Source organism: Lipophrys pholis (genome assembly GCF_963383615.2).
Source record: "Lipophrys pholis genome assembly, chromosome: 14".
NCBI lineage: Eukaryota > Metazoa > Chordata > Actinopteri > Blenniiformes > Blenniidae > Lipophrys > Lipophrys pholis.
In genome coordinates this window covers 23688498-23749445 of record NC_137633.1, presented here as the reverse complement: position 1 = coordinate 23749445, position 60948 = coordinate 23688498, and the positions used below count along the sequence as shown (strand labels likewise).

The following is a 60948-nucleotide window of genomic DNA, read 5'->3' as shown; positions in this document are numbered from 1 at the left end:
TGGGCCAGTCGCCTCAAACTATAATAATCAAAAAATAATATCTGTTATTGAGGTGTAAATCGCACTTTTTGAGAAACGTATGTGTTTTTTGTGTACAACACCTCGTGGCCCCCAAGGAGCCCCCAGCTCTGTTGAGTGAGGGAAGAGGGAGTACCGCAGTCCGGACAGCAGGGGGCGCGCCACGTCGATCCTGTTGTGTAGAGTTCGTCCAGCTGGGGGCGCCGTCTCTCAGACTAATGGCGTCCCTCCAGAGTCGAGCAGCTGATTTCCTCCCGAGCAGAGCAGCAGCAGCAGCGGGGAGGTGAACGCAGCGTCCCGGGCTCCTTACACCGCCGTCTCTGCTCGGTGCGGATCCACCGCTGGACGCACACCGCGGCTCCGTGTGGTCACAAGCCCGCTGAGAGTGTGTGCAGGGCGGCCACAGTCCGCCGCGCTCGCCGCTGCGCCGTTTGTTTATGTGCGATGAGCGGGAGCAGGGCCGAGACTCCGCCGCTGTAGGAGACATCCGCGGGTCAGATGATCCCACCGCGCCGGTTCAGGGCTTCATCATGAGCAGGGGCATCAGTCCTTCACCAGAGACACCCTCCGCCTCCTCCTCTTCCTCCTCCTCCTCCTCCTCCTCCTCCTCAGGATCCTCCGCCTGATCGCTGGCCGTCTCTTTCGGGTAATCCAATTTGGGAGATCATCTTTTAAAGCCCCGCCGACGTTACACCATCAAGACGGCGCTCTCCCAGAAAGCCAGGTGAGGTTTGGAGCTTTTATTCCCGGTAACCTGATGGTGATCTGATGGACCTGTCTCACTTTCACACTCATGTCGCAGATTCTCGCCATTAGTCTTTTTACTGCAAGATGCGCCTCCGCGGCTGATCACAGCTGTTTGTGTCCGATTGGGTTTTCAACCTGTTTCCATTGTTGTACACGGTGATTAGAGGGAGAAGCTGGCTGCAGGTTGCTGCCTCACAATGACATCAGTGTCCACACTGCCTGCTTTGTTGTTGTTGTTGTTGATGTTGATGATGATGCAACGTTTCAGAAAAAACACACACTACCTCCAACCATCTTCCGTCTTTTGCCAATTTCAAAATTGTTTTTGTCATGTTATACATAACAGTAAGTTATGCACCTTGCCTTGCGCTGTGCAATACAAGTTTGCACCAGAAGATGGTGTATTCAGTCACTCAAATGTAGCAGGGGGAGGACATGTAACATTGGTATTTGCCCCAGGATTCAAAAAGACGCCCAACAGATTAAATGGCTAAAATAGCTAAAACTGTTAAAATGGCTGAAATGGCTTGCAAAGGTGTAAAAAAGTAGAATGACTAAAACAGCTAGTTGAAATAATTACCCAACTTGCTTCAGTTGGTGTAAGCTTGCTATATATGTTTGCACCACAAGATGGTGTGTTGAGTCAATTAAAGAAATGGACAGATCCATTCATTAGACTAGATAAACATTTAATAGTCCCGCATTTGAGAAATGTCAGTGTCTCAGCAGCAAAGTGGACAGAGTAATTTTCACACAGAGTTGTATTTAAACTTGGCAATATAAACAGGCAGCAAATAAGTAACAAAGTGGTAAACACAAGAAAGACCGGAACTTTTGTGTAAGTGTGAGTTTACACTATTTACCCATCAAAGTACTTCAAAGGGAAACTTTCACCACAAAAAATGTTCACTGAGCGGCTAGCGCATAGCAAAGTGTCCTCACAAAGAGTATTCCTACAGCAGATTGTTTGGATCGACAGCAGAACCTTTTTTATGAGCTCCTTTTGAAGGTTGAACATGTTTTGTGGCTCCAGATGAGTTTTATTTCAGAGGTTTGCAACTATGCACGTACGAGCACGGTGATGGCGTTTTTCCGCTCTGTTGTTCGCCCTCCCGCAGATCTCCGCTCTTGGCGCTCGCTACGTCTTTCTCGCTCGCTCTCGCTCAACATCAACGTCAACACTCTGCACACGTTCACCTCTGCCTTCACGCTTGCGCCACTTGGCACCGCGTAACAAATGTGCCACGAAACCGGCCAATCACAGACTTGCAACAGGGTCGTTCTGATTGGCTGATTCGATCCAACTCGGTCGATATTTCTCTTGGAAGCACTGTTAAAAACGATACCTAAATGAAATAGAGTTTTGAAGTTCATACTGGTTGATGACACATTTTTGTTCATTTTTTTTTTTTAATCACTGATATTACATAAAATATGGGACTATTTTCTTTAGTTTGATAAAATTTATTTTAATTAAAACCAAACCTAATGAAAAACTATTAATAAATAATAAAAACATTAAACCCCAAAAATCCTAAAGCGCCCATATTATGCAGTTTTTCAACAATTTCACATCGACGGGTTCAACAAGATTGTATTCAAAGTGTATTTCCCCAAATCCTGGCTTGGTTCTGAATGTCGGTCAGTGTAAAAGTCCCTCCAGTGAGCTCGACTGAGAACAGGCTGTTTCTGTGTCCATCCACGTCTTACTCTTAGAAAGGGAATTTTGCATGATATGAGACCTTTAACTAACCTGACATGGTGGCAGAGTGTTTTGGTTGTCTTTATTTGCATGTGTCATGTTGTTCAGCGTCTGGTAAATCAACAATCCCTCACTTTCTTCTTGTGTAACCAGGACTGATATTCTGCAAAACCGTGCCAAAACGATACGACTGCACTTTAATAAAACAGTCCTTCACTTTATAAAATTGAAGACATTCAATCATAATAATAATAATAATAAAAAAAAAAAACTCTCCTAAAATATGTTGTAATCCAGTATAAACCACAAAACTCCTTTCGATTTAACTAACGTTTTTACCAGCGCTTCCGAGAGGCGGCTGAACTAGTGACCTAATTGGATAGAATCGACCTATCAGAACAACTCTGTGCAAGTCTGTGATTGGCTGGTTTTGTGGCACATCTATTACGACGTGCTAAGTCGAGTGAGCGCGAAGGCACAGGTGAATGTGAACAGTGTGGATGTGGAGCGAGCGCCAGAAAGGCGTAGCGAGCGCGTAGAGCGTAGATCTGCAGCAGAGCAAATGCCAGCGAGCTAACTGGGCCTGTCGGGAGGGGAACAGCTGCACGGTGTTGCATCTGAACCCTGAGCTCTATGTGCTTAGAGTGGATGGCTCTGCGGAGCTCAGAAAGGTCACTGCTATTTTGATTTTAAGCAGCAGGTCCCCCTCAGGGGGCAGTTAGATTATAGACGGAGCTATAAAAACCAGGGTAATAGACTGACACGTCAATCCCAGTCCGCTCGGGCTCCTCACATTCATTTCCCTACCTGTACATGGCGTCCTCCTCTCATACCACGGTTGTCCCCACAGGCTACATTGGGAGACTGATAGTGGGGCATGAAGTCCACAAACATTACCAGAATCATGAGACTCCGCCCGTAGAAACCAGTTTGTTGGCAGGACTGTTTTGAAGAGTGGTATCTCTCTGAGACGTCGGGTCTGCATGTGGGAGCTGCAGGAGGTCTGTCCTGCTATAAACCGGCTTTTAAGATCACTCTCATCATGTGTTATTGATTCCCACTCCAATTTCATGCTTCGAGCACTATCACAGGAGCTTCATGTTGAAACACACACTCCCCACACACTTTCATTTTCGCAGACCTGCACATTCGGGAGAAGGCGTGTGCCATCAGGAATCTAAGCGTCCAATCTCTTTGTGACTTTCTGCTGCAGATGGTCAGCAAGCAGATCTGGGTGGTTTGTACAAAGCAGCCGCTCAGTGCGGCGACCAGCGGCCGTCAGCCCACTCCAAAGGGAATGTGGGGAGGAGGGACCGCAGGATGCCAAGAAAATGTGCACATGATGAAAAGAAAAGTCCGTGAAACATGTGCGAGCGGGCGTCCACACATGAGATGAGTTAGTGTTTGAGGATGAGGGGGAGGAAGGATTGTTTTTGGTGGTCCACTCCCAGGAAAGACTTCATGTTTATCTCAGCACTTTTTGATTTTCTGCTTCCTTCCAAAACACCTCCACTGAATCAGATGCTGGATTTGGTAAAAACTTTTAACTAACGTGAAACTTCCATGGCCCAAACAACTGCTTTTACACAGTTTTATCCAAGTATAAGATAAGAGCAACAATAACATTCAGATAGCCATCATTTGCTTCCACATCATACTGGGAACGTCCCCACGTGGAGGATGGATCTATCTATCTATCTGTCTATCTATCTGTCTATCTATCTATCTATCTATCTATCTATCTATCTGTCTATCTATCTATCTGTCTATCTATCTATCTATCTATCTATCTATCTATCTATCTATCTATCTATCTATCTATCTATCTATCTATCTATCTATCTATCTGTCTGTCTGTCTGTCTGTCTGTCTGTCTGTCTGTCTGTCTGTCTGTCTGTCTGTCTGTCTGTCTGTCTGTCTGTCTGTCTGTCTGTCTGTCTGTCTGTCACACACACACACACACACACACACACACACACACACACACACACACACACACACACACACACACACACGTGTGTGTGTGTATATGTATGTATCTCACAGTACGGCTGTGACTTTTTTAATTATACTACTACCTGTGTTTTTTTCTGTCTTGTATTGGTTTTCATGTTGTTTTAAACTTTAGTGAGGTGAGCTTCAGTGTTTGGAAATTATTAATATTAATATTAATTTAATAATAGTATTGGTATTATTTTACATCGACTGAGCTTTGGGTTTGGTCTTTGTCGGTATTTGATGATGTGCTATTAATGCCATACAGATGGTTTGAAGGCATGGAGAGAAAGTCATCATTGAAGTCATCCTTTTGACAACACGACAGTGTCTGTGGGAATAAACCAGGAAGAGTCAGTTTGAGCTGGATGTCCAAGACAAAGTGTAGGAAGAGGACCGTTTATTCAGAGATCGAACCACAGGAACCGTCACCCGTCTCTCAAACTGTACTTGCTTTCTCAGACAAAGTTTAAGTTGAGGTAGATTCTCTTTGTGTTGATTTGAAGTATCTGTGAAGTCTTAATATTTAGCTCATAACTGTTGTAACGGTTCATTTTAAGGTTTTTATACTTTGTGGAATATAAATCACACCAGAAGTCGCATCGGTCCAAAAATGCAACATGAAGAGGAAGAAGATAAGTTTCTCTGATAAGATCGACTGTCACTGTGGTAGCGTTGTCACGTGTAGTGCTCCCAGATGGTACTGCATATTGTATAAGTTACATGACCTGCCAAACTACTGAAGAACAGGGACTTACAGGGGAAAATATAGCAATTCTATGGTAATTCATTACACTTCCTCAAGAAATGTTCTGGAATGAAATAATAGTTTTACCCTCGTCTGATTTGTTTCCATAATGATTTTTGTCTCAAAACTTAGAATGACAAAACCTCGCTGGGCAAAGGCACCGCCCTGAACTCCAGATCTCTCTTCGAGGACCCCCCCCCCCCCCCCCCCCCCCCCCCCCCCACACACACACACACACACTCTCATTCTTTGAAAAGCCCTTCACAGAGTCACAGTGTGTTCATGCTGGAGTCGGGACTCTGCAGGTCATGAAGCAGCACACGGTGTTAAGGCGATTAGTCTGAGATAGTCTTGATCTAGAAATGAGACACCGATTCAGTTTAAACACAACAAACCCGTGATTAAAGCTCAGCGACTGTCTGCTCCTCCTGTGAAGCTCAATGTGTTGGTGAGGAATCGGACAACACTTTGTCTTGGATTGGGACGACAGGTTGCTGTTCTTCCAACAATCACACTGGAGGTAGTATGGGCGTAAACAAGGTCTGCAGAGTATATGGTAACTTTGTGCATGTTGATATCGTGATGACGATGTACACTGAACTGCAGTACATCAAGTTCCCATGCGCTGTGGTTACACGCTCTGCATGTCAACACGCTCTGCATGTCAACACGTTTGACCATTCAGATGAGTCCTGCTGCACAGAGTCCCGCCCACTCAGCAGGTGTGAGCGTGTGAAGTCAGAAAGTGTGTGTTGAGAGTTTAGCGAGCGAAGGGATGGGTGAAGAGACAAGCGAGGAAACTCTGAACAGAGACGAACCAATTGTTCATCTCTCAGACCTGTTTACACCAAGTTAGGGTTAAAACGGTAAACACTTTGTTATTGTAGTGAATTGTTGTTTTTGTTGATGTTATTTTATTGTGAAGGCCACCGCAGCTAGGTCATATAACTTCCTGTGTCACACGGTGTGCGCCGGAGTTGATAGAAATATATTTTGGTGTGCTGCTCCGATGCTGGGTCATCCTGACAGCTTATTAAAACATAAAACCAGACATTACAGTTCATTTATGTAAGAATGAGGTTTTCTTGCTTAAAATGTCACTTTTTGAAAACAGTTTTCAGAGTTTTCCATATGTCTCCGCCGAAACTATAGTAGGTATTTCGATGACTGCCACTTCTTATTGGTTCAGCGTGTGAATATCACTGTGTCGTCACCTGAATAGCTCATATAATCATCCTAGTTACTTTCTGAACAACGTATTTCAGTCGAAAAGGCCCCAAATTTAACTTCAAGGATCATCTTTGATCATATCTACCTGCCTGCTGTTTGAAACAAACCAAATCTCATGAAAATGTGTTGAAAATTCACTGAGTTCTGATTAGTCGACGAGCGCAAAGAGATCCAAGATGGCCGCCGCACTGAACGCAATGCAGGAGGCAATGTGGCGTGTTCTTCTATACATCTGATCCGAACAGGATGAGTGAAAGCTTAAAACATAGCACTGCACATGCACGCTTGGGTTGTATTAACAGCATGAACATTAAACTTTTAAACAGGACTTCTGTCTTTTCGGGCGGCGTTAGAGGGTCATGGTACTCTGCGGCACTAAACTTCTACACAACACTCATGTTTCCAACCGGTGACGTTTGACATTCAGTTATAAGAACAATGTGTCTGCTGCAGAGAAGATAGAGCCGGACAGGAAGTTTCTGCACAACAGATCCCTTGAAGCTCTTCCTTTTCAAATGAAAACAGTTTTGTGTTGTATTTCACTTCATGACTACAACATTATTTCTTTGCCGGTGACCACAGGGATAAATTCAGGAGCACAAAAATCAAAGAGAAACCACTAAAAACAAAGATGTTTGAAGGATCCTTGAACACCCAAGCACGTTGGGATGTGGTGCATGTTGAGGTTTGTAAAGCTGCAAGCAGCGTTGAACGGGTCCTCGTGTCATTGTTGGTCAGAGTTTGGGAGCATGTCCTCCAGGTGGCGCTGTGACTGACGTGATGTGCATTTTGGCCTAAGGGTGTGATGAGTGCCGACTTGTACAGGCGAGTTCGGCAGCGCTTCCTGTCCATCCAGATGGCGCTATCACTGTGACTGTATCTTGGTCTGTGGAAGTCACCAGGGCAGGACTGTGATCAGTCCAATGTAGATTTAAGCCATCTCGGCCTCTGCTGTGCTCAGCATTCCCCCTCCCGTGGGGACGGGCCACCGCTGCCACCACTGCCACCACTGCCACCGCTGCCACCGCTGCCGTGGCTGCCACCGCTGCCGTGGCTGCCACCGCTGCCGTGGTCCCCCTTCGGATATCCGGAACGCTGTCCTTCTCTGTGGGGCCGGGATTGGCCGCCCTGCACTCGATGCTCGAATTTCAGCCTCCTCTGGGGGACGGGCTGCTGCCGGATCAGCAAGCACAGGGGCAGGATGGCGCCCTGGCGTGTCCCCCCCCCACAGCACAGCAGCCCCTCCAGCAGCCGGGCCGACCTCTCCTCCTGCGACTCCAGCCAAATCTCTGCTTCTACATTGTGTGTTTTTATCACTGCTGCTTCCGCCTACTCACAGGAGCAGTGAACACTGCTCGTCTGAGCTCTTGCTCTCTGTCATCCTCAGTGATGGTGGGAATCTCTCGCTGAAGGAGATGAGTCAGAAGGTGGGCTGAGATCTGGGGGATTCAATAACGCCGGAGCCATCAGCCATCACCTTACCCGTAAAATGATGCCACAAGCAAGAAAACTGACTGTACAGACGTTTTCGGAGGTTTGGTTTCATTAGAGTGCAGTGCGCAGGAAGTCTGAACAACTTGGTTGGATTTAGATTTGGAACTAAACCTGTCTGATTTACTGTGTTAATAAAAATTGACGTATTTGGAGTCACATTTACTAAAATTCATAAAAACCACCCGTTTGGCAGTTTTATAGTTTTAAAGAATAGACAATAGAAGTAATTATGCTGCGGTACACACAGGGCTTTCAATCATGCAGGCTGTTCTGTTCCTGAATAATTCCAGCAGAGTTGGATACAATAGTTTCTGCCATCCATAGTGATCAAAACTTCATCACCAAAGTACTTCAGCGTATTGTGTATTCGTAGCATTCAAGCAATCATCTTAAACTGACCATCAGGCTGCACACGCATGGTGCAGGAAGTCTTAAAGGTTGGACTTAATGTATTTTCACAATATAAGATTTTCTTGTCAATGGATCTACAGGTGGTACGTTTCGTTTCACTGTGAAGGTGTGCACATGTCACGTTTCCACCCGTGTGTCCTCTCCAGTTTTGGATGCAACCTGCTGTCATGTTTTTAAGAAATAAGGTGAAATCATAATCTACTTTTGATAGGATCCTATATTTTCGTCACACAATCAGACCTCTGTTCTCTTACAGATCATTATCAGGTTTGTATGTATTGGTTTTATTGTTTTTATCTGCTTTTCAATGTGCGCTATAAGTCAAACTCTTGTGAAAACTTGTTGTCACCATGGTAACAGCAGCTCTGCAGTCCTGGAGGAGACACCTTAGAATGAATAAGAACAGTTGGTACTTCAGTGAGAAGCTGATGTTCAGTTGGTTTGTCGCTGAACCTCTGGGAGTCATTAAAACAGACCTGTGGAAGAAATCTCAGGCTTGTCCATGACGTGTTAGTACCAAGTACTTTCATGGTACCGAGGTTCCAAGCCAGCTGAGGCGAGTAGACAGTTTGACGTTGGCAGATTGAGTTGACGTTGGTCACTGACTGGCCAGTGCATGAGGACACAGATGAGTCAGTAGGGCAGCTCATTCACCCCACCATGTTTTAAACCCGATCACAAGAACCCTCACAGAGATGGACGCACAGAAATAAACCCTGTGGAGCAACGACAAGGTGCAGACGTTTCTTTGTCAGGTGACCGACCAGAGAACTTAGCGGGAGCTGGACGGAGCGACCCACTACGAGTATCTGGAGGTCTCTGAGCCGCGGATACCACTGGTGTTTGGGATTAACCGGTTTCCCTGTTAACTGGTGACCAGCTTAATCAAGAGTCCCTTGTCACAGCATATGTTAAAAACCCGACTGAAATCTGTAGCTGTCCTGGTCAACGCGGTTTAACCGTATTTCCATTCAAGTTTGAAGTATTGTACCGTTTCTTGGTCTTATTGTAACATCGGTTGCTGCTAACAGCTGGTGGCAGAAGTCATTAGTTAACAGGGGAACCAGTTAAACCGAAACACAGGACAGTGAAGCATGATTGTAACAATCCACATTCTGTAATATAAATAATTTGAGCTCATTTACAACGCAGAGTTGTACCTCCACTCTTTTAAATGCAATGCGAGGCGGGTGGAGTAGGTACTAGTAGAAAAGTGCCACTAGTGTGAAAGAGAGCTGAACTGGTAGTTTGAACCGAACCTGTTGTCATTTCCACTTTAAAGAGTAAAAGCAGTTTAAAGCTCAGATCTAGTTGTTCTTGAAGATGCGGTGATGTCGGCTGGACATGATGTAATGGTGTTCAGCATTGTGACGATGATGCAACAGATAACGGTGCCTTTTCTCTTGCAGAGTTTATTGACTTGATGTGGTCATTTTTCCTTGATTTTAGTGCTTTCGAGCGTCGAGCATTTATCCCGATGTCTCCAGGTGGGAGGCAACGTTGACACGATGAAGTGAAGTAAAATCAGTTTTCAAGCCAGGGTGTTTTATTTTGAAAATGATGACATTCACGATTCACCAGGAACGGTCTTTGCATGAACTTCCACTGCAGAGGGGGAAACACACTTTACTTGACTTCCTCAGGTAGAAAAGTTTAGGCTTTCTGGTGCCGAAAGGACTGAAGCACTGGAGCTGTTTGACACACAGCAGTAATGTTGGGCCTGAGGGGCAGCGGGGTAAACTAAGTAGAGCCTTGTGGTAGATGTGGTGAGTAAAAAGTCAAGTCTAAGCAGCAGAGTGAAGGACAAGGGTCAGGAGGTCCTGGGATGACACTTTTGTTATGTCTGCAGTGCGTTCTCTCACTGATTACTGAGATTGCTTGTGAATTTTTGCGCGTCCCCTCAGATTAGACCCTGAGAGCCTCTCTGTTGGAGTGCTGCTCTTCTTCAGTGGCCATGAACGCTCCATTGTCCGGTGCAGTGACGGCAGCTCCGTCACCGAGCAGCAGCACACTGACCAGGCAGTTTAGTCATTTCAGGAAAGGATGAAGTGGTGAATATGACCTGACTTGAGTGTTTAAATTGGTGCTTTTAGTGGAGTACAGCTGTGATCTAACTATGTTCTGTCATATTTACCAGGGCTGCAGGATGTGGGATTATAGCTAATAATCTCTTCAAATATTGCAGTAATGATATGATTTGATGTAAAAAGAAAATACGTCCGCATATGTTAATGTCTGTGGTTCAAAAAACAGTGCTCTTTCTCCCGCCTCTTATTTACACCAGCTGTGACTGAGGTTTATTTTTTTTTATTCTTATTTATTTTTCCCCATCACATTTGCTTCTGCAGTTTTTAACTTTGCTTTTTTTCATTTTTCCATTGATTTTTCATAAATTTTTCTACTGGATTTCTGTGGTTTTTCATTTATTTTTCATTGATTTTTGGTCTTTCGTACATAGACTTCTGCCTATTTGACCACCATTAATTTTGGTGATTGATTAGACAATCAAATAATGTTTATGATTTAATTGTATTATTCTGTCATATTTAGAATTCTGTCATTTTGAAATAAAATGCACGTTGCATGGGAACAGCATTGTTATTGCGATAAAGATAAATGTATTGTGTGACCCTGATCTGGACTGCAAGAAGCAGCCCCACTTATATTGATATATTAATGTAATATTGCGCACCAGGACATCAGGACTGTGTGAACACAAAGCCACTTTAAACCATTTATAAACTACTCTGCTGCACTGAGAACTGCACTGTTATGACCTCTCTGTTGTGTTTTTTATTCACTCTTATGTCTACTACAATTTTCTACTTTTTTACACCTAAATTATTATATTTTAGCCGGTATATTTTAGTATTTTAGCGAGTGTAATTTGTATTTTTTTATTTATTTTTTTGTTAAAATGTTGTGTGAGAGGGAAAAGCTATTTCCGTTCTCTATAGCCCCGTTTCCACCTGACAAAAAGTGCAGGGATGGAGTGGTATGGTCCGGTACGGTTCGGGTTTCCACCGCAAGAACTGTGGATGGTACCGAAATAACCGCTTCAAAAGTTGACGCCTTTCCGTCGCCCTTCCGTCGGGGTACTTGGGACAACTCAACCGGTCCGACTTTGAGGGGCCGTCTGCTGATTGGTCACCGATTTACTGCACGACCTCAATATTTTAATATGTCGGCTGTATGAATCCTCTGTTGGTAACTTATTCAGCTTTGCACTGGCTGTTTTTTTTTTTTTTTTTAGTCTTCTTTTTTGCGACGCAACTTTAACGTTGGTCCCGAAAGAGCAGACATGAGGCAGGGACGGAGACCGGGATTCGGGAGCAGGCGCCACGACCGTAACCGAACCGGGATCGGAGCTCGGAGGCCGCAGCGGACGTCCGTCGCCCAGCTCAGAGCAGCTCCGGTGCACTACTGAGTCTTCTCGTTCGGCCACGTCGTGTCTCTGGCCGGTGCGCCATTGCGTGGGCCTCGGCGTGTCCGCACACGCTGGCCGGCTCCAGACCTCTGGTTACCTGACGCCGGAGTTCCGGAACCTGCCGGCGTGTCCGGACACTGAGCCACGGTGCGCCGGGAAACGGCTCGAGACGCAACGTGACGATCGGACTCGGGCCGAGCCACACACGGTGTGCCGGAGTGCCAGGCCCCCGGAGCTGCTCCGAGCCCCGGTGTCCATGCTCGTGGAAGTTGCGGCTGTCACATCGCCGGTGACGGAAGGCTGTCGCGTTGCCTGGCTTTGTGTCGTTGGAGTGCGCTCTGGTGTCACTTCGCAGGGGCGACGTCACCGGGGCCGGCCGGTGTAGGTACCAGATCTGTCCGGGCTACCAGATCTGTCTGGGGCGGGGCTTGTATGAACTACGCAACTTTACATGGACAAACTACAATACGGGATGGCTGGATGGATAGATAGATAGATAGATAGATAGATAGATAGATAGATAGACTTTTTCATAAGAATTCAACCTTTGTCACTATCTTCAATATTCTAATACTGTGTGTGTATTTGGTAATATAGTGAAAACAGTGACACATCTCTGCATTATATCTGTACATTCCTTGTCATTCTCAATATTTATCTTGAGTCTTGGAAAAACACTCAGTTTATTGTTTCACCTGCTGGAGACATGAGAAACCGACTAAATGTCAGTCATCACAGGTCTTTTCAGCATTAGGTGGGCAAAAAAAAGGACACGTCATAAAATCAGACGACGCTCCACCACCAGACACGTTCAGCTTCTACACTCTCCTGAAGTTAAACCAGACGGATCACTGCTGCTTCGGGACATTCAGAGACATAAAACCACTCGTAGCGTCCTGTTCACCTCACACAGCCTTGTTAGCTTTTCACGGAGCTACGGAGCTAACTGTGAAAGCTAACGTTAGATTCATTCTGTGACGGGAGAAACTTCCAGCTAGTAATAATGCGAAACGTCATCAGTAGGCGCATGCGTGAGCCCCGCCCCTCCCCGCCCCGCCCCGCCCCGCCCCGGACAGATCTGGTACCTACACCGGCTGGCGTTCACTCTCTTTGAACCAACATGGAAGTTGCAGCTGCATTTCTGTGGCTCAACTAAACAACTAGTGCAAAGTGAAGGATGTAAACAACAACAACAACAGAGGATTCATAAGGTGCAGGTCAGCCGCCCCCGGCTGAGACGACTTGTTGCAACGTCACATATCTGCAGAGCTCTAAACCCCACCTACATTTTAACCGTACTATCTGCAGAGGAAAGGTGGACCAGATTTAGCTCTGGGTACGCTTTGCTGTATTGCTCCATACCGCTCTGTTCCATACCTGCACTTTTATGTGGTGGAAACGGAGCTTTTGTGTGAAAATGTGGAGCTGAACTGACAAATAAAGCGACTTTGACTTTGACAAAATGACATTACAGATAAATTTGTTTCAGTTACCAGTTCTAACCTACTATTGTGTACAAATCAAACACTTAACTGAACGTTTCAGTACAAAATGATTGTTTCATTTGATCACATTGAAAATAATCTCAGAACTTCCTAAATAACTTAAAATACATTGATGCCATTTGAATGATCATTACCTACCCGAAGAGGAATTCTTGCTATTTTTCTTATATATATTTTAGTTCCTCCTGGATTATGAAGTAACTTGTTCTGCTGTAACAAAGTAGATGAAACATTAATGCGCTGGCAGTAGCAATTAGCTTTGGTTTTATTTTTAGATTTTTTTCAGTACTGATGTTCAGAGTTTTGAGAAATACTGTGTAAAGGAAACACTGCTTTTTAAAGTCACATTCTTTGTTTTAACGGTTTTTGGTATCTTTCGATATTTTCAAATTAATAATGCTCATTGCACTACTTTTGAATGATTGTGTCAATGATGATGGCTTATTTAAATGATCACATTCACTGTGAATGTCTCAAATTGTTGTAAATGCCTTGAATTTCTGAGTTTTTAACCATAACTGCAGCAGTGTTTGTAGAAATTCAGGCTGAAACAAAAGAAACCTTGTTTGTGTGAAGCTGTCGTCAAGATTTCTTCTCTCGGCTTCTGAAAGACTGCCAGAAGTGTGCTGACGGGTTTACTGAAGTCATTTTCAGTCAGCCTGAGAGCAGCGTTTGTTCGCTGTCTTCAGTCGGGATCTTTGTGTTTGTGGCCATCATAAGTTAGATTCTAGCCCCTTTGTAAATCTGTTCAGCTCTACTACAGTAATTCCCTCAATGTTTTGTCCTATAAAGGAACTGAATAGAGGGACACAATTACATTGTTTTAAGAAAATACATTTTGCTTGCTGATATGTGTGACCCGTCCAATGGAAACTTTAGTTATTTAGTTATTATTTTTAAGCACTGTCAGACTTGGAGCATTGCAGTGACTCGATCATTATGTGATGGAATATAGTGAAATGTTTTATTTACCCTGTCCTTACTTCTGTGATCATCTTGAACTCTGTGACTGGATATTTTGGCTTAGCTTACATGTCGGAGCCACTGAAAACAGCAAGTTTTTCAAAATGGATTTCGGAGTGCAAAGTTTTCAAAACACTCCACTTTCCATCTTTCTGTTTCCGCGTAAATGGAGAACATTTAGGGTGGGTTCACACTCCACTGTTTGATCCAGACCAGAGTTCTCTTCAGAGAAACTGTCTTGTTTTGGCGATGTGAAATCTCCCGCACACTCTGAGCCGGATCTTAACAAGCGATCTCTGGTCCCGTTGAAAAGCTCGGTCTCGCTTCACTTGCAAACAATCTTTCTAGAGGACGTGCCAAGTGCACAAGGCATTCTGGGCAGTACTCAAACAAAGCTAACCACGCGAATCAGAAGAAGCAGACGCAGCAAGAAAAAGTTGGAAAATATCTCACAGGCAGACGTGGAGTAATGAGGAAGACTCTCATTGATATCTGGTCTGAAGACTATATATCGCGGTGGTTTCTGGCTACCCATTAGCCACGAGCTAATAATTCTAACCACTGCGGGCTAAAGCGGCGGGACTTCCGGTTTCTGTCCAGACCAATCAATAAGCCGCGTTTCTTCTTTCCTTCCTCTCTGGTCCGTGTTTGTTTCGGGCGACAACACCCCCAAACCAGCAGCTGCTGTAATTGTGTGACATTTTCCAGACGGTTTGATCTGGTCCCCCCCCCCCCCCCCCCCCCCCCCCCCCCAAGGTGAACCGAATTGCGGACTATCCGAATGTGAAAGGCCCCGAAATTGTAACGTGCAGTACTGGACATGTGCACTACAGTTTTTCTGCTAATGTGTGAGTAGATGGAAAATAGCAACGGAGGAGTGTTTGTTGGAATTTAACAGCTCTTCTCCGACAAAGTGAGCATTTCCTACCAGTTCCTCCACCATCGCAATGCATACGTAGAGACACACTTCTTCTATACAGATGCTGAGTGAACCTGCACCACGAAGAATGACAAGAGATAAGGAGCTTAAAAGTCGCATAATAACATCGTTGATTTAAAAGTCGGTGCTTGAGCCTTGTTCACATGCTGGTTTGATAGTTTTCATCTGTACTTGCTGGTCTGTTGGCTACACGCTGGTCACACTGGACAAAAGGACTCTTGTAAGCAGAATTTGCACTTTGCTTCAGTCCAGTGTGAATGCTGTTCTGTGAAATGTCACTTTGTTGATTTAGGCGGCAATAAACGAGTTAAAAGTTGACGAGTGATGTGAAACGTGGAGGTTGATGTATTATTTCTGCAGTATAGACTTTTTAGCGTACATTTAAAGAAAAGTTTAAATCCTCCAAAATATCATGAATATTTACAGTCAGTTATGTTGCGCAAGAAAGGTTCTTAATCGGTGCAATGTGATCTGGGTGACAGTGCTCAGACTGCCACCGCCGTGACTTGGAAACGGATAAGCGGGAGAAAATGGATGGATGGATGGATGAATGGATGGATGTTGCTGAAGCTCACTTGTCTTACTGGTTCTGTTATAGTTGCTGATTTCACTCCTTCCTTGCTTGTAATGTTTTTTTTCCCCATTCTCCTTCCATGGACACCGTGTTCCTAAAGAAGCACTGCTGTTTTTTAAGCGATCAGACCGGAGGTCTACTACCTTTATGACCAAAAGAGCAGGTTCTGTCACTTTCCTTGTCTGTTTGCATGACATTTCCTACAAGATTTTCTCAAGCCATTCTGATTTCACAGCCGAAACGACAGCCACAGGCAAACCTCCCACTAAGAGATATTGCTTTACACATATACCTGTGGCTGCCTTGAACCTCCAATGTTTCAAACGTGATCAAACATGATTATAAAACCAGAAACCGAATCCACCCAACTGGAAGTAGGAGCCTGATGGCTGAAAGCGCTGCCTCCTTCAGTTTGATTGAGAGTCGCTACAGTGATTGTAAAGTGAAAGATGAGACAAGCTTTTGGCATTTCAGAGGACACAAAGTTAGTGATACTGAGAAGAAGAGATTACCCAGCTGTTCTCCAGTCTGTTCTTACCACTGTCAGTGCCAAAACTGGCAACTACTGAATGAACACAGCAACCAAAGCTCACGATCACATTTTTTATATCTGTTTCTCAGGTAGACCTGAGGAAGTTCCTTTCGGTTCGTTCATACGATCATCCCGTCGTGACTCCGTAATGTTTTCAGTGTGTTCAATGTTGTATTGTGTTATTAAGTGAAATGAACTGTGGAATGTTGTTTCTATTGATGTGTCAGAAGGTCTAGAGCAGAAGTGGGCAATCCTGCTGCTGGAGGCCACATTCCTGCACGGTTTTAATGTTTCCCGCTTCAACACAGCTGATAGTAGCGACAGGCTTGTTAGCGGGCTTTCTGCCGAGCTTCATCATGATGCATTCATTAGATTTAAGTGTGTCGGAGCGGGGTTACGGCTCGGAGGAACCATTTGTGTCCTCTGATAAAGGGTTTGCAGTTTGAAGACAATTCCTGCTCCTTCTTTCAGCGACAATAGCGACGCAGCAGAGCGTCGGTGTGGAGAGAAGCTAAGCTAACAGTAGCAGCTCACCTATATGAGGATCAAATTATCTGGCATGATTAATTGTGATTGATTAATTGCAAAGTCCCTGATTAATCGGATGCATTTTTTAATTTGAGTCCCACTTCTAATTTGGATGATTTGCTTGCCTTGTACTAAATTTCTCTATGTGGGATTGATAAACTTCTCTTGAAGGAGGAAACTGGAAAAACGGTTGAGTTTAGGCTGCATTTTAATTCGCTTCTTTGTTCTGCATCCCCGGTCACGACCACTACTGGTGTCTGTCTGCAGAACAGACTTTGAGTAGCTAGTCACCGTTACACACACACACACACACACACACACACACACACACACACACACACACACACACACACACACACACACACACACACACACTGCTCACCATGCCAAAATACATTTCTGTGATTGCGTAACTCCTCAGGGGGTGAAACTAGGTGAACCTCTACCCTTTTAGATTTTCCCCGTCATGTCAAGGACGGACGGAAACTCTCCCTAACCGCTGTCCGTCAACACAAGCATGTCACCTTTCACTTTCAGCTATTGAGCTGTCCAAAAATATAGTGTGCGTGCGTGCGTGCGTGTGCGCTCTTCGGTGCCCCCGAGAATTATTTCTGACATTTAGAATGTCTACATTACAATCATGTTTCACCTACATTTACAAAATTGTATAAGCAACTAACACCAATACTTTAAACCCAAAAGGAAGTCCACCATTTTGTCTTATGTGTATAAAAGAAATTAAACAAACTAGTCCTGTGGGGTAAGGCCTAACATTTTGCCAGTATATACAACAGGCCTCCCTGATGAAAAGTTGTCAAAATGATACTCATAAATTAAAGAGCATGACGACGGTGGCTCCCTGAAAATCAGAGATATTGCCATGAAACAGGAAGTGACGTGTAACTCTGCTCTACATGCTGCAACCTGCCTGAAACTCTACATGTGTGAGCAGAGTCCTGCCTTGCCGAAATCCACACACCAATATACAGTCACAGTGAGAGCGCCACCTGGTGGATGGACAGGAAGTGCTGCATAACTGGCCCGTACGCGCTCCACTCAGCCTGACGCACTACATGCATGACCATAGTCGCCCCTCATCACATACGTGGGCCAAAATTCACTGTCAGCCACAGCGCCCCCTGGGGACATGCTTCCAATCACTAACCAGCAAGGATGAAGGTTCAACGCTGCTCGCAGTTTTAATGTTTTAGGTTTTATGCTAATGCAAAACTCAAAACCTCTTAATATTTTGGTTTCAATAGGGAGACTATGAAGATGTTGTTTGCCATCTGTTGTCAAGTAGTTTTGCTTTTTCACCATTTAATTGATAGATGTACCAGATTTTTGCAAGTTAGCGACCATTCGATGAAACATGTAAATCTATTAATTAGTTATCTATTAGTGATCTCGCTATGGCTCGACTGTATATCAACTTTGCAAAGAGGATTTAATTTCTCCATTGGGAAAGAGTCCTTTTTGTTTTTCTGATAAGCAAATCATCCGTCTTCCCACACACAGTCCCGAGAGTCATGTTGGTAATTCTTGGCTCCATCTTGCTAACAAATTGCCATTTAAGTTTTTATTCGCGAGTTCATCACCGGCATAATGGAGCTTCCTCTCCTCTCAGGGCTTTCTGGTCAGCATGATGGATTGTGGATGGTGGATGGATGCCAGGCAACTTAAATGAGAGTTGCACCTCAGTTTGTTCATATTTAGTCTTTCAGATTTATTTTCACTTCGCAGTCTCCACCTTGGCCATGAGCAGAAACACTGAGGGACTCAGGTTATATGAAACCAGACCATTTTCCTGAAGCGTCACGATTACATTTACATAATTTTGTTGACGATTAGTGTCCAACTGGTCCTCTCGATATGCACAAGCTGAATTGTTTTTAATGTCACTCAGACCTTCACCTTCGGAGGAGTTATTTCCAATGTTCGATACGGACATACTGAGTAAAATAAGACTTGCGTTGGAAAGGTTTGAACAGATAAACAAGTCTCCCTCCAGGTGAGCCACTGGAGGCTGATCAGGCCCAGGCTTTTGTCCAACAGCAACTCTGTTGATGACGGCCGTCCTCTTCTCTCCTTCAGTGCTCATTTTGCTGAAGTGTTTGTGCAGAAGATGTAACTAGAAAATCCTGGATCCAACTTCCACTGGGAGACGCCCGTCATGGATCAGTCCCAAACGTTTGGAGACCTTCCTTTTCAAAGGTTTCTTCTAAACGACCATCTGATTGGAGTGTAAGCTCCAGTAGCACGGCCAGCATGAGATCTGCTCAATATGGACATCTTCATCCTGTAAACTGAAGTTACGGGTGCTTGTTTCCCATTGACCTGACATGAGAGAGTCAGCAACAGTCAAAGCACTGAATGCAGCCCATAGGCCATCCAATGCCAAGTTCTGTATCTGTGTCACCTTTAGTTTGGTTGCTTCTAGCAGCCTGAAGTAGGCTCCGTAGTTATATACTGCACATTTATCACTATTGCAATATGAACATGTGTAATATGCGTATTATAAAAGACTGAACTGCAATGAATGCTGTTTCCATGAACTGTGCATCCATATCTGTTCATTTGCCAAAGTCATATTGAAATGGCAATACCCGACAACATTTCAGGTCTGTTGTCTGCCCCCCCCCCCCCCCCCCCCCCTCTGAGCAGCACATGTTGGCAGCACAAACGTCCATCATAGAAGACGACTTCTTGGTCCGGGCTCCTCCCTCTCGCCGCGCTCTTCAGCGAGCAGGCAGCTGCACAGTGAGGCGGCTCTGTGAGCACAGAAAGCTAACTGCCAAGTCTCCCCGTCTCCTCCCTCCTCCACCTCCATAACCCTCTGGAGCCGGTTGCTAGGCAGCGGCGGGCCGAGCTGCACAGTGTTGACGTTGTGTGCGCGGGACCACTTCCTGTAAACAGCCGAGTGGGAGCGCTTTGCTCTCAGCTACCAAGAGGAGAGAGTGAGACCAGACGGCCTAAAATAACCCGGCCTGACGAGCACAAAAGAGACAGAGTGACGTGCAGCAAAGAAAGAAACCGCGTTACCGCATTCTAACTGCAAATTTCACCGAGAGATAAGATCATTCAAACTTTCAGCTGTCGAGATTCAAAGCCATGTTTTCTTTAAGGGCCTGAAATAAAGATGAAGTGTGTGTGTGTGTGTGTGTGTGTGTGTGTGTGTGTGTGTGTGTGTGTGTGTGTGTGTGTGTGTGTGTGTGTGTGTGTGTGCGTGTGTGCGTGCGCGCGCGCGTGCGCTTCGGTACAAATTTTAATGCATTCTCAATAGATACTTTTTTTATTATTATTATTATATTTATTATCAGGCGGGAACTGCTGCATTTTTGACTGCCTGAAAGCGCGCAACCATGCATAAAAATTTGCACACACGAAAGAAGTGTCGAAAGATTAGACATTTCATGGGAATCATGCAATTGTGTGCATAAATGGCTTCATAGTACCCCTTCAATTTTTATTTGACCAATTTTAACGTCTGCTACGGGCAACACGTTTCGCCTACATCCATGAAATTTCGTAGGCATATGCAGCACGTACAATATGACTAAAACTACACATGTGTGATCAGAGTTTAGCCCTGATGAATTCTACAGGTAATATATAATCACAGTGATAGCACCGCCTTGTGGACGGACAGGAAGTGCTACAATACACTGTCAGTCGCAGTGCCACCTGGGGGACATGCTTCCAATCACTCACCAGCAAGGATGTAAGAACCCTTTCATCGCTGCTTGCAGCTTTACTTTTTCCTTGTTTTTTTTTGTTTTTTTTTCTCGTTTCACATCCTGTCAATTGGTGTCTCGTGGCACCATGATCCTGATCCTGATGTTTCCGAACATGTTGAGGTATTTTACACTGCAATTCTCAAACTGAAGCCTTTGCTGTAAAGTTTACACTCGACTGGGATCACCTCCTGACAGCGTCTCACTACACTGGACAGTGTGACGGCTGATAGGAGCTACTGCAGCCAACAACCAGCACTAATGCAGTGGAAAATGGAACAATGGTAACAATATGCGGATTCCAAACGGAGGTTTACTTACATGTCAAACTTTTCCCTTGATATAATTACTGCAAGAGCAACAGCTTGACTTTTGCTTTGTTTTGTTTATTTAGTTCTTGCGGGCAGATCTATGTGAGTGACGTACAGGAGAACAGTGTTATTGTTGCTTACTGAAGTATCTCGCTTTACGGAATCCATGACGCACAATCCGTGTCACAGGCTGCAAAGAGTTCAAGTCGATCAAACTTTATTCAGAGTGTTCGTGCCGCACCACAGAATGCATGAAGACAAACAGGCGGCGTCGCTCCTCTATCATGTGGTGGAAGTTGTTGCGTCGACCGCAGCAATCCTCATTTATAGAAAGAGGTCCAGTTGAGGAAAGAAATATTGTCCAAATGTGTAAAGATAAAAGAGCATCCACAAGATAAACACTAGTGAACCCTTGTGACACACATTGGTTTATATCAGTGGTGGGACACAGTTGGGCTTTGTTATTAATTGATCGCATAATTGCATCTCAGCATTTGATCCACGAGCAGAGTTTTTCAGGTGAATGTGATTTTGGCGGCACACTGCAAACATCACAGGATGACGAATGAACCGAAAGGAACTTTCTCAGGTGCACTGAGATATGTTCAATGTTCGGTTGTAAAAGTAAAGCATTTCTTTTTACATGTTGTCTTTCTGGAATTAATACATGTAATAAATCTTCCGCCCTGTTCTTCCCTTGTCTTTGTCGCACCTGCAGCTCTGTGGCGGTGAAAATGACCGCCGCACGGTACCGCCCCACCTGGGAACTGGCCGTGGACCCGCTGGTCTCCTGTAAGCTGTGCCTTGGAGAGTTCCCTCTGGAGCAGATGACCACCATCACACAGTGCCAATGTGTCTTCTGTACACTGGTCAGTTTTTTTTGCGACTGTACAAACTTCAAGTCTCCTGCAGAACAACGTCAACAATAATGAATAAGTCAAATTTAGGCAAACCAATGGAAAAAAAAAAAAAAAAAAGGACGTTTTTATTCAGAAATAATTCAATCTCATGCAAAAAAAAGTGAAACGATCTATACTAATACACTTCAAAGAAAAACAGGCCTGATTTATACACTCCACACCTTTTGATACGACCTGCCTGCACATCAAGGTGAATGTGAAACTTTCAAATGAAGAAGGAAGCCACGCGGTCTCTTCTCTCTGCATATGAATTGGCGGTAGCGTATGGATCTGTTAGAATTCTCACGTCTCTCCTGAGAAGCAGCTGACCCAGAGTAACAGAACAGCCACAGGGCGACAGATCCTCGCCAATGTGCTTCACAGAGGAAACAATGCCCAAGAATGAGTCCTAAAAATAGCTGCCACTTCCTAGAACACAGTCAGAGTGGCGGCAGTAATTACCACACTTCAGTTTAGCACGGTTTATTCCCGAAGCCAACCACATTGTAAACAGCAGGACTGATATGTCAGCTGAACTAGTTTTTTTAGTCAGGCAGGCCAGATGTGAGTCCACGTTTGTTTCTACAGAATTCACTGATATTTAAGGAATAGAGTGGAAAGCAAGAAAATAGGTCATTGATCAGAAGGTAGTTCCTTTAAGTTTTCTTGATATGTCTACAGTTACAACATAAACATGTAATCTGGCACTTAACATTTAAGTAAAATATGTACATTGTAAGTGTTTTAACTTATTTTAATACTGTCTCTTCACCTGTGTTGTGGTCTTATATGTATATGTAATTTTTTTCTGGTTGTGCTATGTGGAGTGGCGTTATTTCTTTTTGTAAGGTGACATGACAGATTTAGACTGCAGATTGCGAATATAACACTGCACCTAATAGACCAAATTAAAAAGAATCAGTAAACTGAAGGCGCTACCATGGATCTGTGTGGAATTATGAAATATCCCATGTATATTTCTCACTCCAGCCACTGATGTGATGATAATTGTCCAAATTGTTACATAAATCTCATTTTTCTCTCCAGTGATAGTGATCTGAAGTGTTTACCACCTTCTTCAGTGTGGTCAGGTCCCCCCCCCCCCCCCCCATTGATTTGAGTGAACTGTAAACCAGGTCAAGGTTTGAAGCATCTGTCTGTTTCTCTGCAGTGCCTGAAGCAGTATGTGGAACTCCTGATTAAAGAAGGCCTTGAAACTGCAATTAGCTGTCCGGACTCTGCCTGTCCCAAGAGAGGACTCCTGCAGGAAAATGAGGTATCGATCAAAGGAAAAGTTCACTTTGTTCTGACTGGGTATGTGTGGAAATCTTCCCTGCAGCCCGACAGGCTCACGAGCGTCTCTCATAAAGTTCAGGATGAACATTCTGAACTCTGTTCTCGATATAGTATTTAATCTGTTATTAGACCTCTGCTTCTGCTGAGGGGGGAAATGGTTCAGACCCCTGATCTAAGGACAAAGCATGGAAACAACTTTTACTATCAGTGCACCTATTTCTGTCCCACTTCCGTCAAATAAAATCCCTTTGGAGCGGTTAAACATATTTGACCTTCAAAGTGAAGATAACCTATGAGATAAATGTTTGTGGGCTGCTCGATATAACATAAATCCATCATATACATTTGCAAAACAACGACTAAACTGCAGCGACTTTTATGTTTTCATGGTTCATTCATACTCTGCATGTCGACGTATTTAATCAGATGAGTCCTAAAGTTACTTTAGTAGTACCCCTGGGTAGACTTGTTTTACAGATTTTTGTGATGCACGTGGGACGTCAAAACAAAAACACACAAATGAACCAGACAAAGCAGATAATTGGTCGAGTGAAACAAGAGAAGACAAAACAAGTGTTTAATGTTCCGCTATTCACCAATATATAATTAACATAAGATCAAGAATACATCAAGATAAACCACAATATAACACAATAACTGTACTGCTCTAGGTTGTGATGAAAACATCTTATTTAACTTCGTTATTTCAACTTTACATCAAACCTGGAGACAAGAGGACAGAAGTCAGAAGAACAAACTGAATCACTGCTGGAGGAAACTTCAGACTGACGTGATGGAAAAAGAAATAAATAATGAAAAACCTGACATCACATCAGGTTAAGATTGGGTCCGTCCTTGTGATCTTTGTTGTCACATGTTTAACTAAGATTGTGCAGCCCAATCAATATTGTATGAAATCTTAATGAACCAATAAAACATTAAATGATCTTGGCAAAGAGGGCTGGACGCTGGCGCGTTTGGCTGCCGCTGCCCTCTGTGGTTTAGATTCTTTTGTGACTTTACTCATCGGTTGATTTCATCCTATATTTTCCAGGAATGATTTCCTTTGCACTTTATGTCTTTTGGTGCTTTTTGGACTTTGTATGTTCCCGTCGCTGCCTCGAGCTCTTGATGGTTGCTGCATGCTGTCGTCGCCCTCTAGCTTCTGAGTACCGCCGTCTCTTAAACATCGTGCGCACTAGAGTTGGGCGGTATCCACGTTCTGCTACTGTTAAACTTTCCCCACAATTTCCCTGGGTATAGGGTATAACTGTCACTAATTGAAAATGACTTTAGGTCCAGACAGTTTCCTCAAACATAAGTTGTTATAACAATATAATCCATCACGTCACAAGGTGAAGCATTTCGCTGAATAGCACAATAAATAGTTCGTTGTTATTTTATATGAAGCATCCGTCACTCAAAATAAAATAACTTTAGTCTATGAAGAGATAAGACCGAGCCCTCTCCCTCTCCTCTTATATGTTTTACTCACAAGTGTTTTGAAAGGCGCCAATAAATACAATGTATTATTTCTTATCTGACCTTGAGTCAGACTTTTCATTCTCCTCAATCAGACCCTGCTGCTGTGGACAGATTCAATCAGGCACAATTGCATGGTGACGTATTTCACATATTGAATGTTGGATGACTGATCCACCCCCTCCTCTCTGCTCTCTCTTTAGATTGAGTGCATGGTGGCCACGGAGATGATGCAGAGATACAAGAAGCTCCAGTTTGAGCGCGGTGAGTCAGTGGCGCCGGGGCCGCGGCGGTCCGCGGCGTCGTGCAGTGGGTGGTCTGTGGGTAGGCAGCGGCTGCAGACACACGTGGGCTCCTCTGTCCTCCGGACATAACACCGACACACAAAAGGATGACGTGTCCGGCACGTGTAGCTCCACCGCTGCTCACATTGTTCGCGCTCGCTCCCCACGGCTGGATGTCACAACGCAGGAAGGAACGATTTCAAACAATCCCTGTTCAATCTCGGGTTTCTGTCATTTTCACCTGAAATATTCTGATGCAGAAGCTCTTAGTGAAGAATTACTGGGCTCATTCTGAACTGGAGCAGCCAACATGTATACCGGGGTGATCCAATTCTGGGGCTAAATTCAGTCCAGTTTCCTCTTGAGTGGACCGGACCGGTAAAATAGTGTGAATTTGAACCTGTGAATTTAAGCTTTCAATTTTTTTTCCTTTCAGCAAATCAGAACAATTATTACTGAAAATGACTCCAGTCTCAACACAAGGCCAATATTAATGAAACCTTCTGGTGCTGTTGCATTTTGCATGTTTTTGCACGACAGCGTGGCTTCGTGGCTAATGCTAGTTTACTAGCTTTTATTAGCGACACCTCAGCTGGGGTCTCAGTGTTGTGTTGTGTCCGCTACGTTTAAGAAATTTAGTTCATCGATGTTTTCTTTGACATGTTTGCAATTTGCTTGGTGGTATTGGGCGGATTGGAGCCATTTTAACCAGGTGTAGTGGTTAGCTCTCCTGCCGCACAGAAGGATGGTCTCATTCTGGGATCACATCGTCTGATTTAACTGGCCGACCCCAGGAATAAGTTAGAGGGGTGGGTCTTTAAGCGAAGAGTGAAACACACCTCTGTAAAGAGTGAGGTGCAGTTCTAACACCACGAGACAAGAGGAGCATTTCATTTGTTGCGTTCACGTTTCAAAATCCACTCAGAAAGACGAGCTTTCTCTGAAATGGAAGTCGAGGAGAAATCGCTTTAGAAAAACATGATCTCATTAACAACAATCATTGTGATGATGTTTTATGCTGGGAATGATCAACTATACCTTATGTTTATTTAGTTTGGTCCAAAGGAGGTCAGTTCATAAAATGAATCCTGAGTTAAAGCAAATATAAGCTTTAAAGCATAACAAGAGTGTCACATTTACAATAATTACAGATTAAGCACAAATGGACAAACCAGGGATGACTCTGAGATATAAATGTAACTGATCTGCATAATATGTGCTAGATTACACTGCGTCTGTCAGACTGGTTTCAGAGGTTGAAATGCACAAAGTTCCTGCGATGGATCCTGCTTCTGTGGGAAAGTGCTGGACCTGGTGGTCCTGTCCAGCAGATCTGAGCTTCTGCGGCTCAGACTGCTGCAGAACTTCCTGCTGCTTCTGAATGTGGGAACCAGCCAGAATCCACAGTGCAGTGGTGAGAACCGCACAGGGGGGAGGGAGGAAATCTGTTCTCACTGCGCATATTTGGCTCCAAATGGTCGAAATTCAATAGAACTGCAAACATTCAGACAACAACTTGCCCCGTGAAAGAGATTATTGTGAATCACCTCATTAAAAAATGCCTTCTACTGTAATGTGACAGACTGTCTGCACTCTGCTGTGTGTGTGTTGCTTCACAGTCATTGTCTGCAGTTTACGCCGTGATGACTTTCTGCTGAATGCAGGCGGGATAATGACAGCCGTGTCGCTCTGCTCCAAGCTGTCATTATAGAAATGTGAAAGAGTCTTATTAGAGCTCGCGGACAGAAATAACCCTGCAGCTCCTCCACCTACACACACCTGCACTTGGGAAAACATACAGAGGAGCTCCTGTAAATAAGACTGAGTCGCTCATTGTGCCTGAATCATGGTCACTGTAACGGCTCCACATTTCTCAGGCTGAGCCAAAAGTGCACGAGGAACGAGCGCTCGTCGTTCTTGGCAAAGACAGAGTACAGGAAACCAGGACAAGTGCATAACACTATGTTCCCAGAACTGGCACCAAACACAGAATCTGGCCAAAAAGTGGAAATTCAATCGAAAATTGGTCCATAAATAAAGAGACAGAGAACACAATGCAGGCTGTTGAATATATTTTGGGATATGTATGAAGGCCTCTCTGCACTTTTCACCGTTCCTCTCTTGTTATAATGTGATTGTCCCTCTGCAGCTTCGGAAAACTGAAAGCTTTAAAACAGCGATGTGATCTTTTAAAAGTTCTTGTTTGTGTGTGATCAGAGGTGCTACTGGACCCGTGCAGGACGTGGTGCCCCTCCTCCACCTGCCAGGCCGTGTGCCAGCTGACGGAGGCCGATTCTCCCGCCCTGCCCCAGCTGGTCCAGTGTGCCGTCTGTGCCCTCGAGTTCTGCTCCTCCTGCAAGGCCAACTGGCACCCGGGGCAGGCCTGCCAGGAGAGCAACCTGCCCATCACCTCCTTCCTCCCCGGGGAGAACAGGTACTCAACAAACCTGCTCCCTCGTCTCCTACTGTACAACTGTCGTGAACCAGGATCGAGACGATGCTGTAGCAGCGGCTGTGGAATGTCGTTGACAATGTTGATGGGCACAAAAGGATTATTGCGACATTACTTCCCGGGACTTTAGCTCTAAGTTTAGCGTGGTTATGCCTTCTAGATCTGTATTTCTATCATTCTATCATCATCTGTTATCCTTCCTTGTGGTGTTAACTGTGTGACACTGTGAGTGAGCGGGATGTAGCGGTCGATCACACTCCTCTGCGCTGAACGAGTACGAGCCAAATAAGTCTGAGCTCTGAGTTTTCTGCAACTCTCAGTGATCCTTCCATTGCTTTGCAATGGAAATACTTCGGGCTACTGGTCCGATACTGCACGGAGTACTCGTACTCGGAAACAAATCCCCCGATACAACACAAGTGAGTATTACGTGACATCATATGTCGGCAATATCGACCGCAGCTACGCAACAGAGCACAGGATTCTTTAGTTTCAGTGAGAATGACTAACGTACGGCAGACTGTAAACTGTGATCTGTCAAAATCTCAAGAGGAGGAGAAAGATTGTTCGTACAACACCAGCAACTTAATCACCAGACGTTTGGACCATTCAGTTTGACAGTGTTTTGGATTAACTGGTCCCCCTGTTAACTGGAAGCAGATGTTAGAAATCCGTAGCTGTTCTAATGAACAACGTTCAGCCACGTCTGCAACAACGTTTTGGAGTGTTGTGCTGTTCGTAAGTCTTATTTAACATCTGCTGTTACTAGCGGACACTGAAGGAAGTCTATCACCAGTAAACAGGGAAACCAGTTGAGATGAAACACCGGATGTTGCTCATTACTTTAACTGCTCAGCACGTAACGCCAAGTTGTGCAACGTGCTAAAGAGTTGCGGGGGGGGCTCCCGTACCGGCGATGCTCCATGCACAACATGATTGAAGCGTGACTGATACGCTCATTAACAACGAACTGGAGGACATGGCGGCACACAGTGCGAGCATCGATGCAGAGGCGGTGCGGAGGTGGTTTGTAGCGACGTCGTAAAGTAAAAACTAAAGTGTTAGGGACTACGAGTTAGTACCTATACTGCTACTCGCCACTTAAAAAAAGTGGGATCGGCGCATCTTTAAAAATATCGTCTCAGCACACATTGTGACTTTTCTAGTCTCGTCTAGTTTCTAGGAGCTTTTTAACATTGCATTTACTTATTTTTCAAATTTCCTTTTCTGTAGTCGAGCTGTTTTGAGTGTTGTACACTCGGCGTGTTGTCATCAGGACACTTTGATGAACTTTGGGATTGTTGGACGACCACCGGGTTGATTTCCAGGTTTTTAACAGTGTCTCGTCACACTGGATGTTCACCTCTTCCAGTCGCCAGCGGTATTTTCCCTTCAGCTTCTGGACACTCAACACTTCCTAATGCGAGGACATAAAGCAGCGCCGGGGAGTGAACAGCAGTAACGGCAGCGGGGTGGTTTTATGACTCCTCTGGAGGACGCAGGCTGTGTGCGAGCTTCGGGAGACGTACGAGCTGACCCACTTCTCCGTCCGATCCTCTTACTGCTGGATCGGCTTTACTTCCTCAGCTTTGCTCCGTTTACCTGCACAGGTTCAGAGCTCAGAGATTTCTGCAGGATTAAAAAGAGCTCGGCCGTTTGAACTGCAACTTGTTGCCTGTGAAGATGTTCAATACTTCTGGGGTCCGTCCCGTTTTACCTAACCTCTCTCAGGGTACTCAGCAGAATACTTCAGACCTGAAGTGTTTGACTCCAGAGAGACACTGAATGTCTTAAAATGTGTTTGGAATAATTAAACTAACTGACTTTTCCCATTTCTCACACATAAGACTGGACTATTATAAAAGATGTTAATCATAATATTGAGCAGCATTGTTTATGTATTATATTGAATTTGATCCGTAGATTGAAAAATGATCATTCAGCCACTTTCAAGAGTTTTCTGTGCAGCTCAGTCAACATATCAAACTTTTTAAAAGTTTTACTTTCAAATTAAAAGTTAACTAATGAGTTAATTACCGTAAATTAAATAGTAGTCCCAAAGTAAAAAGGTAAAACACTGCAAAATCCCACTGTAAAAATAGAATCGTGTGTAATTTGGTTTGAAATGTTTTACAGTTAAAACTCTGAAAGAAATGAGGAAACTACTAAATACGATCTAATATGACAAAAACCTGTTAAAGCTTAAACCAAACTATTTTTTTTATTCATTCATTTATTAATTGATTTATCGGAGCCAGCTCATGATGATGCTGGCCATCAGTTGATCACATAATTGTTTTAGTTTATCTCCTTTGGCATGTGAGTATTGTGACTATTTCATTTAGTGTAAATTAAAATATAAAGTCATTTTTAAAACATCCGTAATTTCATATTTGCTTCAGTTGTCCTATTGATACTGAGCTCAAAGCATTATAATATGTTTCTCACAGTCACACCGACGGCCAGTCCGAGTCTTTTTATTAATCATGCCAAGGCTGTTTGGGCTGCAGGAGAAAAGGTATTAGAATAGAATATAATTTTATTTATACAGCACCTTTCCCAGACATGAGTCACACGGTGCTTAACAGCGCTAAAAACAGAAAAAAGAATATAAAATAATTAAAAATGTAAATTGTATTCATGCTCAGGAAGAACACGAAGCCTCCACACTGAAAGAATCAAAGCAGCAAGGTGACGATGTTGACTGTCCTTCAGAAGATTTCACAGCTAAGGACATGGAATTCTCGACTGAAGGTCAAATAAAGTTTGGTTCTTTCCAGGGTTGGTTTCAGGAACCTCAGCTCACTCAGGTTCTGATGCCATTATTTCACTGGCCTTGGTTCATTTGAGATCAGATGTGGCTGTTTGTGGCCCCAAAGCTGCAAAGACTTGACACCCCTGTGTCAACTTTGACTGTGTTGACTTTAAGGACATAATGGTGACGTGCTCTGATAAAGACATTTTAAATCTCTGAAGTGTTTTAAAGTCAAACACTGAATCGTGTTCTCAGTGTGGAGGAAAGACCAGGCCTCCTTTTCCCTTTTGGCTGTTAAAGCAGGAGTTAGTTGTTTGTAGTTGCTCATTTTGGGAGGTCCTGGGAGGTTCTGCGATTCACTCGCAGGCTTTTTCAGGTCGAACTAAACTGACCCACAAACCAACGGTAATGTTTGCTGTCTCTGACTCAACACTTTACACAAACAGGAGGATCAGAAACGTTTGCAAAATAAGAGCGTGGGAGGAAATTCAAGGCCGTCTGATACCTGCTGCTGGAGAGAAATGCCAGGCCGTGAACTGAGGAGAGGATTGATATCAGGAACAGTGTCAACAACACACTCCCACTGTGTTTCATCTCCGTCCCCAGCTCTTTCTACAAGAACGAGGAGGACGACGCTCCCATCAAGCGATGCCCCAAATGTAAAGTGTACATCGAAAGGGACGAGGGCTGCGCGCAGATGATGTGTAAGAACTGCAAACACGCCTTCTGCTGGTACTGCCTCGAGTCCCTGGATGTGAGTTTCCCTTTCACTACAAGATCACCATATCATGCATGTAACGTGTCGCATCGTTGTGCCTGAGATGAGCTTGAGCGTGGACGTCCTCCGTCACCTCTGACAGTAACATCCCTCATTGTCAGGAGACTGTAGCTTAACCTTGAGAGATTAAAGCTGGAATATTTGTATTATTTACAAAAAAAACAAAACTGAGCAGAAGAGGGATTAGAATGGAGCTGGATGAAGGTGACCCCTGAGTCAACTTTTGTAATCTCAGTGAGCTCGGCGCTGAGCCCACGGGTCCTTTTAAAAGAAATGTCCTCCAAACATTCAGCCTGCTGACGGCCCGTCTCTTTCTGTGTGTGCGGCTGCAGGACGACTTCCTCTTGATCCACTATGACAAAGGGCCCTGTCGGAACAAGCTGGGCCACTCCAGGGCCTCCGTTATCTGGCACCGGACACAGGTGAGAACGCGCACGCACACACACACACACACACACACACACACACACACACACACACACACACACACACACACACACACACACACACACACACACACACACACACACACACACACACACACACACACACACACACACAGAGCCAACAAAATGTTCTCCACAGGTGCTGTAAAAAGAATCGGCCTGCGGCATGAAGCTCAATCGAACTCTGTTATGGACACAACATTGTTCACACAGACTCGGTCCTGCTTCACCTGGCAGAAGGTCCTCAGTAGTCAGATGGGACATTTTTCTCGTACTCTTCACGTCAGTGATTTCATTCGCCACACTTGTGTTTTCACATTGCTACTGGTCGGGACTTCACGTGATTCACGGGTCAGCGGGTAGATTTAAACTACAGACTCGGCCTGTAACCCGCAGCTCTGCAGCCCCTCTGTCGCAGCTCCATGCGCGGAATCATATGAAAATAAACATTTTCATCTTAGTTTAATTTCGTTTGCACTTCGGTCTTTCAGAGGAAATCGAAGCTCCTGGCAGCTCAAACATCCAAAACACTTAAGATTGTTAAAATGGCCAATAAACTGTTATAATGACTAAAACCACTAGAAAATGTAAAGAGTGAAAAGATCCAAACCGTCTAAAAGAGTGAAAATAACAAAAAACTGCTAAAACAACTTAGAATTGCTGAAACAAACAAAAAAGTGTCAAAAACTGTTTAAAAAGGTAAAACAGACACGTTTGCTTAAACTATTCAACTAATCACATTTTCTAAAATTACTTAAAAAAAGGTCAAATTAAAACAAAAAGCTTTTAAATATGTGCAATAGAGTCAAAATGACTGAAGCTAAACAAATGACTAAAAAACAGGCAAAACAAACAAGGTAAAGCAACTAAAATTGCTCCGTGAGGTAAAAAGAAAAACATAAGGCATAACAAATGAAACGAGAAGAAACGGCTGCATGTTTGTTAGAATAAAGAAAAAAACTTAAATGACCAAACTACGACAATAGTTTAAACCATGAGGGGGACAAAAAAACAAAACAACTAAATATAAGACAAAGTCCAACAAAGGTAAAATGACTAAATCCAATAAAAAAAACAAATTGTTTTAAGTTGAAGTAATGAAAATTAAAATGCAGTTTTTGTATGTAGAGTAAAACTCTACGGACGTGTTTATCAGCGGCGTTCTCTTCATTTTAAGGCGAAACGTGTTCCTGGGTTCCAGTCGAATTTGACGGAGAAGAAAGTGGTGAAAACCTCTTTTCCTCCTGAACGCTGCAGACCTCTGAGGTTTATCTGCTCCCCTTCTCCCCTTTAATCCACCTTCCCTCACATGATGAAACGTTAGCGAGGATGGAAGGTCACGTGATGAAGATGAGGTCTTCCTCTTCCTCTTGTCAGGACATAACAAGCAGGAGGAGCTTCATGTTATCTTGGGGGACTGTCACATGTGACTGCTTGTTTATGTTCAATCCGCCGGAGAGTGGCGCCCCCTGCTGCTCAATCAGAGAAGTTCTGTTAAAAAGAACAGACGCTCGTCTTCACGTTGAGGTTGTCTTGGTAAAACAAAGAAAATAAATCCTATAATAAGATGTAAAGCAGGAGTTCTGTTAGATGGTGAAGCAGATCTATAATTAGAAGAGTGTTCAGTCCCGGCGTAGGAACACGTCCAGTATCAGTTATGTAACCTCGGATGAAGAGGACAGAAACATCCTTTGTGTGACTTGATTTGAGAAGTCGTCCGTTACATAACTCACTGTGACACTTTACTTACAGCACTCTCCTCTTTTTTTAAATCCAAGAAGCTTTTGGACAGTGTGTAAACTGTGACTTTAAAGACGGCGTGTAGCTGTTTGAAAATATCTTTATTCCCATAAAAGCATGAACAACGTGTCAGATATTAAAGAAAAGTGGATTAGATTACATTTAACACAATAGCTCAGTTGGATCTGGATGCAGTGACAGCTTTATTGGACTAAACGAATAAGTGATGTTTATTCGAGGTTTATTTCTCAGCTGTTGTGTAAAACCTCTTCTCTTGTTTCATATCTCAACTGTCTATGTATTCTTCTCCAAATGTTTCATAACCTGCATCACAACGGTTTGTCTTCATCCAGACTTTTGCGTATTTCTTCTTCATATATCCTATTTGTCAATCATTTTTTGCAACCCCTCCATTTCCTCTTAAAATAAACGGCTCCTGGAGGTAAACTGTTGACAAACTTAGTCTGAACATCTCGTGAAAAAAAAAAAAAAAGCAAAATGTAAACGAGTTCACTTCCATCAGTCTTCATCCTGTTCGGTCACCACATCATCAGAGTCGCTGGTCACTACTGAACTCGGCTTCTCACAAATGGTTTAATACCACAGCAAGGAATCAACATCTATTCTATTCTAAGTGTGACATTTGGTGAACAAAGCTGGGTCAATTTCCCAGCATCATGATAATACCTTGATTTTTATAGCACTTTTGAAAAACATGGTTTTAAAATGTTTCACCAATAAACATGAAACAGAAATCCCAAAATATAAAAAAATAAATAAAAAATCCATCAATAAATAGAAGCTATAGGATAACAGTGAGTTGTAAAAGTAGATTTCTATGAGGAGGCTGACTTTGCCACCCTTTTGAAACAGCGAGACTTAATCCCAGCAGTTCGCTGGAGGCAGCAGCAGTGAGGACGTAGAAAGTAAAGATATATCCACACACAGTGCTCAGAAACATGCTGTGGAAGAAAGACCATTTCTGAGTGTCAGAAACAATTCGAGATTCACTGGGAAGGTGAGAAAGCAGCTGAACATTTTCACTTATTTTATTTAAATGTTTTCTTTTTGTTTGTTTTTATTATTTGTATTGTGAATCCAAACTGGAACTTAAAGTTGGTTCTGAAACATAAAGTGATGATGACGATGATGACCTCCTTTCTCTCCTCCCTGCAGGTTGTGGGAATCTTCGCCGGCTTCGGGCTGCTCCTGCTCGTCGCCTCGCCCTTCCTCCTCCTGGCCACGCCCATCGTCCTCTGCTGCAAGTGCAAGTGCAGCAAAGGTGACGACGACCCGCTGCCCACCTAAACCCCCCCACCACCCCCACCCCCACCCCCACCCCCACCCGGCAGCGGAGCAGCGAGCTGCTTCAGGACGGCCGTCTCATTTGTCCTTTTCACCCCCCCCCTCCCCCCCCCCCCTGGTCCACATCACCCCTCCCGCCAGCTTCTGGAGCTTCATTTTCTGGCCTCTGCCGCTCTGGGATCCGTCGCTCTGCATGAGGCAGCCATGGAAGAGTTCTGAGGAGGTCCAGACTTTACCGAGCGTCAGCGCTGAGGAGGAGGAGGAGGAGGAGGAGGAGGAGGAGGAGGAGGAGGAGGAGGAGGAGGGCCCTCCGCTGGGGGCCGACACTTCTTTAAGAAGGAGCTTTACTTCCTGGTTGGGTTTCCTCCCTCGTCTCCACACCAGGTGTCGCTCTGCAGATGGAGTCGGTAGCATCTCATGTCCGGCGGCCCTCAGTTTGCACACAGAAGCAGAATGATGGCGCAGAGACTCGGCTCCATCTACATCACGTCCCCTTAATGATGTCAGTGTTTTATAATCCGGCGCTTTTAATAGACCTGTGCTCAGAATCCAGTCTGTGTCGTACCTTCACGTGTTCCTACTCCTGCTCACATCCGTTGAAGGGGCTCGCCACTCAAATCTCAAAATATGCATTTTTTTTTTTCCTTTTTGTTTTGGTAAGACGTGGACTTTTGTTGGCTCTAAGGTTTTATACACACAAGTTGTTTGTGTCTTTTACTTTAGTGATTTGTGGCGTGAGACCACGGCGTTCTTTCCACGGACGGAGTGGTGTTCCCCTTCAAGTTCAGCATTAAGTCAAAGTCTAATGAGGGACTGCGTCCACGTGTGGTGGATTTTCTCTAAAAAAAAACAAAAACGATGTCACTTCTGTCGAGCTGGTGCAGCCAAATAGAAATTACTCGCCTTAAGTTGAGATGACCCAAAATCAGGCACTCCACAACCCCCCCCCCCCCCCCCCCCCCCCCCCGTGTGCATTAAAAAGAAATAAAACCCAAAAAATGATCCCAGGGAAACCGTTAAAGGTGTTTTTAAGGCATTGCCGTCAGACAAGCCCTTTATCTCCAGAATGATGTCATCAACATGTGCCCCGTTTCTAGCCCATGCTGTAAAAAGCAGTCACACCCCCCCCCCCCCCCCCCCCCCCACCCCACACAAATCCTTTTACACAATCTAACAAAGACTCAAATCTGCAAACTTGCATATGTTGGTGGTCCAAGTGTCCGTGTTCAAAAGCAAGCAGCTTTTTTTTTAAACAATGTTAGAATGTCTTTGGCACAGAAGAATCAAGCTGCTGTGAACTTTATCACTTTATCTATGCAAGTTTGTACATTATCACTGAGAGGACGGATCATTAATGAGGAGGAAGGTTTTGGTGCATGTGCATATTGTGGCTTTAATTTAGTCAGGGAAAAACTCACTAAATCCACTTTTTACTGTCTCATTTATATTGCTGTTATGGTTTTTTTTTTTTTTTTTTAGCTTTGTTTAGAATATACAGGAGAAAAATTGCCATTTTAAAATTTGCTTTTTGTGTATTTTTTTGTGGAATTTCTTTCAAAAACATTTTTTTTTTAAAGTTATGTAAAGAAATCTGTGTATTTCAGTGTGAAGTGTACTCTAAACCAGGGGTGTCAAACCTTCAGCTCGCAGGCCAAAACCAGAAGATTCACTCTGATGTCAAATATTTGTTTTTGTTTTAGCCCCCAAATAAAAACAGTGCCACAGAACACGCAGACGTGATTAAACCTCCATATAACAGACTTTTCACATTTTCACTAACGCATCAGAACAACAACCTGTATGTAAATACACACATTTGGAAACACGTTCCAGTAGAACGTGGTTAGGGTTCTAACCTAAAACGTAATACTTCTTTTGGGATTTTCTCTAAAAAGGACTTAGATAAATCAGTAATTCAATGGAAAAAAAAAAAAAAGGGATAAAACATCACTGAATTTGAATGGATGTCTTACATTCAATCATTGCTTTTCATAACCCTCAATTTATTCTTTTTTACATTTAATGGATTTTTCTAAAGCTCAACCAGTATATATGTTAATTAATTTAGGGATAACTCAATGTATATTTTTTAACTCAATACAACATTTCTATCAAATTAATTCATAACTGTTCTGAACTAGATACGTTAGTGTCATCTGCAAATGTAGTAAATTTTTACTTAAAGTAAAGGTAAAGATATACTTTTTAAATGAAGTATAAATAACTGGGTTCCCAGTACTGAGCCTTGTGGAATCCCACCGCTTGACTTTTAATCAGTTTATATAAACACACAGGTGGCTCAAAGACTTATGTTTCAAACAGTTGTATTGTAGATGTTGTATTGATTCTGTCTGTATTTGTTCATATTGTGACACCGTTCCCTGAACGAAAACTTAAAGGACTATAAAAACACCAGAATGGCCCAAATACATTCTACAATTACCCCAAACTATTTCCTTATTTAAAAAAAAAATAAAAAATGAAGGTATGTGAGAAAAGTATGGGACATTAGAACACACAACTTTCTATAAAGTAAGCAAAAAAATAAAAAACACAACCTGAGATTTTTCAACAGAAATAACCTCTTCGCATCAAAGATAAACGGGAAAACGTGGGAGGGGGTCGGCCTCCGTAGGTGATCCTGTTCATGTTCCACTGGAAGAGATAAGAACTCGGCTGTTTGCGGCTCCGAAACGAAATGAGTTTGACACCTCTGGTGCAGAGCCACTCCTCGGTTTGCTGGAAACCATTTGCCCCGTCACCAGTCTTCATGTAGCATCTCATGAGAAGCCGGGCTACACTTGCCAAAAACATTCAAAACAAACTGTGGTCAGAAGGAGAGGGGTAGCTGAACAGTAGCTCGGTCCGGTCCTCGCCGATCCGCCCCCGACCGTCAGTGTTTCTGTAGCCGGACGTTTCCACCACGCTACCTGTGGCGGCAGCCGCTGCCCTCGCATGTTCAATTGTTCAGGTTTCTCTTCCTTCCCGACGGATAGTTAAACAAGACAAAAAAATAGAAGAAGCTTTTTTTTGTTTGTTTGTTTGTTTTTTCTGACAATCGTGCCAAGAAGATTTCCAGGAAGGGATCATGAACCTGAGCTGTCTGTGTGCGTTAGGACCATGTATTTCTATGTAGTAGCTGTTTTTACAGGGTGGGACGAAAACAAAAGGATTTTCATGCTTCTGTCTGTTGGCGCTGCACTGTGTTTGGGTTGTTTTTGTGTTTTACTTTTTTGATATGACCAGTGATGTGTGTGATATGATGCCTGCTGTCTTCATCAGATCAGCAGCGACTAAAGGAAAAAACAAAAAACTACATACAGGTATTCTCGACCTTTTCTGCTTCTTAAGGGTTTTCACAATGCCATGCATCGGCAGGTTAAATAACAACTTGAAGCGGAACAGTATTATTGCTTAAAGGCACAGTATGTAATATTTGGGCTAATAAACGGAAGCAGTCGTGACGTTCTTTCAGTTTTTGTGTTGTGCTGCGAGTCCTGAAGCGATCCGGCCTGTGTAGAAGTCATCAGGCTCGGTGGTCTGCAACCTCCCACCACTGAAAGAGATGGTTCTCAGTAATAAAACTCACCTGAAGCTACAAAACATGCTTAACGTTTCAGGTGAAAGTTACACAACAACAAAAGGATTCACTACACACACAGACCTTATTTTATGTTTAGTTTACTCGTTTTTTGTTTTTTTTTGCCATTTTTTCTTTTCTAGATCCGTTTTCTTTACATAATTCAGCTTTTTAAACTCTTCCAACTCACTTGTTTCACTTAGTTTGACCTTTTCTTGTGGTTTAAGCTTTTTTAAGGGGCATAAACTGTTTGAGCAACACGCTATACGAATGTTTCTAGTTTCATCTGTTTTAGATCTTCATCATAACTCTCCAATAATCACTGTGGATCACGTCAACGCTCCAGGATGTCAGTTCAATTAAATAAGTAGGTCTGCGTTGAATGAAACGGTCTACTTTCCTCCGAGGCTTTTACCTTTATTGTTTCTACATAATTCAGCGAAAGCTTCATGGAGCCACTGCAGAGGAGCCGTTGAGCCACATGTGGCTGCAGAGCTTCAGGTCACAGAACTCTAGTGTAAATATGATAAAAACAAAAAAATGAATTATGACAATAACCACAAAAAAAAAAAAACTGGACATTTTTGGTCATTACTAACCAAAAACCACAAATTCAAGCTGGACTGAAGACAAACTGGTTGTTACAGCAACTCGTTACCACAAAAAGTACTGAGATGTTACATACTGCACCTTTAAACACAATAAAGTCTCGAGCAGGAACAAACATGTTAAACGTTCTTTGTTTTGCTTGCTGGCGACACTGAACACACACACATCCAGTAATATGCAACAAACACAAGGGCCGACGCGCACTCCAATCACCCACTGGTGTTCAGGGTCTGAGACTCACACCGGGGGGGGGGGGGGGGGGGGGGGACGATGTCTCCTCTCACTGAATCTGAAAAAGGAGGAAGTTTGATACGAAGCAGTCATTTCTTTTTTTTTTCTAACTTGTGTCCAGAGATGAAGCTGCATGTTGTTTTGGGTTTTTTTAAATTTTATTTTCTGACTTCTAGATGTTAAATATTCCATTGCTGTAGCCGCTGAAGATCTTTGGAGTGGTAGCACTGACAGACTGCATCCTACTGTCTTCTTTGTGTCTTTTTTATATACATAGCATTTTAATGTTCGGCCATATATAAACAGTTTCTCAGCCTTTCTGGATTCAGCCGATGTGCTTTGTGTGTCTGTCACTTCCTTATGAATTGTAAGTTTAAGTCTATCACACCCCAGTTTGTGTGTTTGCCCGTTTGCTCCTTTAGTTAGGGACCGGGCCTCCTCAGGCTTTGCTGGCCCGGATTGCGTCGGATTGTATTTTGTGCGTTGGTTTCTTCTTTATTATACTTAAATCAGCCCAGATTTGACCTCCTAAACATGCTCGAGAACTCACAAAGATTGGGCACGCATATCAAAAGAGGTGAAAAACTTTATAAAATGTCAAATTTAACCCCGAGAGTGCTAAAATGTGCTCCCGAGCGACATCTACAAACACTACAAGGGCCACCCCGGCCCATAGGAATGCCATAGCCAAACCAAAAGTCACTTCTTTGTCTCATCAACACATAAACCTCACACACTGACACCCCTGACCGAAATCCAACAGGAAGTCTTTAATTTGCCTTTCAATGTAAGATTTCCACCCTAATTATGGCCTTGAACAGACTCTATCTTCTCCGAGGACATTAATGTACATGACAGAGGAGTCTCTTCTGAGGAAAAGTTCTGAACAACTTGGTAATATCTCAAACCGAGTCCAGAACGCCGTCGTCCGCCTGCTCGCACATAAACGAATGAGGGAAAAAACCCTGAGGCAGCAAAAAGGCCCTGATCCAACAAGTGGCCATTGAGGCTAAATCGTGACTCCCATCAACAAAGTGAGCACGTCAGAAGCGCAACAAGGACCTGCTGACCAAGACGATTGAACACGTTGGGGAAAATTCTACAAGACATGGCCTTTTTGGAGAGAGACGAAAATAGTGGCATCCGCTCAGGGATTTTAAGCGTCAGTTATAATGAACTCTATTGGGAGAAAATCCTGCATTGGCGTCAAACTGAGGCCTCTAGTGTCTAAAGTATAAATCTGACTGCTTTGAAACCCATATGGACTGAAGGATAACACATTTTCGCTCAATAAATAATAAGGTTATGGAAATTGTCCAGAGTTGTGGGGTCAGTGAGGAGTTGTTTCCCCAGCAGTTAGGTTTGACTTCTCTTGTCGCTCACTGGAGGTCAGAGATGGCCAACCGTGGCTCTTCGCCGGTCAGTGTGTGGCTGTTTGATCGATTCACTGAAATCATAGGAGCGCAGCTCTTCCAGCTATACATGGTTCTCATGTGAAACCTCAAGACTTCAGATTTTCTTGAGTTGTACTCGAACGCATCAGCAGGGTGATCAACCGCAACGTCCATCTCACTCACGTTGTCCCACAGCTTAACACAAAGCCTGCCCGAACAAGACAATAACGATGGGAGAACAATAAAGAAACGATAAGAGAGAATGATAAATTAACAGAAATACAGAACTATCAGTTACAGTATATCTACGCTAAACGTAGAAATAAAGTCCAGGGTTTTGTCAAAAGTAGTCGTCTTTTGTAGCAACAGAAACAACTTCATTCTCTATGAGCAGTGTGCTGTGAGATCAGTGTGCAGGGACCGTCTACAAATGACAAACCGCAGCAAAAGCGAAGACAAACACCACAGAAATACTTCTGTGACTGGTATTCACTGCAGCCTTCACTTGATCAAACTACAACACTTGATTTGATAGTGATATTTGGTTTGTAGTATTTGTCTTCGCTGTTGTTGCGGTTTTGCAGTTTGCAATTTGTAGACAGTCCTTGCGCATTTTTTTGGCCTGAGGGGGGGCGGAATTGTAAACTTTTGTCATTCCATATGGAAATGTATCATACATTGTGTTTGTATTTTCACTTTGTCATTCCGTGTGTGAGAGAGAGAGGGAATTCATTTGTATGATGTGGCTGTTGTCTTGGTACCAATCAGGTGTGTTGTTCTGAGCCAGGTGGGTTGATCGGCGATCCCACGAGCATTCGTCTCTAATTCTCCAAAAACACGTGGTGAAAAACTGATCCTCCAAGCAAAAATCAGGTGAGAAGCTGGACTTGGATGTAAATGAGTTTTATTCCCAAGAGCAAGCAAAACTCAGATTATTCAACCGGTCCAAGATGGATTATACAGCATTTGATTCTGCCTTATATTCACTTCTCTGGTCCTGCCTTTAATTTTTTGGGAATGCCCGTCACACATTTGGAACCAATCGTGTCTTCATAAGTCCCCTTTGGAAAGTCCGTCCTTTGGGTTTCTGCCCTTTTTGGGGTGATATAATGGTGTCGTATTCCCTGAGGGTCACTCAGCTTTTTCGGCCGTCCTTCCTAACCTGCTTATGACACGATTAGAAACGTTGGCAGAGCATCCCATTTTTAAAAAAAACATTGCCATGGATACACTACAAACATAGGTAGCTATACCATCACTCTGGCACAGGTGCTCGACAGATTAATTATTTAGTTTATATCTTGCAGCTTACCCCTGTAGAGCACTCTGGGCACTAAAGCACTTTAGGCACTACGTCCTAGGCTACTATGGTTTTTATCTCTACACTCTTTGTAGTACCACCGTCATTCCTGGTCTCTGACTGGTCGGCCACCCCTGCTCTAGGTCATGTGACTCAGTGCAGCTTGGGAGAACATTGCGCAATAAACATGAGTGGTCGTCTCCCAATCGAAAGGTTGCAGGTTCAATTCCCATCTCTGCCTGCCCACATGCCAAAGTGTCCCTGGGTTAGGGTAGGGAGGGTAGGGTTAGAGTCATGCGCAGTGAGTGATTCAAGTGTGACGTCATCGAGTGCAATCCAACATGGTGGCACCCAGCTTGTAATACACACCTTTCCGTCCGACGGAAAGAAAAACAAAACAAAGAAACAAAAGGGAGATTAAGATCGCCCACAACGCTGGAAGAAGAAACGATTGAAGATCTTCAAGCCTACTTGGACGAGTGCTACGACCGTCTCGTGATGCCCAAGACTCCGCAGACCTCATCTTCCAAAACAAGCCGCCAAGAGCCGTCTCCACCCGTGGCTTCCTCGCCGTCCAAACAGTTCGAGGACATCCTGGACAGCATTAACACCAAGCTGTCCAGCTTCGATGCCCGGCTCGCTCTGGTCGAGGTGCTCTACCGCGAGTTTCAGGCTCTCCGGGACTCGCTGGAGTTCAGTCAACAGCAAGTGGTAGAATTGACCGCTGAGAATCAGGGACTTCGGGTCGAGGTGAAGTCACTTAACAAAGGACTGACCGGGCTGACGCAGGAGAACAAGAAGATGAAGGAGTCTGTCCTCGATCACCAGAGTCGGAGGATGTGGGACAACCTCGTCTTCGCGGGACTGCCCAAGCGGGCGGAGGAGGAAGCCGAGACATGTGTTACACCCCGAGGAGGGAAGGAACATATTATGAAGGACACAGGGAAACGGTTTGGATTTTTACAATTTTTATTTACTTAATTTTCTTTTAGTTTGCTCGTTGGTTTTAATTCCAAAAAATTGTTGAGCCTGAAAAGAAAGCGGGTTAAGTAAAGACCAGAACCCGACAAAAACCCAGAACCACCCCGTGTCCTAAACTACTAAAATACCAAAAGAACAGGTACCTGGTGGGCTGGCACAACAAAACAAACACATGCGGTACCGGCCAACCCTGTACAGGGCCTTAAGAGCCGGTACCAACACCCAATCTAAGAAAAGAAAAAACAAAATCTAATTCTGAAGGGAGAAATAAAAAGCGAAAACAGGATCACCGGTCCCACCAGGGAAAAAGGATCTAACCTAACCCCAAACAAGACGAAGGCAGCCGCCTGGCGGCGTGTCCGAACTGGAGTGAGCGAGAGAGGGAGCCCACAGCGCTTCAGACACCACCTATTTATAGGCGGAGAGGCGGGCTTTAAAGAAACCTACCAAAATAATAAAAATCAAAAATACAGAAATAACCCCTCAAGAAAACTAATAAGGGAATATAGAGATAAAATTACCTCAAGCAAAAAAATGTTACTTTATATATAAAAAACAAAATAAGGAAACAATCATCTTGACGTCTCAACGGAAGTAGAATAATAAGAAATAGGAAAAACCTTACCTGTTACCTACCAATATTATTTATATATTATTTGCTATATTGTTATAGTAATAATTATCTTGGACTTGCACCGTCAGTGCTGGAATATAAAAAAGAGAGAAAGGGAAAAAAAAGAACTCGTCACCGTTAAATGTCACCTCTGGGTTTGAATTGGTTCTTTTTCTGTTTTTGGTTTCTCACTTTTCTTTCTATTTCTACACCCCCTCCCTTGTTTTGATAACAATACATGTCCACTGTTTTCACCACATTAAAACCTCCACATCACATTCCAACTGTCACGATATCACACACTCATATATTGGCAGACACAAACTCCTGTGTGAACAGCCAGTCAGACTTCAGGATCTTAAAAACACACGCACAGACATGCACGCACACACTCGCGCACGCACACACACACACATACAAACACGCACGCATGCACACACATGCACACAGTCGCACGCACGCACGCACACACACACACACACACACACAGTCGCACGCGCACACACACACACACACACACACACACACACACACACACACACACACACACACACACACACACACACACACACTAGAAGAGACACCTAGAAGATGAGTGTAGAGAGGAACACGTTCAGGTTTGTCACCTGGAATGTACGAGGAATGGGCACGCAATTAAAAACACAAAAGGTTTTTGAACACAAACAAACTCCAGGCAGACATTGTCTTGTTACAAGAGACACACTCCTACCACAGGACATCACAAATTCATTTCACCACAATTCCCTCACACATACTCAGCTTGTTTTAACTCCAAGCAGAGAGGTGTAGCTATATTAATCAACAATAAAATACAATTCTCTTGTAAAGACACAATCACAGACCCAGAGGGAAGATTTATAATTATTCACATCTCTCTTCAGAACATAGAGATGTGTATCACAAACATCTATGGCCCAAATGTTGATGGCCCTCCTTCTATCATAATTTCTTCACCACCCTCTCAACACACTCTGACAAAACACTGATAGTGGGAGGAGTCCGCAACACAGCCCTCAATCCAAACACAGAGTTAGTAAAGCAGCAAACACCCGACACTGGGAATCTACAGACATTGTCCAGCAGTACATGAGGACAATGAGGTGTCCACTCTCACCATCTCTCTTTACAACTTTTATCGAACCACTAGCAGCAGCCATGAGACAGAACCATAACATAAAAAAATACAAACAGTAAATGTAACACATAAAATATGTCTCTATGCAGATGATGTGCAACTTTTCCTGCAAAAGGTAGACTTCTCTTCCAGAAACAATAAGGTTAATAGACAGATTCTCCTCAATCTCAGAATATTCTATAAATTGGAATAAATCAGTTGTCTTGCCTATTAACTCTATATTTCAGCACACACCTAACACCCCACTCAAACCAGGGATCATCAAATACCTCGGCATTAACATCTCAGCCAAGCTCTCAGACTTGGTGCACTTAAACTACACCCCCCTTTATTAAAACATTGGAGGACCTCAATCTATGGAGAACAGTTCCTATTTCACTTCTGGGGAGAGTAGCAACAATCAAAATGATGGTCCTGCCTAAAATTAACTCCATCTTCTCAATGATCCCAACAAAACCACCAAAAACCTGGTTTAACACTCTTGATTCTCATGTCTCAACATTCTGATGGAAAAACAAACCATCACGTATAAGTTTAAAAACACCACAGAACACCAAGATCCAAGGTGGCTTAGAACTTCCAAACTTTTATAATTATTATCTGGCCAATACATGACTTTATGTTGTAAAATGGATTAATCAGAAAACCTCAGATGAAGCTGGCTGGACGTTGAAAAAACATTCTGTGAAGATCTCCAAACCAGAGATCTTCCCTTCTTCAGTCCTGTCATCAAAAAACACAGCTGCTTTAAAAGCATCAATATAAACACATCGCTGACATCTTGGGGGGAATTTCTTAAAATTAATGGATTTCCCCTGCAAACTCACGCCCTCTGGAACAATCCTGACATCCTGCAAAGAAAAAAACCAATAAACTTCCCAAGATGGCAAAATAAAGTAATAAGAACAACTTCTCTCCAGTAACTCTTTTATTCCATTTAATGAGCTAATTGAAACATATGGTATCAGTCAAAACAACTATCTGAAATATGTTATGCTTAAGTCAATAATACAAACTAAGTTCAAACTAGAACAGATTGACCTGAACTTACCTCAGACAGTGACAAACCTCCTGAAGATCTCAGCACCTAAACCACTTTCTAAAATTATCTCAATCCTGTCAGGTTCAAATATCTCAATATCCCTTCCCACCTTCAAATGGGAAGAAGATCTCAACATCAACAGAGACCCAACGTTTTGGTCACAAATCTGTACAAATACATTCAAAATGAGCAAAAACACCAATATACAGCTCATACAATACAAGGTATTGGGGGGCGTGCATGCAGCCGCATTGACGCGTCGCTCGGTCTCCCTGCTGCCGCTATGTTGGAGGAAGGGCGGGGAGGGCAGAAAGCAGTGAGTCTGATCCTGGTCTCCCTGTCTCTGTCCAGTTTAGTTCATCGTCTGATGACATGAAACAACCTTGGATAGTTCTGATTCAGAAACAAAGTTCCAGGCGGATCGGGGATGAGAAGATAAGGAGGATGGACGGAGCGTCAGTCAGCACAAACATTCTGGAGAAATAGAGAGATAATCCAGCCTTGGACGACTGGCTGTCTGGGGGAGTCGATGTCAATAACAATTGTTTTCGGTCAGGCTGAGCACAGTTTCTCTCGGCCTTGAAAGTCCTCAGTCTCTCTGCAGTGTCCAATATCCAATATGGTGGCCCTTTAACTTCTGAGCCGAGCTGTCAACTTCTCCATGTTGGATTCCATCCCGCATAGACGTTCAAAAGTCGCATCCTGCTTGCTTTTGAGCTTGTTTATCGTCTGAGCCTGAGTGTTGAGAGCTCTGCACAATCCCTCAGTGATGCCTGGCAGCCTTCCCAGAACAGCTGCCGGCGTCATACGAACTTTGTGATAGATCAGAAAACTGCCAGCTCCAATCAGCAGCATACCTGTTATCGTAATTCCAACTATGTAGACGTCTTCTACGTCCTCGATGGAAAGATTAGACAGGCACACGCTCCTCCAGGAGTCCAACGTGTGTCCGGCAGTAAACGTTCCGTCGGGACAGGAGGCCTCTCCTTTGCCCATTCTTTTTGTCGCAAAAAATGTGCTCGATTGCATTGAGACGAGCTGATCAAATCCCTAATTTTGGTTTGGATAGAGATGTAGAGAGAGGCTCCTACTAGATTCTGACAAGAGACAATACAAGACAAGGCGCAGCAAGCAGGAAGATAAGGGGAGGGCGAGGGAGAGAAAAAGTGTCCGCCTTCCTTGAGAGCAGCAAGAGAAGCAAAAAATGGTGTCACTCGTTAGTGCTGCAGGAATGATCGAAATGAAGCTCTGCTCTCCTCTTCTGATTGGCTGATTGTGTCCTCTGCTGTCCAATCCTGAAGCTGCTCAGCGTTCTCCTCTCACAGCCTCACTGAGCAGTCAAACTCTGGATCTTTGTTCTCACACTAACTGTGTTTAGTATAAACGTGCTTGAAGCAGCATGGACTCACTCCAACCATCTACTGACCTGAGAGTCTGCAGGCTGCAGTCTGGACTCTGCTGAAGACCAACAAGCTGCTGCGCATGTGAATGCTGCAGCCGGTTGTAACGCAGGTCAAGTTCCTTCAGGTGGGAGGGGTTGGACTTCAGAGCTGAGGCCAGAGAAGAACAGCTGATGTTTGACAACCTGCAGCCCCTCAACCTGAATAAAGAGAGAAAGCAGCAGAATGAATGAGGAGAACCAATCAGATGTGTTGATGGAGAAATGAGCAGCTCCACTTTACTGTGTCCTGATCAATGAGCTCTTCTGTTGTTGTGGATCTTCATCACACTCATCCTCCACATGTCAGCACAACATTTCCACTCCTCCTCATGTCCACACACATCAGTAACAAGATGCTGAGCTCAGTCCATCTCTCACTGCAGGATCAGAGTCTCACATCACAAACATTTCACCTTCTAACAGTAACAGACAGTCAACTGACCTCAGAGTCTCCAGACAACAGAGTGGACTCTCCAGAAAACCACACAGCTGCTCAACTCCTGAATCCTGCAGCCGGTTCCCACTCAGGTCCAGATGTTTCAGATGTTTCAGGAGGGAGGGGTTGGACTTCAGAGCTGGGCCCACAGAAGAACAGCTGATCTCTGACAAACTGCAGCCCCTCAACCTGAATAAAGAGAGAAAGAAGTGAGATTAGAGGACAAAGTTTGATGTTGAAGTCATTGAGACTGAAGAAGGTTCAGACTGGAAGAGTTTAGAAATGTAAAGTCCAAACAGCTGAAGCCACCAGGAGGAGAAGAGTCTCATCAACATGCTGCTTTACTAGTTTGGTGGCTGCTGGTCAGCCAACATGACAACCTGCTGTTTTGCTGCTGAATTACTTCTGTGGTCGTTAAATTCGGCTTTACAAAGTAAATCAAATGACTTTCTCTTTCTCAATCAGCCTTAAGGTAGCTTCTTGCAGTGAAACTTCCTGCTTTAATATTATTCCAGTTGGTATCGTGCTGCTCTGTAGTCACAGTGCTGCACCCAGAGACGCCGCACATGCTGCTGCTCCAGTAAAGTAGTTTTAAAAAAAAGTGAAAGAAACTGCATTAATTCCGTTAAAGTTTAGGAGAAAATTAATGGATTAATAAGTTATTCTTTCTCCAACTTCTTTTCAGACATGCAACCTAATTTTATTTCTGCTGTTTCTTACTGAGTTTAATAGGTGAAATAATTAGTTGATTGTTCTGCACTGTTGATTTTAACATTTGAATATGAGCATGTTTGAATTAAAAAATGAAACAAAGCACCCCACAGACCCTAGATGAGTAATGAACACAGATCTGTTCTGAGAATTGCCACGACAAAACTAACACCAGACTTCGATTTCACTGTCAAAACAGGGTCATCAACACACTGTTCCCACTAAAAGTAAATTTAAGTATAAACAACAAAATTACTTTTTATAAATGGACTCACTTATATAGCGCCTTTTCGCTGACAACAGCCCCAAAGCACTTTACATAGCCCATCACGTTCACCCACTCACACACCATTGGAGGCTGCAGCCATGCAAGGCGCTGTCACTCCAATGGGAGCAGTTTGGGGTTCAGTGTCTTGCTCAGGGGAGAGATGGGAATTGAACCTGCAACCTTCCAATTGGGAGACCATGTATGCATCTGGTGCTGACCCTAACCCGTTTTCTCACCCCTGCTTTGAAATGTGGAGCTCCACACGGCTCTGCCACAGTCTTGTGGTTTCTCATGGAGATCCTCAGTGTGGATCATCTCATATCAGCCTCACGTCTGACCTTTAGTGTCAACACAACTTTCACTCCACACAAACTCAAACTCACACATCACAAACATTTCTCCTTCTAACAGTAACAGACAGTCAACTGACCTCAGAGTCTCCAGACAACAGAGTGGACTCTCCAGAAAACCACACAGCTGCTCAACTCCTGAATCCTGCAGCCGGTTCACACTCAGGTCCAGATGTTTCAGATGTTTCAGGAGGGAGGGGTTGGACTTCAGAGCTGAGGCCACAGAAGAACAGCTGATCTCTGACAACCAGCAGAACTCCAACCTGAATAAAGAGAGAAAGAAGTGAGATTAGAGGACAAAGTTTGATGTTGAAGTCATTGAAACTGAAGAAGGTTCAGACTGGAAGAGTTTAGAAATGTAAAGTCCAAACAGCTGAAGCCACCAGGAGGAGAAGAGTCTCATCAACATGCTGCAGAGCTCACTCCATCTCTGTGCCCCCAACAGCTAATTAGAACACACACACACACACACACACACACACACACACACACACACACACACACACACACACACACACACACACACACACACACACACACACACACACACACACACACACACACACACACACACACACACACACACACCTCAGCGTCTCCAGTTTACAGTTTGGACTCTTCAGTCCATCACACAAAAGCTTCACTGATGAATCCTCCAGGTGGTTGTAACTCAGGTCCAGATTGTTGAGATGGGAGGGGTCAGACTTCAGAGCCGAGGAGATCACTTCACAGTGAGAATCAGACAGGGAACAGTGAAAAAGTCTGCAATGACACACAGAGAGGACAAGAAGTTATGAGAGAGGACTCTTTGTTGGACTCAGAGCTTCAGATCATCTTCTCTGGGTTTGACTTTGGCTTCATGTGGACATGAAGGAGAGAACATGAAGTTCCACGTGTCTTTTTCATGTCCTGAGTTCAAATGTTGAAGTGAAGCTGTAGAGTGGAGCTGAATGTCCTGGTCTGGTGCTTGAATACATGCATCCAAGAATCGATACTTCTGAGACATAATGAGCGTCTTTGATGGTCAATTTCTGTGATCGATCTTGAGAGTTTTTATTAAAATACACACTTGTGATTTAATCCACGCTACCTTAAAGATATTTCTCTTATTAGAATCCTTTTTCATTCTAGTTGATGGGACGATTTCTTCGGTGTGTCATAGAACTGTACTATGGTGGTACAATTACCCCAACCTGCCCTGCTGTACAAATACCCCAACCTGGGCCAATGTCCAACAAGTTGTTGTATCCTGCGAGTGTCCAAGAGAACGAGTCTACTTCTTCTACCATAATTCAGTACTGCCGGGGACGTGTGTTTGCAATGCGCTGCCCCCTGCTGTTTGGGAGCGGGAGCCGCGTGTAGTATAAATGGTTAACTAGTTCTCTCATGCTGATTCCGCACATCGAAGTTCCGCACGTCACGCATGAAACAGCCTTTAGAGTGGCAGTGGGTGTCGAGTAAAACAAACAAAAAAAATATCTCTTCTCTCTCATTGTTGAAGACACATTTCTCACTCAATCCTATTATATTATACATCAAAATACAGCTACAGCCCTTGTGCTTCAAATAAGGAGCCACTTTTGTTTGTAACAACAACAGGTCTCTCTAAAAATGCATTTGCTTGCAGTGAGTCCAAGATTACCTCCCATGTATTTTAAGGGAGACATTTTATCACCGAAAGACCAAAGTGCAGACATGCATCTCAACTGTTAGCTGGGAAATGGAACATTCTACAAACAAGACATGCTGTGACACTCGTCATGTCAAAATAGAACTACAAATGAACCTGGAACCTTATTTAGGTGTTCCGGCTCCCCGGGGACACTTTTGGCCGGAACACCTAAAAAGGCAAAACAAAGAGGTAAGAACATTTCAATCACTCACGTTTTTAGATGAACAATCTTACTTACTATTTTCTTCACGCAGGTTTGCGCCTTCTACAAACAATAAATAACTAATAAACTTAAAATGTGTATGTGTCTTCCTTTGAAAACACATGTTCAGAGCCTATGTAATGGCCACTGCCCTATTACACAGGCTCACAATAATTCGGTGAGGTTCTTCTGATGCTCACAGTTCAAGACTTTTTTCAAATAGGTCTGACGGTTCTCGAACAACCTTAAAGGTTCGAAGCCTCCATATTCCACTGAGTCCTTTTTGTAAGCCTATTTACATCTGCATATCAGTTGTTAATATTTTATTCTGTATGACAAAAACCTTAACACTGACTTTTTTTTTTTAGCTTTTGTAAGTCAAATGCTGAAACTGTACATTAATATGTGTAATGTCTATTGTAAATACATGAATGCCATGCAGGGACATCAAGGGCTGGAGGCAGCGAATCAAAGTGAGGGAGGGACAGGAGCAGAGCAACAGGTAGGAGAGACATATGACAGCATATTTTACAAAAGTTAACAACAAAGTAAAATAATTTAATTGCTTGCTTGTAGTAAGTTCAAGCTTATTGGAGCTTTATTGGCTCCAATAAAGTCCAATATGAGTCAAACCATTTGTCCCTTTGGCTCAGGACAGTGTTTTTCAACCTTCTGTGTGTCATGGTGCATGTTTGACCCTGAAGAAATGTGAGAGGTATCACTTTGATTTATTTTTGATGGCCAGACTTTTGCACTGAACCAGTGGTTGGAGAAGAACAAATCTTCAATATTAGACTTAGTTTTGGCTACAAGTAATCGACAGCGAGGAGAGGCTGCCATTGGGAATCCAAAATGGCCGACCATATGGCTGCTTCCTTAATATCGCCGCCACATCGTTCCGCCATTTTGTTCTGAATCACCACCCCAGCGCCACTCTCGGTGGGAGGCGGTAGTACATGAAATATGGCCGCTTCCTGCAGGTCGCCGCCATTTTGTTCCAAAGCACAATCACAGCGCCACTGTCGGTGGGAGGCAAGAGTACATGATCCGCAGTGCGACCTTGCTTCTCCAGAATTGAAACCCCGCCAGTGCGGTATCAAGATGGTGGCTCACGGGCGCTGACATACTTGTTTGCGGGCGCTGACATAGTTGTTAGCGGTCGCCGCCATAATGGCGCACGGTCAGCGCCATACTATTCTCAAAATTGAAACCCCGCCAGTGCGGTATCAAATAATGGCGGCGTAAGGGCGCCGTCATACTTGTTTGTGGTTGCCGACATGCTTGTTTATGGTCACCGCCATACTTGTATGTGGTCGCCGCCATATTTAAAAGGCAGAATGACGTCAGTGGCTAAAGTTGGCTATAGTTAAAGTTGGATAAAATGTCCAGTTCTGGGAAGCACGAGTACACTGAAAGGTACATCCAGGTAGATTGTATCTGAATAAAGCTCAGAGAGTATTTATAAGGTCCAGAGCCAAGCGGATTGAGGAAGGAGAAAACACCATCATATTCATTAACTTCTGCTTCACGGGGGTGACAGTCACCCAGATCACATCGCACCAATTAAGAACCTTCCTGCAGGTGGTGAGCCCACAGGAAGGTGGCGCCCGGCGTGGGACACAAACCCACTACCTAGAGAACGTTAGTCTCATGCTCTACCAACTGAGCTAGCCGGGCGACCATCATATTCCACATTCAGCCTAGAAAGAAAAGATTCACTCTCATGAATACTTAGAACCAAAAAGTATAGTGAAGGAGATCTTGAATTTCTTTAGATTCCTGTATGATTCTTCTTATTCTAAACAAAATGCTGAATTACTTTAAATCATTTATTACTGTAAATGATGAAACCTTTATGTGAGGAGGATTTAAAATGAAGTATCATCATGAAAACAGCCTCTGACTGATCTCCAGGCTCAGATGGAATCACTACAAACCTTCTGAAAAGAAATGAAAACATTGCTATTTGAGGCAATAATGTATGACTAGAAATAAATTATTGACAATGAAACAAGGTAGAATTATTTCAGGATGTCTATTTGTCATATTTCCTTACCTTCAGGACAAAATAAGAAAAGTGTCACATCTAACTCCACTCTGCTCTATTCTAAATTCTGCTTTACATTTACATTTCACTTCACTGCACCTGTGTCATTTTATAGCCCAAATTGTCGGCGAGCCATGTAACATAAGTTTATTCTGTATACACCTGCTGCGTACATGATTGACTAAGTTGTCTAACTCTCTCTGAGCCTATTTCAGCAACACACTGCAGCTGTAACCACAGTGAAGCTCAGGGTCAGAGGTCAGAGGTCAGCTACCAAACTGATCTGCCTCCTTCATTCATCCTGTGACAATATGTGGCTGCATGAAGCAAAACAAAGGACCAGAATGGAGAATAACTGTAGTTTCTTCAGCAGGAAAGGAGGAAATGTCCATGACAAACCTTCAACAAATACCTATGACACCTTTAAAAGAATAAAACCATCATAAAGCATGTCATAGTTCTTTATTATATATACAATCACTGGGCACTTTAACAGAGAAAACCCAACAAATCCACATGAGCAAGCGTGAGCGACTGTGGAAAGGAAGAACTCCCTCTAACAGGAAGAGACCTGCAGAAAGCAGACTCAGAGGTGGAGGCTTCCTGCTGGCCGGGTGGGGTGAGAGGACAGAGGATAGAGGAGAGGACAGACAGATAGATAAGAGAGAGATCCACCCGGAAGACTGATCAGGACAGGAGGCTTCAATCCACCTTCAGCTCCACTGTCAGACATCCGGCAGGGAGGTTGAGAGACAGACTACAGGAGAGAAAGGCAAATGTTAGTGACATGTAATAGTGACATGTAATAGTGACATGTAATAGTGGTGAATAAAAAAGGAAAGAAGCTCAGTTTAGGTCCTCCAGCAGTCTTAACCTCTGGCAGCTTCACTAGAAAATGGTCTCAGGTGTCCTGAAGCAGCTCTCACTGTAAACTTTAATAGAAAAGTCTTCATCCTAACCTTCAAATTAGAGGCTGTGTCAGACTCTTTAACTGAAACTGGGATCTGGTTCCACATCAGAGGAACCTGAAAGCTGAAAGCTCTGCCTCCATTCTACTTTTAGAAAACCTAGGAACCTCCAGTGAGCCAGCACTCTGAGAACCAAGTGTTCTTCTGGGGAGATATGGGACCAGCAGTTCTTTAAGATCTTTTGAATTAGTTGAAGACTTTTTAAGCAGTGACCTGGACCCCCTGATAATAGGGAGTTACAATAGTTACTCTGGAAGTAAATGCATGGATTAGCTTTTCAGTGTCACTCTATCAATATATTCTTGATTTTAGAGACATTATTCAAATGTAAATGTACAGATTCCAATAGATAAGATGGTGATGAGCAACAGCAGTGCAGCTTCACACTACTATCAGGTGAACACAGGAAGATATACGATTACTACTACATCACCGGATGTGTTCAGACTCTTGTTCATCATGTACGGTTGGTTACCCTGTGAGAGGATGTTAGAACTTTCTCCCACTGGCTATGATGACCTCTGCCTCAAGCCTTGTAGGACCTTCGGCCATCAGGATGTTGATGAGGATCTGAAAAACATTGACAAGGTGTATGTAGATAGCTTTCCAAAAACTCAAAATATTGAGCACTCTACTTCTATGATGTCCTCCATTCCATTGATCATCTTACTTCTGGGCAGCAAAACATCAAAACGTAATGGATGAGTCTCCGGTCCTCCTTCTGGATTCCTGTGACTTCTTCCATCTCCTTCAGCATCTCCAAGATCTGCTGCAATACAGAGGAAGACAAGTTAACAAATCAAACTTATGTTAAGTAAAAACTCTCAAACTTGATTGATGAGATGTTTTCTTACCTGCTGCTCACTGAAAGGCAACATCCTCAGTTTGAGCTGCTGCTTCAGGGAAAGTGATGCTGACGGCATCTTCCAGAGGTTTATTCTGTCTGAACAGACCCTCGACCCCATGAGATCATCATGTAAGATCTGAAGACAAAGAGCAAAGAGAGAACATATATTAGCTCTAGGGAATAGAACCACTAACAGCACAGTTTGTTTCACTCACCTTGATCTGCTCTCTGGAGAATACAGTCAGGATCACCCACCTCAACACCTCAATCATCCTGCAGAAAAATAAAATGAGTTAAAATGAGATAAAAAGCAGCACCAACTGTGACATTTACACTTTGATTAAAGTCAAAACTACTGGAGTTTATTTGTTCCTGTCATTTAACAAAAGGAATCAGCACACTGTTGAATCAGCTGACATTTTGCTTTCACAAGGTGATCATCAAACTGCTCTATTCAACACAAAGGAGTGCAGCTCAATATGTCAGCCAGGTGTTTCACTCATTTTTGCCATACCACCTGCATCGATTGAACTACTGAACCAACTATCGTAGTACCTGTGCTCTCTTTTTGGGTGTTGCATCCACAGCTGAATGATGCATTGGGAAAATTTGTGGATTTTCCAGCACAATGGACATGAAGCCAGCCTCTGCAAACTGTGACCTCCACCCATTCTCCACCCATTCCAGAATGTAAACACGTGGATATAAAATCCTGCAAAACAATAATTAAAAAAAAAAAAAATTATTTCCTTTATGTCTTATAAATAAAGAATCAGACAAAAAAAAACTTAATATGAATTATCTGAATCCTACACACACACACACACACACACACACACACACACACACACACACACACACACACACACACACACACACACACACACACACACACACACACACACACACACACACACACACACACACACACACACACACACACACACACACACACACACACACACACACACAATGAACCAATGGCTGGAGACAAAGCAATACTCTCACATCATTTCACGAGGCAGAGGCTGAGGAATCAGATGGATTAGGTGTGATCTTTTTATCAGTGGATATGTAGGTGGATGAGTGATGGTTCATGTGTGTTACATGTTGTTAGTTCAAACTAAAAGCCAACAAGGCTGAGCAGAGTCTGGCTCCATACTGGCAGCCTGAGTGATGCGGTTGAAGGAGTGAGAAGGTCCTTTTGCCATTTCTTTTCATTTCAACAAACAGCTTTTCAACCCACATTTACTTTAGCAAGTTTCCTTGTGGTAATAAATTACACGTTTTTAATAAACCAACACATGGGACAAAGATAGAAAGAGCAACATAAACATTCGAGCTGATCTTACGTGCATTGCTCCTAACAAAACTATAAAACTATTCCTACTCTTATTAATACTGATATAACTACAGCTACCATTTCATTCTTATTAGTGCAGGCTGATATTTTCTAAATAAACAAGAAAGCAATTGTTTACCTTAACAGAAGACAATCCTTTACTCTGTTGAGCTTCGAGTACACGTGTGAAGAATCCAAAGACGAAAAAACAAATGTGCGCCAATTTAATTTACGTCGAGTGGGTCCCACCACGTCACTTCCGGCATTTGCGTGTCGTCTACGTAACTTCCTGCAAGTTTGGTCCGCACGTCACTTCCTGTGGGTCGGCTTTCGTGTAGGTATCTTCCTTCAGGTTCAGTCCATTTCGTCACTTCCTGTGGGTCGGCTTCTACATACGTCACTTCCGGCGCGTCATTTTCGTCCATGCTTCCGCAGAGCACCATTTCAAGATGGCGGCGACCGAGAAATAAATATGGCGGCGCCCGCAACACCGCCATCTTGGTTTTCCCCACTGGCATCTCTTGACAGCGAGAGGCATGCAAACAAAATTTCCTCTGGAATTCTCTAGTTAATAATGTTCCTGCTGTGCCTGACATGAATCATTTTATCAGATTGTTTACAGTCTAAAGAAGACAAAGAGAACATCTGCTTATTTAAGAAAAATTTATTTAAATGTCAGTTTCTGTGACGGTTGTTGAAATGAATTTCGGGAGTGGAATTTAACATATTTGTATATAATACTGTTGTCATGATACCAACATTTTGGTATCAATACCGATACCACCATGTATTCCGATACTTTCGATACTTTTCCAAATAAAAAGAGAACACAGTTCTACATCCTTGTGGATGTAGCAGCAGCCATTTCTCTCTCTCTCTCTCTCTCTCTCTCTCTCTCTCTCTCTCTCTCTCTCTCTCTCTCTCTCTCTCTCTCTCTCTCTCTCTCTCTCTCTCTCTCTCTCTCTGTGTGTGTGAGATGCACTCGATTTCTTTTTACGGTCGTTTGAGTCAGTTACGCATGCGCACTCTCACATGGACACAAACTCCATGTCATTTACACATGCGCATCCGGTATTCTTTTAAAAGTACAAGCTTGGTTGGGAGAAGATTGTTTTGAAAATACGTTGTTTTGACTTTTATTTTGAAGTTGTGTCCAGGAATGTTGTTGGTAAATAAGGTCGAGTATGAAGTGCAGTTGCGGATCTCGGGTCAGAGCGCGAGAGCGCACCCCGTCTGGGCCGGGTTTTTTTTTTTTAACACCTCTCGGAAACCGGAGCTCATTAAAAAAAGAATAATGAAAAAAGAAATAAAAAAAGAAACCGGAGCGCTGTTTTCCGCACTTTCGATTGTCCAAAACATCCTGGGCCCTGTATAGTATCGTTTTAAAGGTACCACAATACCAATACAGTACCTGTATATCGAACAACCCTAGTATAGAATTTGAATATCACAGACAATAACGGATTTAATATGAACTACAATATGAAGGACGATTGGCAGCCCACGTTTATACAAATACTGAAAACTGCCAATCTCATGAGGTTATTGTTTAAATTTTGTCACAGCATTAAAATTTGTGAAAACATTCCAGAATAAAATATTAAAATGTTCATTTTTAATGATGGAAATACGATTGAAACTACATAATGCTAAATGTACCATTAATAGCTGAATAATAATTTATGATACCTAATCTGACTCGTCAACTGGTCGCTTCTTGATGACAGATTATTGAGGAACATCTCCACAGAGGAACTCCAGGAACTACATTCTACAGACATCACTGAGATATTGGATCATGATAACATATTGACTCACTCAGCCTTTCTGCACTTCCTCACAGCCGGGATCAGCCTCCTTCGTCCCTCCGCTGATGTGTTGTACTTGTACAGGTCCAGCTCGTCCAGGACCTGGTCTGACATCTGCAGCATGTAGGCCAGAGCTGAGCAGTGGACCTCAGAGAGTCTCCTTGATCTGATGTCTGACTTCAGGACGTCTTGGATCTCCTGATGTACTGAGACGTCCTTCATCTCTGTCAGACAATGGAAGATGTTGATGCTTCTGTCAGGGGACATTTTATCACTGTTGATCTTCTTCAGGTTCTTGATGACTCTCTGGATGGTTTCTGGACTGTTCTTTGTCCGACCCAGCAGACCTTTTAAGAGTCTCTGGTTGGATTTCAGAGAGAGGCCATGAAGGAAGCGGACAAACAGGTCAAGGTGACCGTTCTGACTTCTGAGGGATTTCTCCAGGACTTTATTCAGGAAATCATCGAGAGATGTGAAAGCATGATCTACTTCAAAGAAGGTCTGCAGTACGTCTGTCTTCTTGTTGGTGAAACAGTGGAACAAGTAGACTGCAGCCATAAACTCCTGAACACTCAGATGGACGAAGCTGTAGACAGGTTTCTGGAAGATCACAGACTCCATCTTGAAGATCTCAGTACAGACCCCAGAGTGCAGGGCGGCCTCAGTCACATCCAGACCACATTGCTCCAGGTCTTCTTGGTAGAACATGATGATTCCTTTCTCCAGATGTTCCAAGGCCAGCCTGCCCAGCTTCAGAAGAACCTCCTTGTCAGCCTTCGTCAGCTCCTGTGGACCTGTCTCATGTCCTTCGTGGTACTTGAGCTTCTTCCTGTGTGTCTGAAACAGCACAAAGTGGGAGTACATGTCAGTCAGGGTCTGGGGCAGCTCTCCTCTCTGCCCTGTGGTCAACATGTGCTCCAGAACTGTAGCAGTGATCCAGCAGAAGACTGGGATTCCACACATGATGTGGAGGCTCCTGGATGTCTGGATGTGGGACATGATTCTGTGGCTCAGCTCCTCATCACTCAGTCTCTTCCTGAAGTACTCCTCCTTCTGGGCGTCGGTGAAGCCTCGCATTTCTGTCAGTCTGTCCACACATGATGGAGGGATCTGATTGGCTGCTGCGGGTCGGGAAGTGATCCAGACCTGAGCCGAGGGCAGCAGATTCCCCCGGATGAGGTTTGTGAGCAGCAGGCTGACTGAGGACTTGTGTGAGACGTCGACCACCAGCTGGGAGCTGCTGAAGTCCAGAGACAGTCTGCTTTCATCCAGGCCGTCAAAGATGAAGAGCAGCCTGCAGACAGCCAGCTCCTCTGCCGTCACCTTCTGTAAGGCTGGATGGAAAACATGGAGCAGCATGAGAAGACTGTACGGCTGCTCTCTGATCAGGTTCAGCTCCCTGAAGGAGAGCACCACCAGCACACTGACGTCCTGGTTCTCCAGGCCCTCGGCCCAGTCCAGAGTGAACTTGTGCACAGAGAAGGTTTTTCCACTGCCGGCCACGCCGCTGGTCAGAACCACTCGGATGTGTCTGTGCTGCTCAGCCGAGGCTCTGAAGATGTCCTGACACCTGATGGCAGTGTCATGGAGGCTCTCCTTCCAGGAACCTCTCTCCAGCTGCATCAGCTCCGGTTCCCTCCGGAGCTCCTCGCTGTGTCCCTCTGTGATGTGGACCTCAGTGTAGATCCTGTTAAGGAGGGTTCCTCCTCCTGGTTCATCACTTCCTTCACTCACACGTTCACACCTGCTCCTCACACTCCTCTTATGTTCCTCTAGAACCTTCTGCAGACCGGCACCTGCTCAAAGACAACAACAATCACAAACAAGCTTTCACGTCTCTACAACACAACAAGTCCAGTGAAGACAGACGAGTCCCTCAGGAGACACATGTCCACCCTTACTTGGTGCAGCTCTTCTGGAGCTTTCTGCACACTGAGGACAGCAGGAGGCTCCTGATGAAGAACCCTGGTCCCAGTGTGAGCTGCTGCACTGTCTGCAGACCTGGTGTCCACAGCTCCACCAGACTGGATCCTTCAGGACGTCCTCACACAAAGCACAGCAGGACGGCTGCTGCTCCTCCTCATCACTCCTCTTCTTCTCTCTGTGGCACCGAGCAACATTTACTGAGCAACAAAACACACGGCAAAGACGCAAAGATCCAGCTCCAACCCTCACACTGCTTCAAAATACTGGAACGGAATCTCAGAGTGAGCAAAACAGCTCTGATTTGGGTTTTGAAGAAAGAAAATGAAAACAGAGTTTCTTACTTTGTGGCTGGAAGTTTAGGTTCACCACTGAAGTTTGGTTGAAGTTCTTTGGAGCAGTCACTCTTCAGAGACAACCTGCTGGATCCTGAGTGTGTGAGCTGCTGACTTCTACACACACACACACACACACACACACACACACACACACACACACACACACACACACACACACACACACACACACACACACACACACACACACACACACACACACACACACACACACACACACACACACACACACACACACACACACACACACACACACACACACACACACACACACACACACACACACACACACACACACACACACACACACACACACACACACACACACAGTGACTTGACTTCAGCAGATTCTACCTTCAGAGGGTGACCTGACCTCAGAGTCTCTGGTTGACAGTTCAGACTCTCTGCCCTTTACTGTAACAATCTAACGTCAGACTGATCTAATGTAGTGTCTGTAGTTCCCTGTAGAGTTTGATGCTGTGGCTGCAGGTTTGGTTTGGGTTCAGTGTAATGGTGATGTTCATGTCAAAGGGGGCCGTCCACACGAGAACACCAGTTCATGTCAACACACCGTTTTTGGCTGTTCCTCCACTTGAGGCGGCGTTTTAGAAGCCCGAAAACGGGTTTTATTGAACACGGGTCCCAGTGTGGGGAAATTGTCAAACCCCGGCTCGGCTGTGAGATGTGGATGGCAAAGAAGATCATCCCTGGAAAAAACACGACGTAATCGCCACCCCCCCCCCCCCCCCCCACCCCCCACCGCGGTCCGCAATGTCATCAAATAACCACATCGACGGCGGATTACAAGCTCCGGTCGAGCTGCAGAAGCTCCTGACGCTAGTTAGCCAGAGGAGCAGGGCCAAAGACCTATAGAACTCTGAGTTATATAGAAGTTCATGAGCAGGAGTCTACTTCTATATTTCTACGTACTCCTTGTCTTCTTCTGCATTTTTGGCGTATTTGGTGAATCACAGCGCCCCTAAAGGCCAGTCATATGTACTACATGCCCTGAAGCCTCATGTTGAGCCGTGTTCATTATGACGTGTAGACGGAATTTGTTTTAATTATTGGGGGGGGTTTGGCTTGTGTGGACAAGGCCAAAATCAAATCTCTCTTGCTTGTTTACATCTCTTTGTGTGCAGCGGCCATCTCTCCTGGATCCTCTCCCTCTATAGACTCTCTGGGCCGCAGCCTCTCCCAGCAACCAGTCTGCTCCAAACTGTCAGCTGAGAGCTACATCAGGTCAGTCACAGTGAGAAACTTCTTCACAGCGGCATTGAATCACAAGATGGACTTTAACAAGGATATGGTGACATGTTCCATGCAGTTTGTTAGCTTTTTCAAATTTACATTAAAAATCACAAAGTTCTTACTA

The 60948-nt window shown here is 44.0% G+C and overlaps 2 protein-coding genes across 6 annotated transcripts in view; one reads left to right on the top strand and one right to left on the bottom strand.

Moving 5' to 3' along the window:
- Positions 1-344: 344 nt before the first annotated feature.
- Positions 345-34335, top strand: rnf144aa (ring finger protein 144aa). Its single transcript, XM_080480196.1, has 8 exons — positions 345-742; positions 21578-21728; positions 22930-23034; positions 24740-24800; positions 27038-27254; positions 30634-30781; positions 31138-31227; positions 34168-34335. The coding sequence occupies exons 2-8, from the start codon at positions 21594-21596 to the stop codon at positions 34297-34299; spliced, it is 888 nt and encodes a 295-aa protein (XP_080336322.1). The 5' UTR covers positions 345-742; positions 21578-21593; the 3' UTR covers positions 34300-34335.
- Positions 34336-45081: 10746 nt separating this feature from the next.
- The window catches only part of LOC308119945 (protein NLRC3-like), a 22069-nt gene continuing 6202 nt past the window's right edge, over positions 45082-60948 (bottom strand). For 2 of the 5 annotated variants that reach the window (XM_080480261.1, XM_080480262.1), the window contains exons 3-10: positions 59562-59669; positions 59196-59395; positions 57305-59090; positions 48997-49170; positions 48489-48671; positions 47086-47268; positions 46629-46802; positions 45082-46380 (exon numbers count right to left, since the gene is read on the bottom strand). In XM_080480261.1, coding sequence (XP_080336387.1) covers positions 46293-46380; positions 46629-46802; positions 47086-47268; positions 48489-48671; positions 48997-49170; positions 57305-59090; positions 59196-59395; positions 59562-59669 — 2896 coding nt within the window. In that variant the 3' untranslated portion in view covers positions 45082-46292. Of the gene's footprint in view, positions 46381-46462; positions 46803-47085; positions 47269-48488; positions 48672-48996; positions 49171-52733; positions 53087-53772; positions 53868-53967; positions 54067-54151; positions 54281-54359; positions 54418-57304; positions 59091-59195; positions 59396-59561; positions 59670-60948 lie in introns of those variants that run through there. The other 3 variants (XM_080480264.1, XM_080480265.1, XM_080480263.1) reach the window with 3 other exon arrangements.

What these genes read in the sequence shown, in the direction of transcription:
- rnf144aa (XM_080480196.1), top strand. Translation starts at nt 21,594, where the DNA reads ATGACCGCCGCACGGTACCGCCCCACCTGGGAACTGGCCGTGGACCCG. An exon ending in ACTGCCTCGAGTCCCTGGAT is followed by an intron (nt 30,782 to 31,137) that starts GTGAGTTTCCCT and finishes GTGCGGCTGCAG; the next exon opens with GACGACTTCCTCTTGATCCA. An exon ending in TTATCTGGCACCGGACACAG is followed by an intron (nt 31,228 to 34,167) that starts GTGAGAACGCGC and finishes TCCTCCCTGCAG; the next exon opens with GTTGTGGGAATCTTCGCCGG.